The 72,089-nt window shown below is 41.7% G+C and overlaps 2 protein-coding genes across 4 annotated transcripts; both read right to left on the bottom strand.

Moving 5' to 3' along the window:
• Positions 1-14,128: 14,128 nt before the first annotated feature.
• On the bottom strand, positions 14,129-15,892 carry atp5mj (ATP synthase membrane subunit j). The gene is made up of 4 exons (XM_014144682.2): positions 15,751-15,892; positions 15,009-15,132; positions 14,610-14,630; positions 14,129-14,291 (listed from the first exon to the last, which is right to left on the bottom strand). The coding sequence occupies exons 1-4, from the start codon at positions 15,877-15,879 to the stop codon at positions 14,278-14,280; spliced, it is 288 nt and encodes a 95-aa protein (XP_014000157.1). The 5' UTR covers positions 15,880-15,892; the 3' UTR covers positions 14,129-14,277.
• Positions 15,141-70,768, bottom strand: sgpp1a (sphingosine-1-phosphate phosphatase 1a). Of its 3 annotated transcripts, XR_006759188.1 has the most exons (5): positions 69,657-70,762; positions 57,223-57,312; positions 36,358-37,798; positions 27,025-27,028; positions 15,143-15,566 (listed from the first exon to the last, which is right to left on the bottom strand). XR_006759188.1 is itself a non-coding variant. In XM_014144680.2 (3 exons), the coding sequence occupies exons 1-3, from the start codon at positions 70,467-70,469 to the stop codon at positions 37,247-37,249; spliced, it is 1,455 nt and encodes a 484-aa protein (XP_014000155.1). In that variant the 5' UTR covers positions 70,470-70,762; the 3' UTR covers positions 34,897-37,246. The 3 variants fall into 3 exon arrangements, 1 of the variants encoding a protein (XP_014000155.1); XR_006759189.1 differs by lacking the exon at positions 57,223-57,312 and having other exon boundaries at positions 15,141-15,566; positions 69,657-70,768; XM_014144680.2 differs by lacking the exons at positions 15,143-15,566; positions 27,025-27,028 and having other exon boundaries at positions 34,897-37,798.
• Between the last annotated feature and the right edge of the window lie 1,321 nt (positions 70,769-72,089).

The following is a 72,089-nucleotide window of genomic DNA, read 5'->3' as shown; positions in this document are numbered from 1 at the left end:
GCAGTGCAAGCAGAGTTAAGAAAATATTTAACAAATAAACTAAAATAACCATAACGAGGCTATATACATGAAGGTAGGGGTAAAGTGTGTGCATCGATAATAAACAGCTAGTAGCAGCAGTGTAAAAACAAAATTGGGGGGGTGTCCAGGTGGCCATTTGATTCATTGTTCAGCAGTCTTATGGCTTGGGGCTAGAAGCTGTTAATGAGCCTTTTGGTCCTAGACTTGGCGCTCTGGTACCGCTTGCCGTGCGCTAGCAGAGAAAACAGTCTATGACTTGGGTGACTGGAGTCTTTGAGAATTCTTTGGGTTTACCTGGATGGCAGGAAGCTTGGCCGTACTGGGCCATACGCACTACCTTCTGTAGCATCTTACGGTCAGATGCTGAGCAGTTGCCATACCAGGCGGTGATGCAACCGGTCAGGATGCTCTCGATGGTACAGCTGTAGAACTTTGAGGATCTGGGGACCCATACCAAATCTTTTCAGTCTCCTGAGGGGGAAAAGGTTTTGTTGTGCCCTCTTCACGACTGTCTTGCTGTGTTTGGACCATGATAGTTCGTTGGTGATGTGGACACCAAGGAACTTGAAACTCTCAACCAGCTCCACTACAGCCCCGTCGATGCCTGTTCGGTCCACCTTTTCCTGTAGTCCACAATCAGCTCATTTGTCTTGCTCACATTGAGGGAGAGGTTGTTGTCCTGGCACCACACTGCCAGGTCTCTGACCTCCTCCCTATAGGCTGTCTCATCGTTGTCGGTGATCAGGCCTACCGTTGTTGTGTTGTCAGCAACATAATGATGGTGTTGGAGTCGTGTTTGGCCATGCAGTCGTGGGTGAACAGGGAATACAGGAGGGGACTAAGTACACACCCCTGAGGGGCCCCAGTGTTAAGGATCAGTGTGGCAGACGTGTTGTTGCCTACTTTTGCTACCTGGGGGCGGCCCGTCAGGAAGTCCAGGATCCAGTTGCAGAAGGAGGTATTTAGTCTCAGAGTCCTTAGCTTAGTGATGAGCTTCATGGGCACTATGGTGTTGAACGCTGAGCTGTAGTCAATGAACAGCATTCTCACATAGGTGTCCCTTTTTGTCCAGGTGAGAAAGGGCAGTGTGGAGTGCGATTGAGATTGCGTCATCTGTGGATCTGTTGGGGTGGTATGCGAATTGGAGTGGGTCTAGGGTGTCTGGGAGGATGCTGTTGATGTGAGCCATGACCAGCCTTTCAAAGCACTTCATGGCTACTGACGTGAGTGCCACGGGGCGGTAATCAATTTGGCAGGTTACCTTCGCTTCCTTGGGCACAGGGACTATGGTGGTCTGCTTGAAACATGTAGGTATTACAGATTCAGTCAGGGAGAGGTTGAAAATGTCAGTGAAGACACTTGCCAGTTGGTCCACGCATGCTTTGAGTACACGTCCTGGTAATCCATCTGGCCCAGCGGCTTTGTGAATGTTGGCCTGTTTAAAGGTTTTGTTCACATCGGCTACCAAGAGAGTTATCGCACAGTCATGCAGAAGCAAGAGAGTATCACTTACTTAGCGAGAAAATGCAGCTAGCTAATTTAGCCTACTCAAAAACACTGCTCAAACAGAGGGCTGCTATGTTAGCTAGCTGGCGATGACTATCCAACACAACACTGGAACTCTTCCAAGTCAAGGTAAGCTTTTGGTTTTACTAATTTATTGCCACCAGGGCCCACCGATGTAAGTGCTAAACTGCTTACTGATTGTACACTAACTTTACTGCATGATTGTGGCGGGTTAACTAACGTGTTAGGTTTAGTATTAGCTATGTTGACTGACGTAACTTTAGTCAATATGGTGACAACGATGTAGGCTGTGTGCAGTGGTATTGATATGGTTTGGCTTGGAAAGGTTTTTTCGCCTGGTCACATACAGCTGACGTGTTGTGCACTGAAGTCCACAGGTGAAGGGAAAGGTGAGAGGACGGGAGCGCATAGATCAGAGAAGGAATACAACGTGGCTGCTATGAAAGTGAACCATGTTTACGCATGATCAGAGGTATATTCATTCCACCTATTCTGTGGAAAACCATTTCTTATACGGAAGCAAACATATCTTCATTTATCAAATTGAAACTCTTGTTATCAACTGTTGACCTAATGATTACACCCTAGATTTTTGATTTTTTTTAACTAGGCAAGTCAGTTAAGAACAAATTCTTATTTACAATGATGGCCTACCGGGGAACAGTGGCTTAACTGCCTTGTTCAGGGGCACAAGGACAGATTTCTACCTTGTCAGCTCGGGGTTTCGATCCAGCAACCTTTCGGTTACTGGCTCTAACCACTAGGCTACCTCCCTAACCCATCTAGATGCAGGTAAGAGTGTGCAAGTCGGTATTGAATATGTCACTGTCTGTCCATTTGTCACTGTCACATCCATTTTTTTTCTCGACCTGTGTGCACCTACGTTGTAAACTTTCATTCATAGGCTAGGTTGTAGCAACCTCATGATGGGTATAGGGAAAATCTGAGAATTTATAGCCCAAACCTATCGCTGTTACATTGAACTGGGTGAATGGAATATGAATGACAGTCACCCAATATGATGTAATAGAAATAAGCTATGCTCACGAAAAGTGAAAATCGTTCTCCCTCATCTTAAACGGCAATGACCACAACTGGCTACACTGCATGTTTTATAAAATTCACAGCCAAAACCATAGGGGCCTGCAGTCTTTCCAGGTGGGAAAGCTTTTATTGACGCCATCATCAAGTTTTGGCAGGCTGATGGAGTCAAAGAAGGCTGACACATCAGAACTAGAAAACATCGGATCTGGAAGAATATATCTCCGAGTTTAGGATCTGTCAGCAAGGTGTCTGCCTCAGACCGGATTTATGGATTGCTCTTTTTAGCCTGTGCTCTCTTTAGTTGTCTAGCCAGCAACCTTTCCGGTTTGTCCCCTAGTTCCAATAGTTTTTGTCTCAGCTTTAATAGGAGGTTACTGACCTGGGAACCAAGATGATCATATATTTTAATTTCAAAATATTGTTGTCGTCAACCTGAGAGAGTGAAGTTCTGTATGTCCCCTTCAAAGCGTGGAGTTTTTTTTTCCCCCCCCCGTCTTATACAGTATCATGCGATTCCCTTTTTTTTTTTTAAATGGCAGACTCATATGACCTTTCATAACCACTTTAAAAGTTTCCCATAGTGTAGCATCAGCTACCACTCCTGTGTCATTAGTCTTGAGGAACTCATTCAACTTGGCTGTCATGCAGTCAAGTGCTTGGTCTGTGAGCAAATAGGGATTAAAACGCCGACTAATTCTGTTTAGGTAAAGAGAGATTGAGGGACAGCATAATTGGACTGTGATCACTTATGAAGATGCTAAGGTATTTAGAATTGAGCACATTGAGTATCAATTTGGAATCTATTAGGAAGTAGTCGATTCTAGAATAAGACTTGTGAACATGAGTAGAATGATTAGTTCTTGTCTGTGGGATGTTGGTCTCCAGATGTCTACTACATCTCCTGGATTTAATTATTTAGTGTCACAAACCTCGTCAGAAGCTGTTGAAATCGCTGTCGGACAAAGTGGACCAATACGCAGCGGATTGCGTGCTCATATATATTTTAAATGTGAACACGCGGAAAAAAACAATAAACAAAACTCACGACAGGAACAGTATAGCAGGCTAAACAAAAGCAGTGCTAACATACAACTACCCACAAGTGACAAACAAAACACACACCTACTTATAGGACTCCCAATCAGAGGCAACTAGAAACACCTGCCTCCAATTGAGAGTCCAGCAACCAAACCTGCACATAGAAAACTTAATCTAGAATCTACTCATACAAACATACACCACAAAACCCCGGAACACATAAATAACACATCCCTCTAAGCTATACACACACAAAAAAAAAAACACCATACAAAAACATACCTCTGCCACGCCCTGACCAAATAATACAAATAATCCTCTATACTGGTCAGGACATGACAGTAGTACCCCCCCCCCCCCCCCAAAGGTGCAGACCCCGGATGCACCAAACCTGCAAAACCCAGTAAATACCCCAAAACAAACAGAAAAATCCCCCTAAACTAAAGGGAGGGAAGGGAGGGTGGCTGCCGTCAACGATAGCACCTGTGCTACACCCCCCCTCCCCAACCCACCTAAACTGTAGGTGGCGCCGGCTCAGGCCTACTGCCCTCCAGACTGTAGACAGACTTGCTCCGTTCCGGATCGTAGGCAGACCTCTTCCGTTCCACACTGTAGGCAGACTCATTCGACACAGTTAATCCTTTTTATTTTCGGATCGTAGGTAGACTCACCCGGTTCTGGGTCACAGGCAGATTCCCTCAGTCCCGGGTCGCAGGCCGACCCCCTCGGTTCCGGGTCGCAGGCCGACCCCCTCGGTTCCGGGTCGCAGGCCGACCCCCTCGGTTCCGGGTCGCAGGCAGACTCCCTCGGTTCCGGGTCGCAGGCAGACTCCCTCGGTTCCGGACTAGACACTGTTGCCGGATACTCCGGACTGCACGCTGGTGCCGGGCTCTTGAGGCTGGGCTGACGCACTGGAAGCCTGATGCGTGGTGCTGGAAGTATCAGCCTGGGAACACGCACCATAGGGCTAGTGCGGGGAGCGGGAACAGGCCGAGTTGGACTGGGTTGACGCACTGGAAGCCTGATGCATGGTGCTGGTACTGGATGTGCCAGTCTGGGGACACGCACCTCAGGGCTAGTGCGAGGAGCGGGAACAGGCCGAATAGGACTAGGCTGTCTCATGGGAAGCTTGGTCCGGGTTGCTGGTACTGGTCGTGCCGGACTGGAGGTACCCACTTCCGGGTTAGCACGAGAGGCGGGAACCGGAAAGACTGGGCCATGGAGGCGCACAGGTGGCCTTGACCGCACCGCCTGCACAACCCGTCCTGGATGGAACTAGCAGCCCTGCACGAGCGGGGTGCTGGTACAGGGCGAACTGGGCTGTGCAGGGGCCTGATGGTTGCCGTACGTAGAGCGGGCGTAGGGTAGCCTGGTCCTAGGAGGCGTACCGGCGACCAGACGCGCTGCGCAGGCATCCTCCTACCAGGCTGGATGCCCACTCTAGCACAGCGTCTACGAGGGGCTGGAATGGCACGCACCAGACTGTGCATGCGTATGGGCGAGATAGTGCGCACCTCAGCGAAACACGGCGCTCTCCACCTCATACGCTCCTCCATACTCTCACGGGTAGCTGGCTTATGGCTCTTCCTAGGCCTAGCCAAACTACCCGTGTGCCCCCCTCCAAAAATGTATTGGGGGTGCCTCTCCGGCTTCCTTGCCAGACGTGTCCCCTGGTAGCGTTCCTGGTCCACCCCGGCCTTCTTCCACAGGCCCTCTCCGGCCAGAATCTGTTCCCAAGTCCATCTCTCAGTATAGTCCATATATTCCTCGTGCCGCTCCTTTCTCCGCTGCTTGGTCCTGTTGTGGTGGGTAGTTCTGTCACAAACCTCTTCGTCAGAAGATATGTTGAAATCGCTGTTGGATAAAGTGGACCAATATGCAGCGGATTGCGTGCTCATCATCATTTATTTTAAATGTGAACACGAGGAAAAAACAATAACCAAAACTCACGACAGGACCAGTGTAGCAGGCTAAACAAAAGCAGTGCTAACATACAACTCCCCACAAGTGACAAACAAAACACACACCTACTTATAGGACTCCCAATCAGAGGCAACTAGAAACACCTGCCTCCAATTGAGAGTCCAGCAACCAAATCTGCACATAGAAAACTTAACCTAGAACCTACTCATACTAAAACATACACCACAAAACCCCGGAACACATAAATAACCTATACACAAAAAAAACACCATACAAAACAAACATACCTCTGCCACGCCCTGACCAAATAATACAAATAATCCTCTATACTGGTCAGGACGTGACAATTTAGAACCTGTACGTGTAGTTAGTCTGTCAAGATACGGGTCAAAGTAACAATTAAAATCACCTTCGAGTATTAGATTACTGGTACTAAGATCTGGGAGTAAATCAAAAACATTCAGAAATAAATGTGGGTCAACACTGTTTGGGCGTTCAATAGGGTGACAGGGAAAAAGTGAATGTTACCTGATACTATGATGTACCTACCGTGTGGGTCTGTAGACAATGGATGATAGTTGAAAAGGGATGTTTTTACGAAAGAGAATAGCAACACCTCTAGCCTTGGAAGAGAAGGATGATTAATAAACTTCAGAAATCCAGTTGGATCTCAGATGATGCTGTTCGGTAGCTTTTATGTTGGTTTTTGAAGGAAAATTATGTCAGCACCAAGTGATTTCAAGTGCTTAAAACCCTTTTGCTCGCGTGCCTGAGACCGTGCACATTCCACAAGACTAATGTGACAGCTTTAACATCTGACTGATTCCCATGATAGTTTCCTGGCATTTATATCCAAAGGCATTTCAAATAAAACATCTTGAACATGTACTAATTCAAATAAAACTTGTCTGGCAGCAGAAAACAGAAACAAAACAATGTCACAGACCCCAGAGAAACCCACCCTCCTCACTGCTTCCCCAAATGAAGCACTGTTCTCCCCATCTCACATAAATGAGGCCCTTTTCGTGGTTGTTGGAAAACAAATGGATACCTTACGATTTCTGAATAAACAAAGACATTTGTAGCGAGTGATTTCACCCTTTCAGGGGGTTTGCTGTAATTTTGATATGTAGCTTGCAGCTTCTTTGGGCTTGGTGAAGATTCTTGTCATGCTGTTGTGATGGACATGTAGCTTGGATGGAAAATGCAGGCTGTATTTCACCTCCGCCTATCTCATGGTCTGCATCACTTCTCGGAATGTGCACCATTGCTCCATCACCTCCTTGGTGTAGTCGGGGAAGATGAGAACCTTTTGGACTTTGTATCCCATAGCTCATCCAAGTCATAGAATGAGCTCCTTTTTCTGAAAGTGATGCACCCTTGCGATTATGGCTTGGCATCTGGTGAGGGCTTCGCCTGTAGAGTGGTGTGCATGGTCAATGATGAGGGGCTTTGGGAAGTTGTCCTCGCCCAGCAGCTTGGGAAAGAGCTTGGACACGAACTCTGTGGGTTTCGTTGATCTTTCTTCTTTTTTTTTACAGCCTCTTTCATTTGTTGACACATGGCCGTGGCAGAATCCTGTTGCTGGATATCTGGAGTTGTCATCATCAGTACTCAAAATGGCCATATTTCACTTTTTCGCTGCTAGTTTGTGCCTGGGGAATATACTAAACAACGTGTGTGTATATATATAGCTTCAGTGATTTTTCCATTCGTTCCAGTCATTGGCAGCAGAGAACTGGAAAGAAAGGCGGCCAAAGGAGGTGTTGGCTTTGGGGATGACCAGTGAAATATACCTGCTGGAGAGCGTGCTACAAGTGGGTGTTGCTATGGTGACCAGTGAGCTGAGATAAGGCGGGGCTTTAACTAGCAAAGACTTATAGATGACCTGGAGCCAGTGGGTTTGGCGACAAATACGTAGCGAGGGCCAGCCAACGAGAGCATAGAGGTCGCAGTGGTGGGTAGTATATGGGGCTTTGGTGACAAAACGGATGGCACTGTGATAGCCTACATCCAATTTGCTGAGTAGACTGTTGGAGGCTATTTTGTAAATTACATCGCCGAAGTCAAGGATCGGTAGGATAGTCAGTTTTACAAGGGTATGTTTGGCAGAATGAGTGAAGGAGGCTTTATTGCAAAATAGGAAGCCAATTCTAGATTTAATGTTGGATTGGAAAAGCTTAATGTGAGTCTGGAAGGAGAGTTTACAGTCTAACCAGACACCTAGGTATTTGTAGTTGTTCACAAATTCTAAGTAAGAACCGTAGCGATGCTAGTCGGGCGGGCGGGTGCGGGCAGCAATCGGTTGAAGAGCATGCATTTAGTTTTACTAGCATTTAAAAGCAGTTGAGGCAACGGAAGGAGTGACGTATGGCATTGAAGCTCATTTGGAGATTTGTTAACACAGTGTCCAAAGAAGGGCCAGATGTATACAGAATGGTGTCGTCTGCGTAGAGGTGGATCAGAGAATCACCAGCAGCAAGAGCGGCATCATTGATGTATACAGAGAAAAGAGTCGGCCCGAGAATTGAACCCTGTGGCACCCCCATAGAGACTGCCAGACGTCCGGAGAACAGGCCCTCCGATTTTACACACTGAACTCTATCTGAGAAGTAGTTGGTGAACCAGGCGAGGCAGTCATTTGAGAAACCAAGGCTATTGAGTCTGCCGATAAGAATGCGATGATTGACAGAGTCAAAAGCCTTGGCCAGGTCGATGAAGATGGCTGCACAGTACTATCTTTTATCGATGGCGGTTATGATACCGTTTAGGCCCTTGAGCGTGGCTGAGGTGCACCCATGACCAGCTCGGAAACCAGATTGCATAGTGGAGAAGGTACGGTAGGATTCGAAATGGTCTGTTACCTGTTTGTTAGCTTGGCTTTCGAAGATTTCAGAAAGGCAGGGCAGGATGGATATAGGTCTATAACAGTTTGGGTCTAGAGTGTCTCCCCCTTTGAATAGGGGGATGACCACGGCAGCTTTCCAATCTTTGGGGATCTCAGATGATACGAAAGAGAGGTTGAACAGGCTAGTAATAGGGGTTGCAACAATTTTGGCTGATAATTTTAGAAAGAGAGGGTCCAGATTGTCTAGCCCAGCTGATTTGTTGGGATCCATATTTTGCAGCTCTTTCAGAACATCGGCTATCTGGATTTGGATGAAGGAGAAGCGGGGGGGGGCAAGTTTGCGGGGGGTGCAGAGCTGTTGGCCGGGGTACGGGTAGCCAGGTGGAAAGCATGGCCAGTCGTAGAAAAATGCTTTTTGAAATGATTGATTATCGTAGATTTATCGGTGGTGACAGTGTTTCCTAGACTCAGTGCAGTGGGCAGCTGGGAGGAGGTGCTATTGTTCTCCATGGACTTTACAGTGTCCCAAAACTTTTTGGAATTAGTGCTACAGGATGCAAATTTCTGTTTGAAAAAGCTAGTCTTAGCTTTCCTAACTGACTGTGTATATTGGTTCCTGACTTCCCTGAAAAGTTGCATATCGCGATCCACCGCTATTCGATGCTAATGCAGTACGCCACAGGATGTTTTTGTGCTGGTCAAGGGCAGTCAAGTCTGATGTGAACCAAGGGCTATATCTGTTCTTAGTTCTACATTTTTTGAATGGGGCATGCTTATTTAAGATGGTGAGGAAAGCACTTTTAAAGAGCAACCAGTCATCCTCTACTGACGGGATGAGGTCAATATCCTTCCAGGATACCCGGTCCAGGTTGATTAAAAAGGCCTGCTCCCTGAAGTGTTTAAAGGAGCGTTTGACAGTGATGAGGGGTGGTCATTTGACCGCGGACACATTACGGATGCAGGCAATGAGCCAGTGATCGCTGAGATCCTGGTTGAAGACAGTCGAGGTGTATTTAGAGGGCAAGTTGGTCAGGATGATATCTATGAGGGTACCTATGGTTACGGATTTAGGGTTGTACCTGGTAGGTTACTTGATAATTGTTAAGCACATCCCAGTTTAGGTCACCTAACAGTACAAACTCTGAAGATGTATGGGGGGCAATCAATTCACATATGGTGTCCAGGGCACAGCTGATGGCTGAGGGGGGTCTATAACAAGCGGCAACGGTGAGAGACATTTCTGGAAAGGTGGATTTTTAAAAGTAGAAGCTCGAATTGTTTGGGCACAGACCTGGATAGTATGACAGAACTCTGCAGGCTATTTCTGCAATAGATTGCAACTCTGCCCCCTTTGGCAGTTCTATCTTGTCGGAAAATGTTGCAGTTGGGGATGGAAATTTCTGAATTTTTGGTGGCCTTCCTAAGCCAGGATTCAGAGACGGCTAGGACATCAGGGTTGGCGGAGTGTGCCGAAGCAGTGAATAAAACAAACTTAGGGAGGAGGCTTCTGATGTAACATGCATGAAACCAGGGCTTTTACGGTTACAGAAGTAAACAAATGAGAGCGCCTGGGGAATAGGTGTGGTGCTGGGGGCTACAGGGCCTGGGTTAACCTCTACATCACCAGAGGAACAGGGGAGGAGTAGGATAAGGGTATGGCTAAAGGCATGGCTAAAGGCTATAAGAACTGGTCATCTAGTGCGTTGGGAACAGAGAATAAAAGGAGCAGATTTATGGGCGTGGTAGAATAGATTCAGGGCATAATGTACAGACAAGGGTATGGTAGGATGTGAGTACAGTGGAGGTAAACCTTGGCATTGAGTGATGATGAGAGCGGTTGCGTCTCTGGATGCACCAGTTAAGCCAGGTGAGGTCTCCGCATGTGTGGAGGGTGGGACAAAAGAGCCATCTAAGGCATTTAGGGCAGGGCTGGGGGCTCTACAGTGAAATAAAACAATAACTAACCTAAACAGTAGTAGACAAGGCATATTGACATTAGGGAGAGGAATGTGTAGCCGAGCGATCATAGGGTCCGATGAGCATCAATAGGTAAGTCAGGGAGCCGTTCGGTAGTCGCTACTATGCTAGGCGAGCTGGAGACACGGCGATTCAGAAAGCAAGCGGGATGGGGCCAGCAGATGGGTCTTCGACGACGTCGCAACGGAAAAGCCTGTTGAAACCACCTCGTACGATTACGTCGGCAGACCAGTCGTGATGGATCGGCGGGGCTCCGTGTCGACAATAAAGGGTCCAGGCCAATTGGCAAAAGAGGTACCTAGCTCGAGGCTAGCTCAAGGCTAACTGGTGCTTGCTTCGGGACAGAGGCATTAGCCAGGAGTAGCCACTCAGTTTGCAGCTAGCTAGCTGCGATGATCAGGTGTAATGGTCCAGAGCCTGCAGCTTGAAGACCGCTAGCAGTGGCTAACTGACTACTAGCTAGTAGCTAGTTAGCTGGCTAGCTTCTGATGGGGGTTCCGGTTCTTGAGTATAAAAATAGCAGATCCGTATCACATTGGGTGAGGCGGGTTGCAGGAGAGTATACACAGTCCGTAGATGGAAAGTGAGATTAAAATATATACCAAAAAAATGAGGAAAACGATTATTTACACGGGACAAGACAAACACACGTCTGACTGCTACGCCATCATCAATAAGGGAGAGCAGCCTTTACTGCCAAATGGTAGTCTAGCTAGCCTATTCTACTTCTTGCAAAGTAGTGTACCAGGATTGCCTTCTTTAGGTAGCATGTCCTCATTTAAGCATCATTTTTAGGTTGCTGCGACTTGCTGATGGGCGGACTGCTATCAATTTAGTTAATATGTTAAAATATATCAAATACAAAGTTATATATAAAAAAATTTAAAGTACCTCTAGAATGTAATGGATACAGCTGGTGTCCAACTCGTAGAATATACTCAAGATATTCTTGATTGGAAAAACTAGCTTGGCAATGTCAGTGATATATTCTTCTAGACAATGTATAAATTCAAGTCTCCACAGATAGACACTCAAACCACATGTCTCCCTACACTTTATGCACTTCAGCCATACCCTAACTGTACCCCCTCTAAATCTACATAATTCATTGTCATAACTATAAATAAGTCATTAATGCAATTGAACCAGTAACCATCAATTCACTTTCAATTCAAGATAAATGTGATTTCATTTCATATATTTAAAAACATTTTTGTAATATAAGTAACACTTTATTTTAAGGTAGGCCTAGTTTATATGTACAGTACCAGTCAAAGGTTTGGACAACTACTCATTCCAGGGTTTTTCTTTATTTTTACTATTTTCTATATTGTAGTATAATACTGAAGACATCAAAACTATGAAATGACAGATGGAATCACATAATAACCAAAAAAGTGTTAAACAAATCAAAATATATTTTATATTTGATTTTCTTCAAAGTAGCCACCCGTTGCCTTGATGACAGCTTTGCACACTCTTGGCATTCTCTCAACCAGCTTCATGAGTTAGTCACCTCATGAACAAATTCTTATTTACAATGACGGCCTGCCCTGGCCAAACCCTAACGACGCTGTGCCAATTGTGTGCCGTCCTCCGGCCGTGATTAGGAGTCCCATAGGGCGGCACACAACTGGCCCAGCGTCGTTCAGGTTAGGCCGGAGTAGGCCATCATCGTAAATAAGAATTTGTTCTTAACTGACTTGCCTAGTTAAATAAAAAAAAATTTGTAAGATCTTTCATTGTCTGCTTATATGCCCACTTTATTTATCCTACAGTTCTGACTTGGTGTGCCAGCTGAATACTGTAAGAACAGCCCATGTTCTTAATTCTGTTGCTGTACATTTAAAAAGTGCTGAACAAATAGTTATATTGACTACGTTCGTCCTAGCTCGCTCATTAATGTCTTAATCGTAATTACGGATTGCCTCATCGCTCGACGTTCCCGTATGCCATAGTTTGTACATCTCAATTATCAGTAGAAACCACATTTGTTTAAGTGTAACCGATGTGAAATGGCTAGTTAGTTAGCGGTGGTGCGCGCTAATAGCGTTTCAATTGGGTGACGTCACTCGCTCTTGAGACCTGAAGTAGTTGTTCCCCTTGCTCTGGGGTGTCAGTTGTTGATGTGTGCAGAGGGTCCATGGTTCAAGCCCAGGTTGGGGCGCAAGCTATATATGTTACATAAGCAAGTCAGCCATATCAGCTATGTTTTTAAAAAGGCAATAAATGCGGCTGAATGAACTGTTCCGCTGCCAGACAAGGCTCCGCTGATAGCCATGTGTAGCGGTGGTAAGGATTCACTTCATGGTGCTGAAAAGTAAGCGCTGCTGTTGGAACAGCTTTAAAGGGAAAGGGGATACCTAGTCAGTTGTACAACAATGCATTCAACTGAAACGTGTCTTCCGCATTTAACCTCTGAATCAGAGGTGCGGGGGGGCTGCCATAATCGACATCCACGTATTTTATGTAGGCCCTAACTGTTTGTCACCTTTATAGTGCAATTAATGTATTGTTTAGTGGCATGCATCAACAACAAAAGTGTTTACCCCACCAAGTTTTACATGCTAAAATCGCCACAGCACGACAGGCCCCATGGAAACATCAAATGTGTCACTAAACTTTACAGATGTCCACAAGTTAAAATACACTAGACAAGGTGGGATATTTATCTCAGTAAAATAATTATGCGAGAAATAGTGGAAACCACCAAAACGAAGTAAACATTGTGTTTAATAGGCTACAGATAAATTATGAAATTCATAGGGTGGTGTAAGTGCACGGTTATGAGGTTGATGCTCCTTTCCAATAGAGGTTCTTATTCTGGTGACATGTTCAGCTGCCATTTGTCAAATAATCTCACTTTTATTCATAATAATCTAATTGTGAAGGTTACCAACCCGCATTGTATCTGCTTGTTTAGTCCCGCAGCGAAGCATTTAAAAAAAAAAAATTAAGACATGACTTTGAAGATGCCAGCAAATCAGCTCATGTTCTGGCCCCTGACCATCCGCTCCCAAAAAAAAAAAAGCATAAATCTGCCCTTGGCTGAACCTAGTTGATGATCCCTGGTTAGACAGATGGCATGTTGCAGAAACTTCCTTGATCAACCAAATCTATAGCATTCGATACGTTGGGTTGAACGTGTCCTTCGCTAACAAATAAGTGTTTAAAATGTATTTTTATCCAGGGTCTCCCATTTTCCACCAGTAGAAGTGTGTGATTAAGAGGTAGTCGCAAGTGACTGTGGTCTAGAATCAACTACAATGTCAGCCACAGTTGGAAAATAGGTCTGCCCCATGTTTCTCCAAGTAAAAATATGGCCACATGTCAGAATAGGGAAGAGTTACTATGACCACATTGAGACCGCATACACAGAATGAGTTTCCATTAATTGGTCCTTTGACCAATCAGAGCAGATGTGAAAACCAATTAGTAAGAAAAAAGTATATTTGTCTGTTTAAACACAGCATAAGAGTCTGTTTAACTTGCTCTTTAAACTATAAATATGCCTTCATTATAGCTAATAAAGAGGGTATTAAGGATTGGCCAGAACTACATTACTTATGTTTGCATAACAAATCACTTAAATCCTAATAAACCTAAGGCCTTACATAACTAATAATGCTGCTAATATGTGTACCTTAAAATAAAGTCAATGGTTTAATAGAAATGTGTTGACAAACATATACCAGTATTTTGAACCAGTTGATGAGATTACCATTATCACTGAATACAATGGCAAAAATGTATCATCCTTCTAGTGATCTCAGTAGACCATTTTATTGTTCCATAGAAACAGACAATATGGACAGACATTATGGTGTAAATTGAGCTGCTTCACATGGGGTGCTATTTCACATGGGGAAAGGGGGTGACCGCTCAGCATCGTGATGAAATCAATGTGCAGGCTCTGAAATAAACACAAAAATGTGTCAATACAACCATAAAACAGACTAATGCAAAATACTTAAATGTATGATGTTGTTCAAGTTTGTTTATTGATGTCACGTGTTACACTACCTACTGCAACAACATTGGCAGTAACATCTGCAATGTCATCTCTTATGAAATGTTGTTTAATACATCATAAAGTATAAACGTTTTGTTTTTATTGATTCCATGAATGTGAAAATGCTCATGTATTGCTGTTTTAACATGCAAATCTGCCATGTAAGTATCCCAATAAACTTGAACATGAAATGCCAAATAGAAAACATGTTGAACTTACTTCCTTTAACCGCTTTCTTTCCTAAGGTTAGAAAAGGGAGAAGGAAACAAAAGTTAAGAAGCAAAAGCATACATTATCCAAATGCAGGTGTACTAGCCCTGTACAAAGTTAATATGCTCAACTAAAAAGCCCATTCTGAAATTGTGGTAGTGTTCTGCTGCTGCATGATACAGTTTCTCCAATCAGTGATGTAGAGATCTTGTTCAGTTGCTAAAGATACTCCTCTTCAAGTCTGTGGCATGCCTTACCAACAATGAAAGATAATGCTTCACACATTATTGCCCACAGCCACCAACTATTCAAAAGAATGAAGTGTAGTACAGTACAACAGAACACTGTACTACGATTTCAGAGGTTTTGGTGTCAAACTTTTATTCAATTTAGCAGTAGACAACTCACCCCCATAAGAGACTTTGTAGTACAGGTATGTCATGACACCCAGGCCGACCCACATCTCCTGGTACGCCCCAGTGTAGTAAGGGCTCATCTTGGCCCACCAGCTTGTAAATACACGCCCTGCCATCTGTGTGAAAAACCACAAAATTCTGTCAAATACATTTATTTTCCAGGCAAAAAACAGGGGGTGTCCAACAATGGAAGGAAATTACCTTAGAACAAGTGTACCATAGCAGTACCACTACAGCTGGCAAGCTTGTAGTACGTGGGAGGTGAGAGACGCCTAGGTGAAAGATAAGTTATACAGCTAACGCTAGTTAGCTAACAAGCGACATGGTATATGCCCACGGAACAGAACCACCGTTGAAGCACAGAGGACGTCGCATGACTTTCAACCACATCTACCTTGTTAGTTAACGTTACCCAGTTGTCCTGATACATGGCTGTAAGAGTCAACTTAACGTTATCAATGCACACTAGCTAGTATGTATGTCTGTCAAAAGTAACAGCAAAAACTAGCTATCAACAATCACGCAAGGTTAGCTTGCTAAAATCCTGCAACTAACTGCTAGCCAGTTTGCTCGCTAACGTTAGGCCTCATGCAGAGGTTGTCGTCTTGGCTGGTACACGTAGGTAAACCTGATATATATATAAAAAAAAAACAAGGTAATCTGACATATTTAAATAATATTTTTGCACTATGTATTGGTTTGTAGGCATACTAGAAAATCCTTGTAGGCCTTACCTTCAGTATGTGATTCGCGGTGCGAAGAAGGTCACTGTCCAACGCAAACAACAGCCAACAGTGTGTCGCAGAGCGTAGTGGGATATCAGTTATCTTCTTTTGCCGCACGCAGAGTAGTAGAATGCACATACAGATTTAGCCACATCGCCACCCCGTGGTAGCCGCGATTTATCATCCAGCAAAAGCACTAGACCCACCGATAAAACAGTGAAACGTTGCTGTTCCATTACTTTGTCCAGTGATTTTTTTTGTCGACATTTAGAAAGTTTGCATAGGAAATAGACGTAACAGTTGTCTTTCCATTTAACTATATTGTCTCGATTAAGACAGCTAGAGGTAATTGTTTCGCAACACCAAAAAATAAATGATTGACTTGTGAAAACCTACAGTGTCGAATAAAAATTAGGTGGTTTAAGTGTTTCCATTATCCATAGAGGCTAATTGCACATTAATAAATTGACGACAGCCTGTATGCCTTCAGGATGGTTATAATGCAATATTAACTGGAGGAATATTTGCCATTTTCTAATAACGTATTACCACAGTCCGTGCCATGGTGAAATTTGCACCATGTTTTTGTTGTTGTTGTGACATTGCTTTTGTCAAATAAACTTTGGTAAATGGAAACCTGTCTCCTGTTACTGAGTGGACTAAATGCTTTATTCCCGAGAGGAAGAGGCGAAGCGCGAGGGATAACTAAGCCCAAAATCTGTCTTCTCTAGCAGGTGGCGTTATTTGAGTTTTTTTTTTTTGCTCACCAAGCTTGGAGGTTTTGAATGAAGGTCAATGTGTCGAGTTTGGTTAACCATTTTTTTATGGATTATTTGCTACGTGTGGTTTATTTGATCGAAAATCTTTCGTAATAATTAGGTTGTTACGAGTGTACTGATATAAGTAGGACACGTGACATCCCGGCAATTTAGAGAAAAAACACTTTATATTGTAGTTGTGCCTGATAATCACTAGTAGTTACCTGGTCGTCATAAACCCCGCCTATGTCTACAAATTATCTTCTTAAAATGTGATTTTAAACCTAACCTAACCACACTGCTAACCAAGTCAAAAAGCCCCTAATAATGCATCTCCAGGAGACCTGTGGATAATGCAGCTGGCTACCAATTAATTTTCTTTCAGTCATGGCTGGTTTAGGAATGTATTTGAATCACCAATACTAATGGTTTGAAAGAAATTGAATATATTTTGGATGGTCACCACCCGGCTGGCATGGGAATGTAAATTTAGCAAAAAAAGAAACGTCCTCTCACTGTCAACTGCGTTTATTTTCAGCAAACTTAACATGTGTAAATATTTGTCTGAACATAACAAGATTCAACAACTGAGACATAAACTGAACAAGTTCCACAGACATGTGACTAACAGAAATTGAATAATGTGTCTCTGAAATGGGGGGGGTCAAAACCAAAAGTAACAGTCACCAGCTGCATTAAGTCCTGCAGTGCATCTCCTCCTCATGGACTGCACCAGATTTGCCAGTTCTTGCTGTGAGATGTTACTCCACTCTTCCACCAAGGCACCTGCAAGTTCCCGGACATTTCTGGGGGGAATGGCCCTAGCCCTCACCCTCCGATCCAACAGGTCCCAGACTTGGTCAATGGGATTGAGATCCGGGCTCTTCGCTGGCCATGGCAGAACACTGACATTCCTGTCTTGCAGGAAATCACGCACAGAACGAGCAGTATGGCTGGTGGCATTGTTATGCTGGAGGGTCATGTCAGGATGAGCCTGCAGGAAGGGTACCACATGAGGGAGGAGGATGTCTTCCCTGTAACGCACAGGGTTGAGATTGCCTGCAATGACAACAAGCTCAGTCTGATGATGCTGTGACACACCACCCCAGACCATGATGGACCCTCCCCCTCCAAATCGATCCCGCTCCAGAGTACAGGCCTCGGTGTCACGCTTATTCCTTCGATGATAAACGCAAATCCGACCATCACCCCTGGTGAGACAAAACCGCGACTCGTCAGTGAAGAGCACTTTTTGCCAGTCCTGTCTGGTCCAGCGACGGTGGGTTTGTGCCCATAGGTGATGTTGTTGCCGGTGATGTCTGGTGAGGACCTGCCTTACAACAGGCCTACAAGCCCTCAGTCCAGCCTCTCTCAGCCTATTGCGGACAGTCTGAGCACTGATGGAGGGATTGTGCATTCCTGGTGTAACTCGGGCAGTTGTTGTTGCCATCCTGTACCTGTCCTGCAGCTGTGATGTTCAGATGTACCGATCCTGTGCAGGTGTTGTTACACATGGTCTGCCACTGCGAGGATGATCTGCTGTCCTTCCTGTCTCCCTGAAGCGATGTCCTAGGCGTCTCACAGTACGGACATTGCAATTTATTGCCCTGGCCACATCTGCAGTCCTCATGCCTCCTTGCAGCATGCCTAAGGCACGTTCACTCAGATGAGCAGGGACCCTGGGCATCTTTCTTTTGGTGTCAGTAGAAAGGCCTCTTTAGTGTCATAAGTTTTCATAACTGTGACCTTAATTATTTGCCTACCGTCTGTAAGCTGTTAGTGTCTTAACGACTGTTCCACAGGTGCATGTTCATTAATTGTTTATGGTTCATTGAACAAGCATGGGAAACAATGTATAAACCCTTTACAATGAAGATCTGTGAAGTTATTTGGATTTTTACGAATTATCTTTGAAAGAAAGTGTCCTGAAAAAGGGACGTTTCTTTTTTTGCTGAGTTTATTTCAGCAATAAGAGGGTGTGTCTGAAAATACCTGGTAGCCTATGCCAACGCACTTTTTTTGCCACTATTCCTAAGGGAAGGTTGCTGGCTTCCTGACCAAATGGCAACCCAGTGGGCATGTGGCATGATAAAGATGTCTTATAACCAGATCACAACCATATTAAGATGTGAAAAATAAGTAATGTAAAATACGTCTCATTTTGGTTGATATCTGGTTTATGGTTGAAATTTGATTGAACTACTGACCACTTACCTACTCAATTAATAGACACGAATCTATATAAACATGTGCATAGTGTTTGTGGGCCATGCACCCATTAGATATAAGACACTAAAACCGTAACAATTATTAAAATTGGAGTAATGTTCTTTTTCATCAGGGTTTGCATGATTCAGCTTAGCACAGTTGGCAAACAACAGCTGGCAGCGCGGACCAAAACGGATTAGGGTTTCATGGCATACTGTACCCAGTCATCACTCTTGGCCTATTCCGGTTGAGACTCAGGGGGCTTCATGCAGGCCGAGCTCTTCCCGAGTCTGGCAGAATCATATTACTTTGGGCTCCGGCTAATGATACTCAGGCCAAGTCCACTTCAGTTTATCCAGCCCAAATAACTTTTTCAGGAGTAGGGCCATTTGAAATGTTTATTTGGCAGGTGATGAAATACCAATTAAAAAAGCAAAGAAATGTGCTATATTTCACCTCCAAGTCATCGAATTTGCTAGATACAATGTGTCTCTGCGGTACTATAACTATCAGAGATGGTCCCTAATTTAGAGAATCTTCATGCCTATTGCTTTTACTAGCTAAGGCAGTGTTTTTCGTAGTTTGCAATTGAAAGGTGCACATTCATTTCCATAACATTTGTTCCAGGCTACCAGCATGTAAGATAAACATGCACAATAATACAGGATACAATTTGTGTCTCTGTGGTCCTATAGCTATCAGAGATAGCTATGTAGAAATAGCTCCACCAATTCCTGGTTGCTAAAATTCTAATAGTTTGGCTAAATGCAGTTTATGTGACAAAACAAGCAAGTATAATGTTGAGAATCCGTGTACCATCTAAACCGATGTGAAGTATCTTTTCCATAACCAAAAATATAGTATTTTCAGCTGTTGGAAGCTGGTGTACAAAACCGAAAGTAAAAGAAGCAAAATATAAACTTAAGAATTGGAAGCATAGAAATTGCACACACAGGACAGATCTACCACTTCTTAGACTTGCTTTCAATAAGAATGACAGATCTATAACTAATTTCTATGTGAATTTGGTCAGGTCGCCCAAAAAGGTACATACAGTGCCTTCGGAAATTATTCAGACCTGTTGACTTTTTCCACATTTTGTTACGTTACAGCCTTATTCTAAAATGAATTAAACGAGAAAAAAAATCCTCAGCAATCTACACACAATACCCCATAATGACAAAGCGAAAACAAGTTTAGAAATGTTAGCAAATGTATATATTTAAAAAAAAACAGAAATACCATTTTTACATAAGTATTCAGAGATATGAGACATAAGTATTCAGAAATTGAGCACAGGTGCATCCTGTTTCCATTGATCATTCTTGAGATGTTTCAACAACTTGATTGGAGTCCACGTGTGGTAAATTCAATTGATTGGACATGATTTGGAAAGGCACATACCTGTCTATATAAGGTCCCACAATCGGCAGTGCATGTCAGAGCAAAAACCAAGCCATGAGGTCAAAGGAATTGTCCGTAGAGCTCCGAGACAGGATTGCGTCGAGGCACAGATCTGGGGAAGGGTACCAAACATTTCTGCAGCATGGATGGTCCCCAAGAACACAGTGGCCTCCATCATTCTTAAATCGAAGAAGTTTGGAACCTTTGGAAGTTTGGAACTGAGCAATTGGAGGAGAAGGGCCTTGGTCAGGGAGTTGACCAAGAACCCGATGGTCACTCTGACAGAGCTCCAGAATTCCTCTGTGGAGATGGGAGAACCTTCCAGAAGGACAACCATCTCTGCAGCACTCCACCAATCAGGCCTTTATGGTAGAGTGGCCAGACAGAAGCCACTCCTCAGTAAAAGGCACATGACAGCCTGCTGTGATTTTGCCAAAAGGCACCTTAAGGACTCATACCATGAGAAACAAGATTGTCTGGTCTGATGAAACCAATATTGAACTATTTGGCCTGAATGCCAAATGTCACATCTGGAGGAAACCTGGCACCATCCCTACGGTGAAGCATGATGGTGGCAGAATCATGTTGTCGGGATGTTTTTCAGCGGCAGGGACTGGGAGACTACTCAGGATCGAGGCAAAGGTGAACAGAGCAAAGTACAGAGAGATCATTGATGAAAACATGCTCCAGGGCTCTCAGGAACTCAGACTGGGGCTAAGGTTCACCTTCCAACAGGACAATGACACTAAGCACACAGCCAAGACAACGCAGGAGTGGTTTCGGGACAAGTCTCTGAATGTCCTTGAGTGGCCCAGTCAGAGCCCGGACTTAAACCTTATCGAACATCTCTGGAGAGACCTGAAAATAGCTGCAGAGCAACACTTCCACAGCAACACACTTTACGACCCTGCCTCACACAGGAAGCGGCGCAGGTCCTAATCCAGGCACTTGTCATCTCCCGTCTGGATTACTGCAACTCGCTGTTGGCAGGGCTCCCTGCCTCTGCCATTAAACCCCTACAACTCATCCAGAACGCTGCAGCCCGTCTGGTGTTCAACCTTCCCAAGTTCTCTCACGTCACCCCGCTCCTCCGCACACTCCACTAGCTTCCAGTTGAAGCTCGCATCTGCTACAAGACCATGGTGCTTGCCTACGAAGCTGTGAGGGGAACGGCACCTCCGTACCTTCAGGCTCTGATCAGTCCCTACACCCAAAGAAGGGCACTGCGTTCATCCATCTCTGGCCTGCTCACCTCCCTACCTCTGCGGAAGCACAGTTCCCGCTCAGCCCAGTCAAAACTGTTCGCTGCTCTGGCACCCCAATGGTGGAACAAGCTCCCTCACGGCGCCAGGACAGCGGAGTCAATCACCACCTTCCGGAGACACCTGAAACCCCACCTCTTTAAGGAATACCTGTGATAGGATTAAGTAATCCTTCTAACCCTCCCCCCCCTACTATTGTAAAGTGGTTGTTCCACTAGATATCATATGGTGAATGCGCCAATTTGTAAGTCGCTCTGGATAAGAGCGTCTGCTAAATGACATAAATGTAAATGTAAATATGTTGTTGTTGTCTGGCAGAGGGGTTGGGGGGTTGGTGGCATTGGCCCGTTCAGCATAGAAAAGGGGCAGTTTCGGTAGTAGTGCCCCTGCCTCCAGTACACGTTGCAGGGTCGTGTTGATTTGCATTCTGATGTGGGGAGGTCGCCTTTGCTGATTTTACAGGTTATGGCTGTACAGGCTGTGGCCAGATGGCTCAGTTGGCCAGAGTTCCTGCACAGCTTGGGAATGCCGTAAAAGTGGACAGAGCCCCTGTTGTTCCCCAGGGTGATGGTGTAGGGTATGTGTTATCTGTAATACCAACATGTTTCAAGCAGACCACCATAGTCCCTGTGCCCAAGAACACAAAGGCAACCTGCCTAAATGACTACAGACCCGTAGCACTCATGTCCGTAGCCATGAAGTGCTTTGAAAGGTTGGTAATGGCTCACATAAACACCATTATCCCAGAAACCCTAGACCCACTCCAATTTGCATACCGCCCAAACAGATCCAAAGATGATGCAATCTCTATTGCACTCCACACTGCCCTTTCCCACCTGGACAAAAGGAACACTTGTGTGAGAATGCTATTCATTGACTAGAGCTCAGCGTTCAACACCATAGTACCCTCAAAGCTCATCACTAAGCTAAGGATCCTGGGACTAAACACCTCCCCCTGCAACTGGATCCTGGACTTCCTGATGGGCCACCCCCAGGTGGTGAGGGTAGGTAGTATCACATCTGCCATGCTGATCCTCAACAGTGGAGCTCCCCAGGGGTGCGTGCTCAGTCCCCTCCTGTACTCCCTGTTCACCCACGACTGCATGGCCAGGCACGACTCCAACACCATTATTAAGTTTGCAGACGACACAACAGTGGTAGGCCTGATCACCGACAACAACGAGACAGCCTATAGGGGGGTGACAGAATAACAACCCATCCCTCAACGTAACCAAGACTAAGGAGATGATTGTGGACTACAGGAAAAGGAGGACCGAGCACGCCCCCATTCTCATCGACTGTGCTGTAGTGGAGCAGGTTGAGAGCTTCAAGTTCCTTGGTGTCCACATCAACAACAAAATAGAATGGTCCAAACACACCAATACAGTCGTGAAGAGGGCACGGCAAAGCCTATTCCCCCTCAGGAAACTAAAAAGATTTGGCATGGGTCCTGAGATCCTCAAAAGGTTCTACAGCTGCAACATCGAGAGCATCCTGACTGGTTGCATCACTGCCTGGTACGGCAATTGCTCGGCCTCTGACCGCAAGGCACTACAGAGGGTAGTGTGTACGGCCCAGTACGCACTACCCTATGAATGGAAACAGCCGAACCGATGTTAGCAAAGCTGCACTGAAAGGCAAAATTTCCTCAAAAACACTTCCTCACAGCCTAAAAATCCCCACAATTCAATGGTGTGAGGATTTTTACACTATGGTTTTAAAAATCATCACAGCATGAGAGTTCTCACAGTTCAATTCAGGGTTAACTCTGGGGTGTGAAGACATGCGTTCCAAAATCAAGAAAATGTAGAATTTTTTTCTTTCACTTTGTTGATCAAGTTGTGTAGATCAATAGGATAACAATTCAATTGAATACATTATTAGATTTCATTTTAAGTCATCATTATGTAAACTTTGCAAGGGGTGTGTAAACTTTCACTAGGCACTCTATGTGCCCTGACCAAATTCATGTAGAATTTTGAGTTATAGATCTGTCATCCTCAGTGAAAGAAAGTCTGACAAATGGTAGATCCATGCTTTGTGTGCTATTTCTAGGGCTGTGAAAATTCCAGTATCGCAATATATTTTCCAAACTTGGTCCTTTAAAAACCTTTAAAAACCTGCTGTATGTAAAATATTGCATGCTATAGCTTGCCAAATAAATGTGACTGGATGACAACATGATGTTTGTTCCCAACATTAGGGGTGTTTTCCTAAAGAAGTTAAATCTGCTTTGTGTTTTGTTTCCTTGCCACGATAGTAACGAGTATTGCAATACTGGTATCGTCTCGCCCATAGCTATTTCTATGCTTCCCATCCTTAAGTTTAGCTTTTGTGTCTTTTTACTTTCGGTTTTGTACTCTAGCTTCAAACAGCTGAAAATAAAAAGATTGGTTATTGAAAATATATTTCAAAATGGTTTAGATTGTACAATGATTAGCTACACCAGGGAGTTTCAAACCTCTCCTCTGGGGTCCCCAGCTGTTCCATGTATTTTGACTATTCCACAGCAAGCATACCTGATTCATCTTGTCAACTAATCATCAAGCCCTTGAATAGGTGAATCTGGTGAGCTAATTCAGGTCTACAACAAAATTGTGAAACATCTGGGGGTTAGAAAACCACTGCTCTACACAACATTGCTCGTTTTGATACAAACTGAAATTAGGCAAACACAGCAGAGTGATTTCTACACATGGAGCCTCTAACATGGCCTCTAAAATGAAGGAAGCTTTGAGGGGATTGTTTAACTCTCTCTGACTGATGGTATAGTATTTTATTAGGATCCCCATTAGCCGTTGCTGAAGCAGCAGCTACTCTTCCTGTGGTCCACACAAAACATGACATAATACAGAACATCAATAGACAGGAACAGCTCAAGGACTGAACTACACACATTTAAAATAAGAACAATTGAACCAAAAAAAAGGTCCCACTGACAGCTACACACATTGCTGACTTACCCACACATCAGCACACATACAGTATATACAATGCCTTCAGAAGGTATTCATACCCCTTGAGTTATTCCACATTTTGTTACAGCCTGAATTCAAATTAAATTGCTTTCTCTCACCCATATACACACAATAGCCCATAATGACAAAGTGAAAACATGTTTTTAGACATTTTTGCAATTGTATTGAAAATGAAATACAGAAATATCTAATTTATATAAGTACTTACACCCCTGAGTCAATACATGTTAGAATCACCTTGGGCAGCGATTAGAACTACTGTAAGTCTTTCTGGATTGTATATATTTATTCTTAAAAAAAATTATTCAAGCTCTGTCAAGTTGGTTGTTGATCATTGCTATACAGCCATTTACAAGTCTTGCCATAGATTTTCAACCCAATTTAAGTCAAAACTGTAACCAGGCCACTCAGGAATATTCAATGTAATCTTGGTGAGCAACAAAAACATTAGGAACACCTGCTCTTTCCATGACATACACTGGTGAAAGCTATGATCCCTTAATGATGTAACCTGTTAAATCCACTTCAATCAGTGTAGATGAAGGTTCGTAGACGGGTTAAAGAAAGATTTTTAAGCCTTGAGACAATTGAGACACGGATTGTGTATGTTTGCCATTCAGATGATGAATTTGCAAAACAAAATATTTAAGTGCCTTTGAACGGGGTAGGTGACAGGCACTCCGGTTTGAGTGTGTCAAGAACTGCAACGCTGCTGGGTTTTTCCACGCTCAACAGTTTCCCGTATGTACCAAGAATGGTCTACCACCCAAAGGACATCCAGCCAACCTGACACAACTGAGGGAAGCATTGGAGTCAATATGGACCAGCATCCCTGTGGAATGCTTGACACCTTGTAGAGTCCATGCCTGACTAATTGAGGCTGTTCTGAGGGCAAAATGGGGTGCAACTCAATTAGGAAGGTGTTCCTAATTTTTTTTAAACTCAGTGTATATTTGGCCATGTGTTTTCGGTTATAGTCCTGCTGAAAGGTGAATTGGTCTCCCAATGTCTATTGGAAAGTAGACTGAACCAGATTTTCCTCTAGGATTTTGTTTTTGCTAGCTCTATTCCCTTTCTTTTTATCATAAAAACTGCCTAGTCCTTGCTGATGACAAGCATACCCAGAAAATGATGCACCACTATGCTTGAAAATATGAAGAGCGTTACTAAGTGATGTGGTGCTTGCCCCAAACATAATGCTTTGTATTCAGGACATGAAGTTCATTTCTTTGCCAAATGTTTTGCAGTTTTACTTTAGTGGCTTATTGCAAATAGGATGCAGGTTTTGGAATATTTTTTATTCTGTACAGGCTTCCTTCTTTTCACTCTGTCATTTAGGTTAGAATTGTAGAGTAACTACAATGTTGTTGATCCATCCTCAGTTTTCTCCTATCACAGCCATTCAACTCTGTAACTGTTTTAAAGTCACCATTGGCCTTATGGTGAAATCCCTCCGGCAACTGAGTTAGGAAGGATGCCTGTATCTTTGTAGTGACTGGGTGTATTGATACACCATCCAAAGTGTAATTAATAACTTTACCATATTTTTTTTACCCATCTATAAATAGGTGCCCTTCTTTGCGAGGCATTGGAAAACCTCCTGGTCTTAGTAGTTGAATCTGTGTTTGAAATTCACTGCTCGACTAAGGGACCTAACAGATAATTGTGTGTGTGGGGATGAGGTAGTCATTCAAATATCATGTTAAACACTATTATTGCACACAGTGAGTCCATGCAACTTATTGTGACTTGTTAAGCACATTTTTACTCCTGAACTTATTTAGGGGTTGAATACTTGACTCAAGACATTTCAGCTTGACATTTTTTATTAATTTGTAAACATTTCTAAAAACATAATTCCACTTTGACATTATGGGGTATAGTGTGTAGACCAGTGACACAAAATCGCAATTTAATACATTTTAAATGCACGCTGTAACACAACAAAATGTGGGAAAAGTCAAGGGGTGTGAATACTTTCTGAAGGCACTGTATGCCCAAGAGCTATCCAGGTCAGAGAGGCGCTGTACTGTGAGGTGTTTTAAAGCAAATTTTGCTGTTTGCTTGAGTAATTTGAGATAGAACGCTATATGCTGTGCGTTGCCTTGAATTCGTTATGGATTTGGGGACTGTGAAGTGACCCCTGGTGGCTTATGTCTGTCAGAGTGATATGTATGTTGATTATACAGCCAATTTGGAATATTCAACAACATTTCTCACAAAAACAAGAATTGATGCAGTCAATTTCTCCTCTACATTGAGCCAAGAGAGACAGACATGCACACTGTTGACATCAGCCCTCTGGGTACATTGAAGGGCAAGACATGCTGCTCTAGATCCTTCTTTGCGGCACTTTACCAGTATAACCGATACTTGTTTGGTCGACTGTGGTTTAAAAAATGCTGAGCATCTCTTTATCACAGACAAACCTCTCCCCATCTTTACAACAATTTAATCAACATGCCTTGACCATGACAATTTAGTTTAAGGTGACACCAAGAAGTTTAGTCTCAATTTACTCAACAATCTCATCATTCATTACCAGATTCAGCAGAGGTCTAAAACATAGGAAATGATTTATACCAAATACAATGCTTTTAATTTTAGATATGTATAGAACATAGGCATGTTTACCTAGCTAACCCAATTCCAATAATTTGGCATAACCGATACAGACCTGATCCTTTTCCCAAAATGTCAGCAGCAGAAGACCACGTGGAATTGGGGCCTCGTTAATAAAAATAAAAAAATGCTTCAATTTCATACTAAATATGTGCATAAGATCAGTTCTCAAAATGTGAGTATGCATGATTTATAAAATGTTTGTACGAATGTATAGTGTCGTAAATCAACCATAATCTTTCATTTATAAATCAGACATTTTTGTAAAATTGAGTGCACATGCATGAGCATTGCAGCTCCGCTTGGTAAACACCCTTCACTCACCATATATAGTAACAAGTTACACATTTATTTGCTATATAAGGCTATGGATTAGGACAAAAATTGACAAAACAAGGTCATTTTTCAAGATTTTCTCCACGCCACCTTCATCCAGTAGCATCATTTGAAAGATGGATTTCTCAAAAAAGATTTTATACTATTAAATACAGTTGAAATTATATTAAATGTTTCACAATGATCATAAATATTCAAATTGACGGCCATCATGTATTAAATGTAAGATGGATTCATGGCATGGTGATTTCCGTTTTGTTACATAAACACTGTGGAGGCAACTGCAACCAACAGGCAGAACATAATGCATGTTAGTGCAGGGGTGTATTCATTACAACAATTCCGGAGCAAAACATTTTACAATAGAAACCGTTTACTCCAAACAGAAACCATTTTGCAATGAAAACGAGTTACTATTGGACAAATTCAGTTCGGTGCCACCCCGTTTCTTTCCGTTTGCTTCTTAAACATTAAATGGTGTGTGTTGCAAGACGCAATGAATAAACCTCTGGATTTCTTAAAACGCTACTAACGGGAGATGACAAAGTTTGAGAACACCTGCTCATTCAAGGGTTATTCTTGATTTTACTATTTTTTACATTGTAGAATAATAGTGAAGACATCAAAACTATGAAAAAACACATATGGAGTCATGTAGTAACAAAAAAGTGTTATATTTGAGATTCTTCAAGTAACCACCCTTTGCCTTGATGACAGCTTTGCACACTCTTGGCAATCTCTCAACCAGCTTCACCTGGAATGCTTTTCCAACAGTCTTCCCACATATGCTGAGCACTTGTTGGCTGCTTTTCCTTCACTCTGCGATCCAACTCATCCCAAACCATCTCAATTTGGTTGAGGTCGGGGGATTGTGGAGGCCAGGTCATCAGCCTGGACGTGTGTTGGGTCATTGTCCTGTAGAAAAACGAATGATCGTCCCACTATGCCCAAACCAGATGGGATGGCGATTCACTGCAGAATGCTGTGATAGTCATGCTGGTTAAGTGTGCCTTGAATTCTAAATCAATCACAGTGTCACCAGCAAAGCACCCACACACCACCTCCTTCTCCGTGCTTTATGGTGGGAAAGATCATCCGTTCACCCACACCGCATCCCACAAAGACATGGCGGTTGCAACCAAAAATCTCCAATTTAGACTAAAGACCAAATTTCCACCGGTCTAATGTCCATTGCTCGTGTTTCTTGGGTCAAGCAAGTCTCTTCTTCTTATTGGTGTCCTTTAGTAGTGGTTTCTTTGCAGCAATTCGACCATGAAGGCCGTCTCCTCTGAACAGTTGCTGTTGAGATGTGTCTGTTACTTGAACTCTGTGAAGCATTTATTTGGGCTGCAATTTCTGAGGCTGGTAACTCTAATGAACTTATCTAAAAGTGGTAACTCTGGGTCTTCCATTCCTGTGGCGGTCCTCATGAGAGCCAGTTTCATCATAGCGCTTGATGGGTTTTACAACTGCACTTGAAGAAATGCCCAAAGTTCTTGAAATGTTCCGTATTGACTGACCTTCATGTCTTAAAGTAATGATGGACTGTCATTTCTCTTTGCTTATTTTAGCTGTTCTTGCCATAATATGGACTTGGTCTTTTACCAAATAGGGATAACTTCTGTATACTCCCCCTACCTTGTCAAAACACAACTGATTGGCTCAAACGCATTAAGGAAAGAAATTCCACAAATTTACTTTTAAGAAGGCACACCTGTTAATTGAAATGCATTCCAGGTGACTACCTCATGACGCTGGTTGAGAGAATGCCAAGAGTGTGCAAAGCTGTCATCAAGGCAAAGGGTGGCTACTTTGAAGAATCTCAAATATAACACTTTTTTAGTTACTACATGATTCCATGTGTTATTTCATTGTTTTTATGTCTTCACGATTATTCTACAATGTAGAAAATAGTAAAAAAATAAAGAAAAACCCTTGAATGAGTAAGTGTTCTAAAACTTTTGACCAGTAGAGTATGTATTATAATAACCTTGATTGCAAACAAAAAGCCCACAAGAAAAAACATGCAGGGCCCGGTTCCCAAAAGCATTTTAAGGCTAAGATGAGTCATTAGAACCTTCAGAGGAGCATTGTTAAATCTCCAAAATCATTGTTACTAAAGTTAAACTTGAGAATGATCGTTATTTTCCGACTGCTTTGTTGTTAGATGTTTCTTTTTTGTTTTTCCGCGTCACTTTATACACAGAAGATCAGTGCTAAACAGAATCAAGATGTTTATCTGTCTTTGAGACCGCCGATAATTTCAGAACAAAGTTGACTACAAAGTTGCCAATGTATTTGTTACAAACAAGCAAATTATAAAAATATGCTTAAAATGAAACAGATGGCTGCATTAAAATATAAATACTGTTAAAACGGCCAGCTTCAGTCAGTTGATTCTAGCCATCCTTTATGGTTAGTTTAAAGTCGGGCGCTTAGTCTCCCATTCAGAGGACCCCCACTTTTGTTAGTGTCCTATTGGTTAAGGTCACGCCAAATAATAATCACCACATCTCCTTCAGCCTATCAGTGGCCTTGATTCCCGGGACTTCAGTTTCAGTTAGTCTATGACCCCAGCACGCTGTGTGGTCAGAAAACATGTTTTCCCCATCCTGATGAGCCCTACACAGTTCACCCTCCTGATGAACTTTCCCTCCTGTGGACTGAATCCCTGTATGTCTGCTGTTTAATTGTGCATCTAAAACAACCATATAGACAATGTCAGTTCTCTCTGGACATGATTCTCAGTTATCTGAACCATGAGTGGTCAGATGTGTGTGTGATGTGGACATCTTCTTCCATTAAACTCCCCTTAACCTGGACATCCACCTCATCTTTGTTCTGACCGGACATTCTGTCGTGGTTGCTACCGACCTTAAGCCAGCACCCAAGGTTTCGTATTACATTCACGATCCTTCGATTCTCTACAACCCTACCCCAATTCTTTTCAAATACAGTATAGGCTATATGCAAAAATATTGGCTACGGACAGCAGCCTACAATTAGAAAAATGTAACTCAATTGATTGAACATGGAATTGATTTCATTATGATCTAAATATTACAGGTTTATTAACGTTCTGAGAATGGAAGTGAACATTTTTCATGTGCGGAGAAGGTACATTTTTCGGTTGCAGGGAGGTTCTGAGAACATTTTACTGTGGTTCCCTGAAAGTTTTCCTGGGAGGTTTTATTAACATTCTGAGAACAGAAATGATAGGTTATTTGAAGGTAATTAAATAATGTTCTGAAAACATGTTTCAATAAGAATTTTAAAAACACTGCCACACACACACAGTGCTTTCGAAAAGTATTCAGACCCCTTGACTTTTCCACATTTTGTTGCCATATTCTAAAATTTGTTTTCCCCCCCAATCAATCTACACACAATACCCCATAATGACAAAGCAAAAACAGGTTTTTGAAACATTTGCACATTTATTAAAAATCTAAGACTGAAATATCACATTTACATATAAGTATTCAGACCCTTTAATCAGTACTTTGTTGAAGCACCTTCGGCAGCGATTCCAGGCTTGAGTCTTCTTGGGTATGACGCTACAAGCTTGGCACACCGTTATTTGGAGAGTTTCTCCCATTCCTCTCTGCAGAGCCTCTCACGCTCTGTCAGGTGGGTTGGAGAGCGTCGCTGCACAGCTATTTTCAGGTCTCTCCAGAGATGTTTGATCGGGTTCAAGTCCGGGTTCTGGCTGGGCCACTCAAGGACATTGAGTCTTGTCCCGAAGCCACTTCTGCATTTTCTTGCCTGTCTGCTTAGGGTCGTTGTCCTGTTGGAAGGTGAACCTTTGACACAGTCTGAGATCCTGAGTGCTCTGGAGCAGGTTTTCATCAAGGATCTCTCTGTACTTTTCTCTGTTCATCTTTCCTTCTATCCTGACTAGTCTCCCAGTCCCTGCCGCTGAAAAACATCCACACAGCATGCTGCTGCCACCACCATACTTCATTGTGGTGCCAGGTTTCCTCCAGACATGACACTTGGCATTCAGGCCAAAGACTTCAATGTTGCTTTCATCAGACCAGAGAGTCCTTTAGGTGCATTTTGGCAAACTCCAAGTAGGCTGTCATGTGTCTTTTACTGTGGCTTCCGTCTGGCCACTCTACTATAAAAGGCCTGATTGGTGGAGTGCTGCAGAGATGGTTGTCCTCCTGGAAAGTTTTCCCATCTCCACAGAAGAACTCTGGAGCTCTGTCAGAGTGACCATCGGGTTCTTGGTCACCTCCCAGACAAAGGCCCTTCTCCCCCGATTGCTCAGTTTGGCTGGGCAGCCAGCTCTAAGAAGAGTCTTGGTGGTTCCAAATGTTTTCCATTTAAGAACGATGGAGACTACTGTGTTCTTGGGGACCTTCAATTCTGCAGAAATGTTTTGGTACCCTTTCCCAGATCTGTGCCTCGACACAATCCTGTCTCGGAGCTCTACGGACAATTCCTTCGACCTCATGGCTTTAACAATTTCACACAATTAATCTTCTCCTTTCCCCCTTCTGATAACCAGGCGGCGAATCGCATCTCTGCATGTCTGTCAGACATATCAGTGTGGATGACGGATCACCACCTCAAGCTGAACCTCGGCAAGACGGAGCTGCTCTTCCTCCCGGGGAAGGACTGCCCGTTCCATGATCTCGCCATCACGGTTGACAACTCCCTTGTGTCCTCCTCCCAGAGTGCTAAGAACCTTGGCGTGATCCTGGACAACACCCTGTCGTTCTCCACTAACATCAAGGCGGTGAACCGATCCTGTAGGTTCATGCTCTACAACATTCGGAGAGTACGACCCTGCCTCACACAGGAAGCGGCGCAGGTCCTAATCCAGGCACTTGTCATCTCCCGTCTGGATTACTGCAACTCGCTGTTGGCTGGGCTCCCTGCCTGTGCCATTAACTCATCCAGAACGCCGCAGCCCGTCTGGTGTTCAACCTTCCCAAGTTCTCTCACGTCACCCCGCTCCTCCGCTCTCTCCACTGGCTTCCAGTTGAAGCTCGCATCCGCTACAAGACCATGGTGATTGCCTACGGAGCTGTGAAGGGAACGGCACCTCCGTACCTTCAGGCTCTGATCAGGCCCTACACCCAAACAAGGGCACTGCGTTCATCCACCTCTGGCCTGCTGGCCCCCCTACCTCTGAGGAAGCACAGTTCCCGCTCAGCCCAGTCAAAACTGTTCGCTGCTCTGGCACCCCAATGGTGGAACAAGCTCCCTCACGACGCCAGGACAGCGGAGTCAATCACCACCTTCCGGAGACACCTGAAACCCCACCTCTTTAAGGAATACCTAGGATAGGATAAAGTAATCCTTCTAACCCCCCCCCTTTAAAAGATTTAGATGCACTATTGTAAAGTGGTTGTTCCACTGGATATCATAAGGTGAATGCACCAATTTGTAAGTCGCTCTGGATAAGAGCGTCTGCTAAATGACTTAAATGTAAATGTAATGTAAATGTTTTTGCTCTGACATGCACTGTCAACTGTGGGACCTTATATAGACAGGTGTGTGCCTTTCCAAATCATGTCCAATCAATTGAATTTACCACAGGTGGACTACAATCAACTTGTAGAAACATCAAGGATGAGCAATGAAAGCAGGATGCACCTGAGTATCATAGCTAAGGGTCTGAATACTTATCTAAGGTATATGTTAATTTTTTTGATAAATTTGTAAAAATGTCTAAAAACCTGTTTTCACTTAGTCATTATGGGTTATTGTGTGTAGATTGATCATGAAAAAAACTAATTTAATCAATTTTAGAATAAGGCAATAACACAAAATGTGGAAAAAGGGGTCTGAATACTTTCCAAATGCACTGTGTGTGTATACACATTTTTACACACACATACATACATATACAGACATACATACATTCAATCGAAGTCGGAAGTTTACATAAACTGAGTTTAAATGTATTTGGCTAAGGTGTTTCACAATTCCTGACATTTAATCCTAGTAAAAATTCCCCGTCTTAGGATCACCACTTTATTTTAAGAATGTGAAATGTCAGAATAATAGTAGAGAGAATTATTTATTTCAGCTTTTATTTCTTTCATCACATTCCCAGTAGGTCAGAAGTTTACATACACTCAATAAGTATTTGGTAGCATTGCCTTTAAATTGTTTAACTTGGGTCAAACGTTTCAGGTAGCCTTCCACAAGCTTCCCACAATAAGTAGGGTGAATTTTGGCCCATTCCTCCTGATAGAGCTGGTGTAACTGAGTCAGGTTTGTAGGCCTCCTTGCTCGCACACGCTTTTCAGTTCTTCCCACAAATTTTCCATAGGATTGAGGTCAGGGCTTTGTGATGGCCACTCCAATACCTTGACTTTGTTGTCCTTTAGCCATTTTGCCACAACTTTGGAAGTATGCTTGGGGTCATTGTCCATTTGGAAGACCCATTTGCGACCAAGCTTTAACTTCCTGACTGATGTCTTGAGATGTTGCTTCAATATATCCACATCATTTTCCCTCCTCATGACGTCATTTATTTTGTGAAGTGCACTAGTCCTTCGTGCAGCAAAGCACCCCCACAACATGATGCTGCCACCCCCGTGCTTCACGGTTGGGATGGTGTTCTTCGGCTTGCAAGCATCCTTTTTCCTCCAAACATAATGATGGTCATTATGGCCAACAGTTCTATTTTTGTTTCATCAGACCAGAGGACATTTCTCCAAAAAGTACAATCTTTGTCCCCATGTGCAGTTGCAAACCGTGGTCTGGCTTTTTTTAATGGCGGTTTTGGAGCAGTGGCTTCTTCCTTGCTGAGCACCCTTTCAGGTTATGTCGATATAGGACTCGTTTTACTGTGGATATACATACTTTTGTACCCGTTTCCTCCAGCACCTTCACAAGGTCCTTTGCTGTTGTTCTGGGATTGATTTGCACTTTCTGCACCAAAGTACGTTAATCTCTAGGAGACGGAACACGTCTCCTTCCTGAGGGGTATGACAGCTGCGTCGTACTATTGTTTGTACAGATGAACGTGGTACCTTCAGGCGTTTGGAAATTGTTCCCAAGGATGAACCGGACTTGTGGAGGTCTACAATTGTTTTTCTGAGGTCTTGGCTGATTTCTTTTGATTTTCCCATGATGTCAAGCAAAGAGGCACTGAGTTTGAAGGTACGCCTTGAAATACTTCCACAGGTACACCTCCAATTGACTCAAATTATGTCAATTAGCCCATCAGAAGCTTCTAAAGGCATGAAAATATTTTCTGGAAATTTCTAAGCCGTTTAAAAGGCACAGTCAACTTAGTGTGTCTAAACTTCTGACCCACTGGAATTATGATAGTGAATTATAAGTGAAATAAACACTAAACAATTGTTGGAAAAAACGAGTTGTGTCATGCACGAAGTAGATGTCCTAACAGACTTGCCAAAACTATAATATGTTAACAAGAAATTTGTGGAGTGGTTGAAAAATTTGTTTTAATGACACCAACCTAAGTGTATGTAAACTTCCGACTTCAACTGTGTATTAGTTGACCTCCCGTTGTTATCGTGTCAAGTCAGTTTGATACAAGACAGTGTTGTCAAGGTTCTCTACTCCCAACCCCAATGAAATATTGACCCATTAGGAACATTGAAAATTGCAAAGCTGGTAATTCATTGTAAGAATATTTCATTTAAACATTTCACCTTAAATGTCAACATAATTAGAATTTAATAAGTCATTTGACAACCTCATTTGACAACAATTTAATTAAAACAGATTATATTAACTCAATTGTGATTGTCTTGATTTAATTACACATTTTAGAGGTGGACAGTTCTGGGATATTTTAATTGATCCTGTTGATAAGAAATGCCCATACGGTATTAAGACAAGTTGTTAATGGATTACATGAATTGGAAATGGGAAAGTACGTACACATGAGTTTTCCATTCATAAAATGTTTAGGTTAAATTGCCACACACATTTTGCATGGAAAACGAGGAAATCGTTTATATTAGTTGTACGGAATGATTGTCAAATAGGTAAATCTGCGCTTGGTCTGCTCAATGACCAGGTGTATACCACAAATACCCTGTCGAGAAAAAAACTCAACCATTTTGGGCAAAAGCAGACTAAGATCACACCGACCTAGCGTGTAGCTCAACTTTAAGGGAGCAGGGAATGTTGAAACAATTGAGATCCCTGTGTGGGTGATCTTAGTGTGAATTGATGGTTTAACGAGAGATCACCTTGTGGTAATATGGTGGCCAATATTGGTTGCATTTGACCCTACAGATTTAAGCTTGTCACGTAAGAACAGACGAGAATTATCCTGCAATACTATTACGATAAACATTTTAAAAAATAACATTTTCCCATACTGTGCTTTCACCAACTCACCAAATTGTTTCATGAAGTGGACAACAATTTATTTCATTTTCCTGTTTGTCTTCTTAATATAAGCATAATAATAATATTTATTCGTAGACCACAATTCCTTAGATCAATGTCCTTACAGTTAATGGATTATGAATGAAATGTATTGGATCATGTGTGTTGACATAACCTATGGCATGCACCTCCATTTGTCCAAAGGAGAAAAATTATGTCTTACAATACAGTTGTAAGCATGGTCTGTTGCTTACTTAGAGGTATGCACATTTCAAGGTTTTTAAATAATAATCCGTTGTGGATTTCATTGTAAGCTAAATGTACAATCAAATGTGCATAAGAATGTTTTATAAACGAGGCACCTGATCTTTTGTGTTCCAATTCAGTACCACATTTGTATGTGGTACTAAAATCCTATACATTTCCAATGCTCTGCAGTGGTACTAAAATCCTATACATTTCCAATGCTCTGCATGTGACTTGAGTCTGGACGCTCAGATTATTTTGCTCTCAACTGATTTTTTTGTGTCATTCTCAGTGTCACAAGGTAGGAACAAACACTGATCTTGGTTGCAAGCATGTCAGCCTGTCAGAGATATCACAAAACTGTTACAGTAGTCTACATTATAAATAAGACCAAAGAGCTTTAGCTAAAGACCTAACATAGAAAAAAAAATCACCAAAAGATAGAAAGGAACAGTGAAAGTAAATAATCACATTTATTTTTTGTGACATGGCGTCAATGAGATTCAAACCTATGATCTTCTGTTTTCTATCCATGGAATTAGTCCACTGCGCCACCAGGATGGAGCTTTTTTGTTGTTGACTCATACAACGCTGTTCATTCTAGTCTATTCAAACAGACCCCATTTCAAAAGAAACAAGCACTCATTAAGATCAGGTGTGGCCAATTAGAGGGCGCGGCCAACACACCTGAACACACTTAACAAAGATGCTGTTGACGCTGAGAACAGAATGTATTTTTTAAATAACATTCTAGAACAGTTTGAGAACATTGCTTTAAATAGAACCATGAGGAAACATAATGCTGAAGTACTGAAATTCATACAGAAGAGCGTTCTTAACGTTCTCTGAACTATTTGAGAACATACCCAATGTCAAACCAGTTGGAGAATGTTCCTAAAACTTTACTGAAATTAAAATGTAACCATGTTTGAACTTTTGGGAAACTTTGTTATAGTAATGAAATATCTCAGTACATCAGGTTCCTTAAATGTGCTGAGAATGTTTCAAAGCAAAGCAACTATCATGCGCCATTCCCAGAAACTTATGGGAAGGTTGTATGCAAAATAACCATGAGACAACCACACTCTCACCAAGCTCTAAGAAACATATGGTTCTCAGAACATTATGTGCTAGCTGGGCTTACTTTTAACGGCACAGACGGACAACATGACAACTGGTGACAGAGATGAAAAAGACAACCCCTCCCAAAAAAGTTGGTGGACATGTTTAGAGTTCACATTTGTTTTTTAGTCTCCCGGTCTTCTTATCACCATAATAGGCATGTGGCCATGTCTCTACTGTACATATGTACTGTTTAAGCACAAGGGGAGGAGGCTGATTAGCAGATTATCGAGTGTGTTCAGGAGAGGTTCAGGTAGCTGAAGAGGAGGGGAACCAGACAGACGCAGCTGAAGCTCACAGTGCCATAGACAATGTAGCGGTAAGATAGCTCAACTTCCATGTGCTGCCGTGCCTGCCGTACATCGCCAGCAGGCAGCCCAAACACCCGGCAGGCCAGCGGAATGGTGGCTGCTTTCATTGCAGCCCGGGTGGCAAGCAGGACGACCACCCCAAGCAGTAGGCGGAGCAGGGAGCGTGCCAATAGGGCGGCACTCAGGGGGGGCAGTGCCAGGGGCAGGGAAGAAAGTGGTGGGTCGGCCAGCAGGCCCAGCTGGTGGTTGAGGTGGGAGGCCAGGGCAGCCCCGGCCCCAGTGCCCAGAGCCTGCGCTGTGTCACCCCGTGAGGTGCTCCATGAGTCCAGGGTGAAGGCCAGGAGGCCTAAGCCTACGTGCAGGATGACAATGACTAGTGGTGCATGGTGGCTCGTCAGGTAGAAACTGTCAATCTGGTCCAACGTTGACTGGAAGACGGCCAGGATCAGCAGGCTGTATAGAAAGCCAGTGATGACCTCCTGTAAAACAGAGATTGCAAAGGATATTAGGGCGCTTTGAAACCAAAATACATTAAACACATGTCAACGCAGCAGTGTGGTGGGGAGAAACTATTTGGAAAAACACCACTACAGCTTCAATTGGTTGATGGATAACTTGTTTAAAAAAAGAAGGGAAGTGCTACTAGAGTACACAGTAGGTCTATGTAATCAGAAGGTGCTCTTTGGTAAAAGGGGTAAATTGGTAATTAAAAAAACAAAACAAGGAGGACCATGGTTGATGGATAGACGGATAGAAACCCAACAACCTTGGAAGCACCCTTATACTCTTTTAGTTTTAACACACACAGGATCTATAATCATTTCTCAACTACTACTATTAATCTGTGATTTAAAAAAAATCCATGTTCAAATGACATAACAAAATAGTTCAAACACCATTTTACTCTACTTTCTATTTGGTGGGAGATTACAAGACATCAAAAGACAGAGGCAATATATTTAAATAACTTCATTGGCCATTCACTTGTCCCTTATCTTTCCCTCAATAAAGACATTAAGTCATCTGAAATACAATGAAGGGATTTTAACCAGAAAATCAAGTTTGCAAACTTGCATTGATCCCAAAACCTGAACTCAGCTCTCCTAAGTAATCCACATCCTCCTCTTCAGTCAACTTTGGACTGATTGATTGACACACACGCTGAAAAATGGGCCCCAGGACGCTAGAGGGCCCCAGCGGACCATTGACAGATTGTTTTTTCTCGCCGTTAAGCAAACCTTTTGGCTCAAGGGCCACGCTGGGATTTTGAAATTCAGAGGGATGTACAGATTTTTTTTAATCAATTTGTTTGTCAAAATCAATTTGCAGGCCAGAAAAAAAAGGCAGATTGTGGAAAATATATAAATCCATTATATTTCTACCAGAGAGAAAGAGGCAAAGCGAGAGGTTTCACTCAGCCCAAAATCTGTTCACGAAAAATAACCCATGAAGTGAGGAATTTTTGTATGGAGGTCAATGAGTGTCGAATTTGGAGAAAAAAATAAAAATTGCTAATGAGGCTTATTTGATCTAATAGAAGTTTCGTAATGGTTAGGTTGATACAAATGCACTGATATACACTGAGTGTACAAAATATGCTCTTTCCATGACCTAGATTGACCAAGTGAATCCAGGTGAAAGCTATGAACCCTTATTGATGTCACTTGTTAAATACAAAGAAGGATTTATAAGGCTTGAGACATGGATTGTGTGTGCCATTCAGAGGGTGAATGGGCAACAACAACAAAAAAATATTCAAGTGCCTTTGAACGGGGTATGGTAGTAGGTGCCAGGAACTGCAACGCTGCTGGGTTTTTCATGCTCAACAGTTTCCTGTGTGTATCAAGAATGGTCCAGACATCCGGGGTGGGGGCACATGGCATTTCGGCAACTTACCCCAAAATAACTTTATATCGGAGATAAATAGAGGACTTAACATGGATATAACCCGTTTTAGCATGGACACTGCCATTGAGGGTGCCACCATTTGAAAGTAGTCAACTGGGTGGGGATTTTGAGTGGGGCGCAATCAGCCAACGAAGAAGAAAATTGACTACTTGAAAATGGAGATGGGCTCAATGGCGCTTCCCATGCTGTCACAGATGCTATAATGGTACAGGTACAAAGAGGAGTCCTCCATCTCTATGGCCTATTGGGCACACGTGTATCTGCAGTCTCATTGGTTAGAATGGTCTCACCTGATCTCACCTCCTCCCGCCTGCCTTCCACCTTTTGATGCATTTCCATTGTTAGAGCGGCCACTTGAATATTTTGTCAATATAATATAATCTCCCTGGCCAATACAGAATATCAGTGATGACCAGCGCTGTGATATAGTGAGGAGAGGGCCCGTTCAGATATCATATCAACTTCCCACAGAACAACGATCATCCCCCTCGCTGTTTTACGAAAGAGTTATTGGGTGAAAATGAAGAAAAGATTAGGTGGTCATGGCTGGTGTTCTCCCATTCCTCAGATTCAGTGTTACGTGGACATAATGGCGTGACATAATGGCAATAAAGCCAAATTTAAAGGTTATCAAATAATTTCTATGCATTTGTTTTTCATACCCCCAGGCAGAGGTGGTACCAAGTCACTGTAATTTGAGTCAGAAGCAAGTCTCAAATCATAAGGCCCGAGTCTCAAGTCGAGTCCTAGGTAGAACGGGTCGAGACTCGAGTCAAGTCCATGTCTTGCTTTTTAAGATGGAGTCATGAGTTTTTCAAATTAAGCAAAAAACAAACTACATTCGATGTTGAAGTAGCCTACAAATCTTTGTCTGTTTATTGTGGCTAGCATACAGCCCTTTTCATTATTTTGTCTACAACATATTTGAATTATGTAACAATTAACCCTTTATATGGGAATTGGCCTATAGGGCAAAATTGAAATGTTTCTTACAGTAGAAATATGAAAAGCATACGCATAATTGACACCACAGTCCATCTGACAAGACTGAATCCAAACATTACACTTGACTTTCTGTGCATTCTACATTGAAATTTTTCCCAAAATTTGTTGATAACGAAATCTGAAAACACTCTTGATACATTCTGTAACATAATAACAATACCTTAAATTCAATTAAACGCTGAGTCTCAAATAGCCACCTGTCCTTTTTAATAGCTGGGCAACGGCACACATTTCAGCAAATAAACGCTTGTTTCAAATAAACGCTGGGTCAAAATGAATTGTTTACAATATTACCATGACTTACCATGAATTGTTTATGAGGTTAATGTTTGATTTGTTACATTCAATAATTCAGTAGTGACTTAAACATTATGGCATTCATCCATTTTTAAATCACCAGTAAGAAACTTCTAGGCATTGGCTGCTAACAGCTGAGAACTGCTAGCTAACTGGCAAGTACAAAAAACAGTCAACAACTTTGGGAGTTCAGACCACCAGAAAAGTAAGTAAATGCAGAAAACGCAGTCTAATGAAAATAATTATTCTGTCAAGGAAAATTTTTTTTTTTTGGCAACTCAGACAAAATAAAGAAAATGTATTAAAATACTGGAAGTGAATGCTGGAATTAAACAATTAACTATGCAAATTAGTAAAAGCTTTGTGCATTAAGGAAATAAACGCCTGCCTATAATAGTAGCCTGTCTCTAATAAGTGCCTGTTGTGTTCAATGATTTAAACAAATTAACGCCCAGGCTATAAATTGAAGTTTTACGGTATTCATGGAACATTTGGGGTAGGTGCAACGTAAGACAAAACAATGATATGGGTTTGAGTGAGAGGTCTAACTCGTGTCTCCAAGTAGCCACACACCTAAGTCATTTCAATGCACTTAAAAGCTATTACCGTAATTTCCGGACTATAAGCCGCAACTTTTTTCCCATGCTTTGAACGTCGCGGCTTAAACAATGACGGGGCTAATATATGGATTTTTCCCGCTTTCAATTTTTTTTCTCCCAAAAAACACATTTTGTGACGTGCTCAGTTTTTTGGCGGCATGAAGCTTTCATTAGACCAATGAAATTGCCGAACGGGTTAAGGTCAAACATCTTTTTTGTTTACTGTTTAGATTAAATCGAGCACTCTCAAACTTCCCATCATTCTGATTACGTTAGTCATTTTGTCACCCTGATTCCTGGGGGTACAACAAAGTATTTGCAGCCACTCGACATCAGTGTAAATCGTGCATTTAAGGTGGCGCTCCGTGTTCAGCGGGAGACTTGGATGACAAGTGGGGAGAAATCCTTCACTAAAACGGGCCGCATGCGAAGAGCAACTTATGGTCAAGTCTGCCAGTGGGTCCTGACAGCGTGGAGCATTGTCAAAAAATCCACCATCATCAACGGGTTTCGAAAGGCTGGACTGCTGCGTGTTGAAGAGGGCTCTGCGGGGGATTTGCCTCCGGATGAAAGTGACGAGAGCGACAATGAAAACGATCCAATATCGGATGAAGCAATTCTGAGGCTATTCAACTCCGACACCGAAGGAGATGGTTTCAGTGCACAGGAGGAGGAAGATGGTGACCAATGACTTTCTTGTTAGGCTACTGTTTACTGCAAAAAAAAAAAAGTTTTGTTACAAGCCGTGTTTCGTTAAAGCCTATTTATTTTTGTTACAAGCCGTGTTTTGTTAAAGCCTGTGTAAAGTTAATTTGTTTCGATGTACCGGTAGGCACCTGCGGCTTATAGACATGTGCGGCTTATTTATGTTAAAAATATATATTTTTAAATTCAGTGGGTGCGGCTTATATTCAGGTGCGCTTAATAGTCCGGAAATTACGGTAGGTCAGGGCTCCAGACTAACATTTTCCCCTGGTGGAACTGAACATGATTTTCTTATAGACACACACACACACATATATAAATAAATATCATCTTATAAATCCTTTCACAGTGCTTTATAAAAAATTATCAGAACCCTGAATGCTGATTGGCTGACTGCCGTGGTATATCAGACTGTATACCACAGGTATGACAAAACTTGTATATGTACTGCTCTAATTACATTGGTAACCAGTTTATAATAGCAATAAGGCACCTCGGGAGTTTGTGGTTGTTAGGTTCTAAATAACAGAGCAAAAACTAAACGGACAACTATGAAAAGCTCAAACCATGTTTATTCACCAAATGTGTCAGACAGCTGAACAGACAAAAACATGTTCCCAACGGCATAGTATTTATATCCCACTTTAGGTGAGGTCTCCTCCTCTTCTCTAAACATGACATCCTTATTGCTAGGCAGGAAATTAAGTGATGTGGGTAATAAACTGTTCCTTCTCCCTTAAAATGACCTGACCTCGGCCCCAATTCCTCACTAATCCACAGCTCTCCACCCTTATCAGTGACCACAACCATGTGATTGTTTTTCCCTTACTCAGTAACATTCCAAGCCCTTGTCTCATATCCAACCTTAATTGACCCCACCATATACATTAATCCTACAGATAACCATTGCCTTCTGGTGTAGAAACCAGACTGTGGGCCTTCTCCTTTCCACAGGATACCTGATGTCTAACAATAACATGTTCTGCATTCCCCTCTCTCCCTCCATACCATGAACAAATATATTTAATTTTACAAGTTTAGAAGTCAGAACCCATCATGGTATATGGCCAATATACCACGGGTAAGGGCTGTATCCAGGCACTCCGCGTTGTGTCATGCAGGAGAAAAGCCCTTAGCCATGGTATATGGCGCATATACCACACCCCCTCTGGCCTTATTGCTTAAATAGACTACTGAGACGTGATTCAAGAAATAAGTTGTTTCATCATCCTTATGTTGTGATTCACAATATTTTAATGTGCACCCTAATCCAGTGATTCTCATGCATTTTGGGTTGACAATTAGGCTATTGTTATATTTTACTGTTAAAATAGGGTTCCAGAATTTTCTGATGAGCTTGCCTGCATGTGTATGTGCACCAAATAATTTCAGGCTAATTTACTGTATTTGTGGCTAATTCACCAACAGAGTAAGTGGAAATTCAAAACACATTAGCTAGATTGCTAACTCTAAATATAATACCCACTGCTAATAGCCATGTTAATCTAACAGTACATTTTTTATGTCCCAAAAAACATTGTAGTTGTAGCCTACCGCCCAATGAGGCCTATGCAATCGCAATGGCCAAAGTGCATGTCGCATGCTCCGTATCTCAAAGCCATATCAAATATCTTGGTTTTAAGATAGTTGCTATTGAGCTCAAAATTGAGAGCTGAGAAATAGAAATTATACCTACAGAAAGCTGATAACCTTTATTCAACTATAACAACAGGATAGCTTTGTTTTCCCCACAATAGGATTTTAAAATGTTACAATCAGAACACTATTTTCCCAGAGCATTTATTTTCCCCGGGAAAGGAGAGTGGCTCAACACAGTAGCAGACCCCAGCGCAACAGGTAGCCTACAGGGGCACGCAGACACTTTCGTTAAAGGAATATGAGGATAGTGTACTTTACGGTTTGACCAAATCATGGTTTTAGCCTCCTAAAAAATAGGATGTTTTGAGGTGAGGTGACCATGTAAATTGTGCAGCTCACACTGATGGGACTAATATTTTATTTAGTCGCACAACCAAGGCAAAGGGTCGCAGTTTGAGCTCTCCTAGCTATGCCGTTGAGAAACTGAAGCAAGCACACTTCAGGGTTTCCGTTAAGGCCCGCGCAGACTGCATGATTTTAGCCACCTTAGGCAACGATTTTGTAGTTCCAGTCAAAATGTCTACATTGTTGGCAAATTCTTTGGTCGTGAATGATTGTCCGACGTCTTAAATTATTGAAATGATTCTTAGGTCATAAATGATTGTCCGACGGCCCGTTCAGTGTGACAGGGTCTAAGTCTGCCGATTCAGTACCACTACGTCTTGGCCCGTTCAGTGTGACAGGGTCTAGGTCTGCCGATTAAGTACCACTATGCGCGGTCGTAGGCTCCGACAAAGTTCTGGCAGTGTCAGAAATGTTGAGCCTTTATCGTGTAGTGTGGATGGTGTTACGAGCCGAACCCGGTGACTGACCAATAGGAACACGGCCGGCACAGAGTACGCACGAATAGTCATATTAATCTAACAGTTTAATTTAAAATGTTTACATACTATGCAAGATCGATTTCCCTAATAATCTTCTTTACATGACATCTGAAATCAGGCATCCTGATAAACCTACATATTTTGTCTAACCAATTCACCCTCTGAATGGCACACATACACAATCCATGTCTCAATTGTCTCAAGGTTTAAAAATCCTTCTTTAACCTGTCTCTACACTGATTGAAGTGTATTTAACAAGTGACATCAAAAAGGGAACAACACTTTCTGATGGATTCACCTGGTCAGTTTGTGTCATGGAAAGAGCTGGTGTTCTTATTGTTTTGTATACTCAGGATATAAAGTTTGTTTTGTGAAAAATATTTCTAAGATGCATACTTTCAGTTTTTCCGAACTCACTTGGGAGGCTTGTACTGCTGGTGCTGGCACCTGCGCAGATGAAACACACAGCTTCAGTTGACGTAGCCTAGGTCGGCTGACGTAGCCTTGCAAGCCAATCGCAGAATGTGACAACAGAACTGAAGCAAATTGTACAATCTGGCCAGTTTGAGATAAAGATTTAAATTTGGTAACAACGCAAAGTGTGACATGTAATAATTGTAAAAGACTGAATCCGACGTACAGTGTGGGAAGGCCGGACAACGCGACAGGGAATATTTGAATTTACCGGTCATTTCAGAAATGTACCGGACCCATATTGGGTATTGTAATCCATTAGGGTGTCCACCCACGGTGCTCAGAATGACAAGAAATCACATTTAAAATATGGTAATTCATCTTAACAGAAAATGCAGCTCCTGTAATGAAGCAGCAAATAAAATGTAATTTTTGAACATTTTCCAAAATGCAATTACCAGGAAAAACCCATTAGAAACAGCGCACCTGATGCGAGTGGTTCCATACAGTGACTTCAGAAAGTATTCAGGCCTAGGGTTGCAAGAAAAGGGTCGGAAACTTTCTGGTAAATTTCCGGAATTTTTCCATGGGAAGTTAAGCCCTGGACTTGTGAGAAGCCAAGACAATTTAGAAGTAGCTTCGAGAGAAGACTCTGAATGTCCTTGAGTGGCCCAGCCAGAGCCCGGACCTGAACCCGATCGAACATCTCTGGAGAGACCTGAAAATAGCTGTACAGCGACGCTCCCCATCCAACCTGACAAAGCTTGAGAGGATCTGCAGAGAAGAATGGGAGAAACTCCCCAAATACAGGTGTGCGAAGTTTGTAGCGTCATACCCAAGACTCATGACTGTAATCGCTGCCAAAGGTGAATCAATAAAGTACTGAGTAAAGGGTCTGAATACTTACGTGAATGTAATATCAGTTGTTTTTCTTCCAAAAAACATTTGCTTTGTCATCATGGGTTATTGTGTGTAGATAGATTTTTTTTATTTTATCCATTTTAGAATAAGACTAACAAAATGAGGAAAAAGTGAGGGGTCTGAATACTTTCCAAATGCACTAGCTGTATTCCATTTATTTTTATCCTAAAAAAGTCCCTTGGTGATGACATACTGTTAACATTATGCAGCCACCACCATGCTTGAAAATATGGAGTGGTACTCTTATGTATTGTGTTGGCCCCAAATGCTTTGCATTCAGGAGAAAAAGTACATTTCTTTACCACATAATTTGCATTATGACAGAAGTGCCTTGTTGCAAACAGGATGCATGTTTTGAATATGTTTTATTCTGTACAGGTTTCCTGTGTGTATAGATTAGAGGTAGACCGATTAATCGGAATGGCCGATTAATTAGGGTCGATGTCGAATTTTCATAACAAATCGGTATTTTTGGCCACCGATTTGCCGATGTTTATTTTTTACACCTTTATTTAACTAGGCAAGTCAGATTAGGCCACATTTGGCCATGATTACAGACACCTGTGTGTCTTCTGACACTATATAAACGAGTCAGTCATCTCACAGTGTTTGTGATGACACCCTGATGAAGACAGCTTGGCTGTCGAAACGTTGGATATTACATTTTTGCATCTGAGCTCCTAGAGTGTGCGGCTCTCCCTTACTTTCAAGTCAGATTAAGAACACATTCTTATTTTCAATGACGGCCTAGGAACGGGGGGTTAACTGCCTTGTTCAGGGGGAGTCGGGGATTCGTTTTTGCAACCTTCCGGTTACTAGTCCAACGCTCTAACCACCTGCCTTACATTGCACTCCACGAGGAGCCTGCATGGCAGGCTGACTACCTGTTACGCGAGGGCAGCAAGAAGCCAAGGTAAGTTGCTAGCTAGCATTAAACTTATCTTATAAAAAACTATCAATCTTAACATAATCACTAGTTAACTACACATGGTTGATGATATTACTAGTTTATCTAACGTGTCCTGCGTTGCATATAATCGATGCGGTGCCTGTTAACCTCTTGACAGTCGTCCCCCTCGAATCTTATTGGAGCTCTGGTTGAAGAAGGCCCTAAAGATTTATGTTATACAACGTTTGACATGTTTGAACAAACCTAAATAAGACAAAAATGCATTTTGTTGAAAGAGTAGCCCCGCGCACGTCGGAACTTTTGGTGCAGCCTTCAGAACGCGCTAACAACAACAAGCTAATGGAACATAAAGGATGAACTTTTTCGAACGAAAATACATTTGTTGTGGACCTGGGATTCCTGGAAGTGCCTAAGGATGAAGATAATCAAAGGTAAGGGATTATTGACAATAGTATACAAGAGTAGATTTGATATGCGATTGTTCCAAGATGGCGCTGACCTGTAACGGTAGCCTATTGTTCTGAGTATCGCATCCCCTTTTATCGCAAAGTGTGATTACCCAGTAAAGTTATTTTTAAATCTGGCATTACAGGTGCTTTCAAGAGATATTCATCTATAAATCTTAGAATGACAATATTACATTTTAAAAATGTTTTCGAATAGTAATTTAGTCAATTGTAGCGCTGTTTCATCGGATGCATTTGAGGGAAAATAGTTAGTCAACGTTACGCACCGATGTAAAATGCTGTTTTTATATATAAATATGAACTTTATCGAACAAAAGAATGCATGTATTGTGTAACATGATGTCCTAGGAGTGTCATCTGATGAAGATTGTCAAAGGATAGTGCTGCATTTAGCTGTTTTTTGGTTATTTGTGACGCATGTGGTTGGTCGGAAAATGGCTATGTGGCTACTTTGACGATACACTCCTCTAACATAATCTAATGTTTTGCTTTTGCTGTAAAGCCTTTTTGAAATCGGACAACGTGGTTCGATTCAGGAGAGGTGTATCTATAAAACGATATAATTTGAAAAAAATGAATTTTTTTTAAATTAAATTTTGTTATGCTAATGGCGATAGGATTTTGCGCCATTAGGGGTTAATTTCTCATTGAATCACAACCTACTTCGACAAACAGGTATTGATATTGATGATGCGCATTTGCGAAAAAAGCACTGTCGTTGCACCAATGTACCTAACCATAAACATCAATGCTTTTCTTTAACCTGTTAGGGCTAGGGGGCAGTATTGACACGGCTGGATAAAAAATCATACCCGATTTAATCTGGTTACCACTCCTACCCAGTAACTAGAATATGCATATACTTATTACATATGGATAGAAAACACCCTACATTTTCTAAAACTGTTTGAATGGTGTCTGTGAGTATAACAGAACTCATTTGGCAGGCAAAACCCTGAGACATTTTCTGACAGGAAGTGGATACCTGATGTGTTGTATTACCTTTAAACCTATCCCATTGAAAAACACAGGGGCTGAGGAATATTTTGGCACTTCCTATTGCTTCCACTAGATGTCACCAGCCTTTACAAAGTGTTTTGAGTCTTCTGGAGGGAGATCTGACCGAACAAGAGCCATGGAACGATGATGGCCCATTAGACACCTGGCGCGCGAGTTCATGTTGGGTACCCTCGTTCCAATACGTTATAAAAGAGTATGCATTCGTCCACCTTGAATATTATTCATGTTCTGGTTAAAAAAGGCCCTAATGATTTATGCTATACAACGTTTGACATGTTTGAACGAACGTAAATATATTTTTTCCCCTCGTTCATGACGAGAAGTCCGGCTGGCTTAGATCATGTGCTAACAAGACGGAGATTTTTGGACATAAATGATGAGCTTTTTTGAACAAAACTACATTCGTTATGGACCTGTGATACCTGGAAGTGACATCTGATGAAGAGAATCAAAGGTAATGGATTATTTACATAGTATTTTCGATTTTAGATCTCCCCAACATGACGTCTAGTCTGTATCGCAACGCGTATTTTTCTGGGCGCAGTGCTCAGATTATTGCAAAGTGTGATTTCCCAGTAAGGTTATTTTTAAATCTGGCAAGTTGATTGCGTTCAAGAGATGTAAATCTATAATTCTTTAAATGACAATATAATATTTTACCAATGTTTTCTAATTTTAATTATTTAATTAGTGGTGCTGACTTGACTGCCGGTTATTGGAGGGAAACGATTTCCTCAACATCAATGCCATAGTAAAACGCTGTTTTTGGATATAAATATGAACTTGATAGAACTAAAAATGCATGCATTGTCTAACATAATGTCCTAGGAGTGTCATCTGATGGAGATTGTAAAAAGGTTAGTGCATCATTTTAGCTGGTTTTATGGTTTTGGTGACCCTGTCTTTGAATTGACAAAACATTACACACAACTCTTGTAAATGTACTGTCCTAACATACTCTAAATTTATGCTTTCGCCGTAAAACCTTTTTGAAATCGTAAAACGTGGTTAGATTAAGGAGATGTTTATCTTTCAAAGGGTGTAAAATAGTTGTATGTTTGAAAAATTTGAATTTTGACATTTATTTGGATTCAAATTTGCCGCTCTTGAAATGCACCTGCTGTTGATGGAGTGCACCACGGGTGGCACGCTAGCGTCCCACCTAGCCCATAGAGGTTAAAACCAATACACATGTATATATTTTTAAACCTGCATATTTAGCTAATATTGCTTGCTAACATGAAATTGTGTCACTTATCTTGCGTTCATTGCACGCAGTCAGGGTATATGCAAGTTTGGGCCGCCTGGCTCGTTGTGAACTAATTTGCCAGAATTTTACGTAATCATCATATAACATTGAAGGTTGTGCAATGTAAAAGGAATATTTAGACTTAGGGATGCCACCCATTAGATAAAACACGGAACGGTTCCGTAGTTCACTGAAAGAAAAAACATTTTGTTTTCGAGATGATAGTTTCAGGATTCAACCATATTAATGAGCTAAGGCTCGTATTTCTGTGTGTTATTATGTTATAATTAAATCTATGATTTGATATTTGATAGAGCAGTCTGACAGAGCGGTGGTAGGCAGCAGCAGGCTCGTAAGCATTCATTCAAACAGCACTTTCGTGCGTTTTGCCAGCAGCGCTTCGCTGTGCTTCAAGCTGTTTATGACTTCAAGCCGGGTGGATATTACATTTACGTCATTTAGCAGACGCTCTTATCCAGAGCGACTTACAAACTGGGTATAATTTGTGGAACGTTCCAACAGGAATCTATTCCAAAAACTTCGTAAATAAGAAGATTGCCAAAAAACAACGCATACAAAGTTGTATAGCGGCAGAATAAGATACCGGGTAGGGAGTGGTCGATTTCATTGCGTTTTTCACTCATCACGTTTATTCCGAAAAATGTCTGTCCTCACTCTAGTTACCTATGGACAAACATTAAGAACACGCTACGTGGTGAGTTGATGCCTATTCGGCAGCTAGCTAAGCTAGGTTTGTATGCGTTGCTACTTTGTATGCGTTGTTGGTTGGCAACCTTTTACTTTACGTTTTTTTGGAACAGATTCCTGTTGGAACGTTCCACAAATTATACCCACCCCTTCAAGCCTGTCAACTCCCAAGATTAGGCTGGTGTAACCGATGTGAAATGGCTAGCTAGTTAGCCGGGTGCGCCCGCTAATAGCGTTTCAAACGTCACTCGCTCTGAGACTTGGAGTAGTTTTTCCCCTTGCTCTACATGGGTAACGCTGCTTCGAGGGTGGCTGTTGTCGATGTGTTCCTGTTTCGAGCCCAGGTAGGAGCGAGGACAGGGACAGAAGCTATACTGTTACACTGGCAATACTAAAGTGCCTATGAGAACATCCAATAGTCAAAGGTACAGTGGGGGGAAAAAAGTATTTGATCCCTTGCTGATTTTGTACATTTGCCCACTTACAAAGAAAGGATCAGTCTATAATTTTAATGGTAGGTTTATTTGAACAGTGGGAGACAGAATAACAACAAAAAAATCCAGAAAAATGCATGTCAGAAATGTTATAAATTGATTTGCATTTTAATGAGGGAAATAAGTATTTGACCCCCTCTCAATCAGAAAGATCTGGCTCCCAGGTGTCTTTTATACAGGTAACGAGCTGAGATTAGGAGCACACTTAAAGGGAGTGCTCCTAATCTCAGCTTGTTACCTGTATAAAAGAGACCTGTCCACAGAAGCAATCAATCAATCAGATTCCAAACTCTCCACCATGGCCAAGACCAAAGAGCTCTCCAAGGATGTCAGGGACAAGATTGTAGACCTACACAAGGCTGGAATGGGCTACAAGTCCATCGCCAAGCAGCTTGGTGAGAAGGTGACAACATTTGGTGCAATTATTCGCAAATGGAAGAAACACAAAAGAACTGTCAATATCCCTCGGCCTGGGGCTCCATGCAAGATCTCACCTCGTGCAGTTGCAATGAGTGAGGAATCAGCCCAGAACTACACGGGAGGATCTTGTCAATGATCTCAAGGCAGCTGGGACCATAGTCACCAAGAAAACAATTGGTAACACACTACGCCGGGAAGGACTGAAATCCTGCAGCGCCGGCAAGGTCCCCCTGCTCAAGAATACATATACATTCCCATCTGAAGTTTGCCAATGAACATCTGAATGATTCAGAGGACAACTGGTAAAAGTGTTGGTCAGATGAGACCAAAATGGAGCTCTTTGGCATCAACTCAACTCGCCGTGTTTGGAGGAGGTGGAATGCTGCCTATGACCCCAAGAACACCATCTCCACCGTCAAACATGGAGGTGGAAACATTATGCTTTGGGGGTGTTTTTCTGCTAAGGGGACAGGACAACTTCACCGCATCAAAGGGACGATGGACGGGGCCATGTACCGTCAAATATTGGGTGAGAACCTCCTTCCCTCAGCCAAGGCATTGAAAATGGGTCGTGGATGGGTATTCCAGCATGACAATGACCCAAAACACACAGCCAAGGCAACAAAGGAGTGGCTCAAGAAGAATCACATTAAGGTCCTGGAGTGGCCTAGCCAGTCTCCAGACCTTAATCCCATAGAAAATCTGTGGAGGGAGCTGAAGGTTCGAGTTGCCAAACGTCAGCCTTGAAACCTTAATAACTTGGAGAAGATCTGCAAAGAGGAGTGGGACAAAATCCCTCCTGAGATTTACATTTACATTTTAGTCATTTTAGCAGACACTCTTATCCAGAGCGACTTACAGTGGTGAATGCATACATTTCATTTCATGCATTTAAATGTAAAAAAAAATTGTACTGGCCCCCCGTGGGAATCGAACCCACAACCCTGGCGTTGCACACACACCATGCTGGCGTTGCAAACACCATGCTCTACCAACTAAGCCACAGGGAAGAGATGTGTGCAAACCTGGTGGCCAACTACAAGAAACGTCTGACCTCTGTGATTGCCAACAAGGGTTTTGCCACCAAGTACTAAGTCATGTTTTGTAGAGGGGTCAAATACTTATTTCACTCATTAAAATGCAAATCATTTTATAACATTTTTGACATGCGGTTTTCTGAATTTTGTTGTTATTCTGTCTCTCATTGTTCAAATAAACCTACTATTAAAATTATAGACTGATCATTTCTTTCTAAGTGGGCAAACGTACAAAATCAGCAGGGGATCAAATACTCCCCCCCCCCCACTGTATATGAAATACAAATCGTATAGAGAGAAAGTCCTATAATTCCTATAATAACTACAACCTAAAACTTCTTACCCGGGAATATTGAAGACTCATGTTAAAAGGAACCATCAGCTTTCATATGTTCTCATGTTCTGAGCAAGGCACTTAAACGTTAGCTTTTTTTACATGGCACATATTGCACTTTTACTTTCTTCTCCAACACTTTGTTTTGCATTATTTAAACCTCCAATAAATCGGTATCGGCGTTGAAAAATCATAATCGGTCGACCTCTAGTATAGATACACCATCCAAAGTGTAATTAATAACTTCACCATGCTCAAGAGATTTTTAGCTTTTTATTTTTTTGCAGATCTATCAATCGGTGCCCTTCTTTGCGAGGCATTGAAAAACGTCCCTGGTCTTTGTGGTTGAATCTGTGCTTGAAATTCACTACTTGACTGAGGGACCTTACAGATAATTGTATGTGTGGGATACAGAGATGGGGTAGTCATTCAAAAATAATCTTAATCACTATTATTGAACACGGAATGAGTCCATGAAACTTATGTGATTTGTTAAGCACATTTTACTCCTGAATTTATTTAGGCTTGTCATAAGGGGTTGAATACTTATTGACTCAAGACAATTTAGCGTTGTAATTTATTTTATTTTTTTATACACATTTTTTTTAACAAAATTGCACTGACATTTGAGTATTGTGTTTGTAGATCAGTGATACAAAATCTACATTTAATAAATGTTTTATTCAGGCTGTAACAACAAAATGTGAAACAAGTAAAGGGTTGTGAATATTTTGAAGGCACTGTATTCAAAGACCTGTCAATAGAAAAACTAAATGCAGCTAGTTCGGCATCTTCCCAGCTTCAGTCTGGAGTGATTGTGTTAGCTGTGTAGTTGGCTAGCTGGGGGCTCTATAGCAACCATTTTTGTTTGCCATAGCAACCTGCCAAATCGAACTAACACCAGCGAACCTTGGCTGGAAACAATACAATGGAATGAACGACCAGATGGCTTGGGTAGCAACCTCGGGACTATATCCTCATGGAAGGATGAAATATTGATTCATTTATTCATTCTAACATTTAATGAAAATATGTCAATCATTATTTCAATAGGTTGGTAACCCGGTGTATAATTAAGTGATAATGCCAGAGTAGCCGTGATTTGGAGGATATATTGGCACGGTTTGCCAGCCCAAGACGAACAACACCCGTGCCAATATATCCTCCAAATCACGGCTTCTCTGGCATTATCACTTAATTATACACATTATTAGCTTGTTGGAAAATGTCGTCAACCGATTGACCATATAACCAGTTGGCAGCACCAATCTAAATGATCGTAGCAGAATGAGAAATGTTCATGCAATGAAGAAAGAGTTAACGGAGATGCAGTTGCGCTCTATCCAATTGTAGCAGTAGGATCAACCTACAGCCCACCCATTTCTTTATAGACAGCAAAACTAGCCAATTGAGCCTTTAGAGCACGCAGCACCTCAGACTTGTTTGATGACAAGAGAAAGATGTGTGCTGGCAGCTGAAAATTTATTTTATTCGATCATGAATAATAATACAAATACACATGTATTATAATTGTATCCGGAAAATTCTCCATATCCATTATAATACTTGTTTTTTTCCGAGTACTCGGCCCAACCATAATCACTTTACAATAATGAACTTTATGATCAGACAATAATGAACTTCATGCTACAAAATAATTGGTGCATTTCCATTATACAAAATATTTTTCAGTGAGAAACTAAATGTTGGTGCAAAGGCTTGTGAAATAGAGGCACTACTACATGATTTAGGTTAGGCCTAGCCTCAGTCATTCAACTTGAACTTTTTATTGAGCATCTTATCAAGCTATAGAGATGTTCAGGAAAAGTTCAAGGTTCTTTACAGATAAGAGTAATCATTGTGCAAGAGCCATGTCATGATGTGGAATATGAAACAAAGTGTCAGGGTGGTAAAAAGGAAAAGAAAAATGGCCCAGATAAGACATCCAATATGGTGAGGTTGGCCCTTAACTGAACTTTGCCCTTATTACCTTTGGAAAGACATGTGCACACACACACAAACACTTCAATGGGTTAAGCATGAACTCCACTGAACAATTTCAGTGATAGGTGTGCACAAGGACCTTCATTTTTACCTCAGAAGTCAAAATGTCTCTAGATGGGCTGATTTGGAAAAATCGGAAATACTACTGACAAAGAGCTGAATGATCCACCTCACTGAAAAGACTCAAAATGCCCCTCACTTATTTTAACCTTGGGTGCTAGGACCCCTAATGATGAAAAACGAAAGTGTTATAACATGTTTTAAAATGGTCGTAGTCAATAACCTAGGCCTACTTAAAATCATCTCTCTGCACCTTTATAGACCACGACAAGCTGCAGGAGCAGAAGAGGTATGTGTGCGAGTTCTCAAAACTTGCAGCAGGCATGTGAGTTTGCTGTCAACTCGGTCAGAAATCGGCATCGACGTTTTATCCTGTTTTCCTACCCTCATGCCGCTTGTTAGATATTATACACATTATTAGCTGGTTAATCATATAACCAGTTGGCAGCACCGATCTAAATGATTGGAGAACTGACTGGAACTTGTCATGCAATGAATAGCGAGTGAACTGAGATGAAGCTGCGCTCTGTCCAATCCAATAATTAGGATCAACCGACAGCCCGCCCATTTCTTTACAGACAGCCGAACTAGCCAATTGAATCGTTTAGAGCATGAAGCACCAGACTTGTTTTAATGACATGAGAAAGAATGCAACAATTAGGTTAGGCCTAGCATTTCCATTATACAACATTTGTTTTAGTAAGAAACTAAATGTTGGGGAAAGGGCTGGTGAAACAGAGGCCAAGATGAATCTTCATGATTTAGGACAAGCCTAGGAAATTCAACTTAAACTTTTTATTGAGCATATTATCAAGCAGGGATAGGCAAACTAGATCCAGCCATGGGCAGATTTTTGTCAGACCGGATGGTTGGGAGGCCGGAACATAATTATAATAATTTGTACTCTGCAAAATGACCACAACTAAGAGATTGAAAATAACAAACACAATCATTTCATACCTTGATTACATTGGGACATGATCACATCTCTTATTTGTGGGAATATTTGAACAGATTTCCTAAATCAAAGTAATTTATAGCTGAATTCCTGGTGATTTTTGGACCAAAAACTAAAATCCTATAATGTTGTTATTTAAAACAAAATAAATGTAAAAAAAACAACCGGCAGACAATGTCAGACTCCACTCTGAGGCACATCAATCTGCAGGTTGAACATTGTGAGATTGTAGATGCGTAAGTTGATAGCTGTAAAAATCACCTTAAACTGTTACTCCACATGCTGATATTGACTTTAGTATTAGTGTGTGTAGTTTCAGTTACCCCATAGAGAGCATTGCATTGTGGGTTTTGTAGTCGACTTGAGTTGCAAAAGATTTCCACATGTTGCTACCAACCTTATTATAATGACAAAATGAAACATTTGTTCACAAAAAATATTGTTCTGACAGTGTTATTTAACACCGTAAATTATAGTAATGAGTGGTTTTGGGTGGATTCTTCCTTTAAGTGTTAAACTAATAATGGTTGAAAAATCCATGCTTTCTGGGAATGCTTTAAGGTCTGGAAGTTGACAGGGCTGGAAAGTTCGTTGTCAGAAGTATTACAATGTAAAGTTACTTTTAATCTTTGTCTGCCTATTCCAAGACATGGCATATGGGGGTGTAGTGAGAAACCCGATGGGTTGGACGATTCTCTACATCACTCATCTTGAAAAAACAGATACTAAAAACTTGGAAAATCAATCAAATCGGCTATCATTAACAATGGAAAAATCGAATGATTTATTATTTAAAATATTGAAAATGCGTGGGCTATGGAGAGAAACAAAATGGTGCCGTTTCAGGACATGTGGCAGAAAGTGATGCGGGTTCTGGAGATGGGGGTGTGTGCTAGTGGATCTGGGCAGGTGTGATGTAGTTGATGTTTGTATGATGTTGTTTGTTTGTGTATGTTTTGTATTGTTTATAAAAGACAAAATAAAATCGTACAACAAAATTATGCGACTCTGTAGAAGGACTTGCTTTTAGTTTTTCCCCGTCTCAATTCCACACGCTGCGCTGTTCATCAGTCACAATTTGACAATATTGTCAACCATCAGACTGTTAATTTAATCTGGTTTTAAGGCTACATCTATTATTAGATGTGTGAAATTCACTTCGATATAGTTTAGTTGTAGTTTTGATGGGCCATTATCAGCTGGGCAGGCAACTGTTGGGTGAAGGAGGGGCGGGGGATGACATCTAACACCACTTATAACACAAATGATGTTAGTGATAGACATTCTAACAACATCAGTGTGTTAAATAGAGTTATTTAGGAAAAGTCAAAGGGGTCACAGATTTAAAAAGGCAGAGCTATAAAAAAAAATTATAATAACCACATGACATTCAAAAGACGATGTTAACTCCTGTAAACGTCCTACCATTGGAAAAGCGAGTCAGGTACAGGGCTTTTTTCCCCCCAGTGTATATTTTGAGCCTGGCTTGAATATGCACTGAAGCAAATGGACAGAGGATAGTCTACATTTCTGTCTGATTCTGTGTGGTGGTTATAATAATACATAGTTATTTTATTAAAGTGCTTTCATGCACCCAAAGCACTACAACACAGTATGAAAAACATCACACAATGTTCAATCAGAACATCTGTACTGAACAAGCAGGGGTGAAAGTAGATTGATCTCTACGTTAAAATCCTATTTTAGAATAAGGTGTTTCAATGAAGGCATGGCAAGACGGAAACCACGACGCGAAACTATCGTGAAACGGAGCATGGCTTCGGTTTGGATTGCAGGTTAAACCTTGAATGTCTTCAACAACAAATGTATAAACATTTCTTAGAACGCATGTTTTACGCCCTCATATTTCAAGAAGGGTTCTTGTTTGGTCTAAAGTACTATTGACTTACCAAGACAGAGTGCATGCCCATGTAGACTCTGCTTACACAGACGAGGAAACTCCAGCAGATGGCCAGACTCAAGCCAAACAGGAAAGGGTACTGTGAGCAAGAGCAACAAAGGGGGGGGGAAGGGGAGGGGGTTACTACTGTTCACATTAATGATTTAAAAAGTTCAGCATATACATATCATTAGCTGTGCTTAACAAGCTGAATACCAATCAGTCACATTTACAGTGTGTTCTATCTCAAGTGTGTAAAAAGCTATTCAATTACAGTCCTGGAGGGCCACAGCAATAGGCCTATTGGTTGTTCATTAGGCTAGGCTATTCATTAATCAGAGACTGATTCAGACCTGCAACCTGTCGTCACACGTGCTGACATAGACCAATCACGGGCTGGCAAGCTACGAGGAGGCTTTCAGGTAGGATGAAAATGACTATAATCGACCATGATCCTTTAATAGTTACGTCCATTTTCACCATGATCCCTAGTGATTTTTTGGTGCCATTCAGCAATATGGCGCGCTTCAAATTCAAATAATTCCCGGCTTCATGCGCAATCGGGAGTTTTACATAGTCATAGGAATACGTGGATGACGTCAGCGCTATCTACTGGTTTTAATGTCTATGGTGAAACCAGGTGGGAGAACTATCAGGCCAATCAAGGAAAGTAGTTTATTAACCTATTAGACTAACCACAAGGAAGAAAAGAAAACAAGTTGTACAATGCCTTCGAGGGTCAGGATTGAATAGCCCCGTTGTCAAAAATGTACAGTAATGAGACTCTTTTCAAGTATCAGAATAGGCCTACCAAAATAAATATTATTCTTAAATTGATTAAATCTATTTTTATTTATTTTTTAAGTATTCAGACCCTTTTATTTTTACTCCGTACTTTACTGCCTCAATTCTTCTCGGGTACGACGCTACAAGCTTGGCACACCTGTATTTGGGTAGTTTCTCCCATTCTTCTCTGCAGATCCTCTCAAGCTCTGTCAGGTTGGATGGGGAGCGTCGCTGCACAGCTATTTTCAGGTCTCTCCAGAGATGTTCGATCAGGTTCAAGTCCGGGCTCTGGCTGGGCCACTCAGACTTGTCCCGAAGCTACTCCTACGTTGTCTTGGCTGTGTGCTTAGGGTCGTTGTCCTGTCGGAAGGTGAACCTTTGCCCCAGTCTGAGGTCCTGAGCGCTCTGAAGTAGATTTTCATCAAAGATATCACTGTACTTCGCTCCGTTCATCTTTCCCTTGATCCTGACTGGTCTTCCAGTCCCTGCTACTGGAAAACATCCCCACAGCATGATGCTACCACCACCATAGGTATGGTGCCAGGTTTCCTCCACACGTGACACTTGGCATTCAGGCCAAAGAGTTCAATCTTGGTTTCATCAGACCAGAGAATCTTGTTTCTCATGGTCAGAGCCTTTTAGCAAACTCCAAGCGGGCTGTAATATGCTTTTTACTGAGGAGTGGCTTCCGTCTAGCCACTCCACCATAAAGGCCTGATTGGTGGAGTGCTGCAGAGATGGGTGTCCTTTCTGGAAGGTTCTCCCGTCTCCACAGAGGAACTCTGTCAGAGTAACAATAAGGTTTCTAAGAACCTGTTTTTGCTTTGTCATTATGGGGAAGTGTGTAGATTGAGGAATTTTTTCAACTGAATTCATTTTAGAATAAGGCTGTAACGTAACAAAATGTAGAAAAGGGGCAGTACTTTCTGAATGCACTATGTAGGTATATTAAAATATCAATATCATACAGTGAACACCTAAGCCTATAGGCCTTTGCATGCAATGCCATGATACATTTAGTGTCCAAATCTCTGACAGCTGAACAATCATTGTTTTAGGAAAGTAGCCTAAACCCCCCCCTCTCCTTTTTTTATTGGCTATAAAGTTTTACATGTCCTACACATTGAAATACAAGGAATAATGTTTTTGTAAATTGTTATTGGCTGTTTGAGGACAGGTAAATGTGGCTAAATTGGCCAAAATCCCTCGTTTATTGATGGCGCTGACTGGGCTGGTTGGATCTGAATGCATATGGATGTCCATTCAATTTCTCAAATGTCCGGTAAATAACATTTTCTGAAGGAAACTCAAATGGCATACTTGTTATGAAGATTTTAGACAATTCACATTCAAATCTGTCGCCCAGCTCGACACCATAAAGACGGGAAGTGTCCAGTGTCACTGATTATACCTGCACATCATTGTTCACCAGCAGCCCCAAACATCTAAAGAATAAGCTACAAACCAACCAAATAAACTTGTAAGAATTGTATTTAAACTCCCCCATACTCATCTGGAGGTTGAGCATTTTTTCATCTCTATATCTATGTAATTATATACGTACAGTCGTATGAAAAAGTTTGGGCACCCCTCTGAGGCTGCATAATAATTTACTCTGTCGTCACAGAAAATGATCACAGTGGCATGACATTCATTTTCTAATAAAAGCTGAGTACTGGGGTATTGTCCAGACAAAGATTTTTAGTGTAGCAATATTAAGTTGTATGAAATTAAATCAGATGTGAAAAATAGGCTATGCAAAAATTTGGGCACCCTTGTCATTCTGTTGATTTGAATACCTGTAACTACTTAGCACTGATTAATTGGAACACACAATTGGTTTGGTGAGCTCATTAAGCCTTGAACTTCATAGACAAGTGCATCCAATCATGAGAAAAGGTATTTAAGATGGCCAATTGCAAGTTGTTGTTCTCTTTGACTCTCCTCTGAAGAGTGGCAACATGGGGGCCTCAAAACAACTCTCAAATGACCTGAACACAAAGATTGTTCAACATTATGGTTTAGGGCTGGGCGATATGGACCAAAAGTCATATTCCGATATATTTAGGCTGAATATCGATATAAGATATATATCCCAATATTTTTTCCGCAAAGTGAGAGCAAATGTTCAGTCAAAGTCAAAGCCAGATATGACATGTCTCAAGTAGTTTTATTGAAACCGGCTATTTCAGTTAACAGTTGAAAAATCAAATGAATAAATAATAAACAGGGCTCTTCACCTGGTTCAGATTAAATGCTCAGCTGTTCAAATAACAATAACATGTAAACATAAACACTGTATAACAGGATTACCTTTTTTGAAATCAAAGCTCCATAAGGTGCATTTAAATAAATAAAAATATCTTAAACAAAAATAGCCTATAAAATAGGCCTCTTTCTGAAATATATATGAGAAAAGTCAACTTTAAATGGCTTATTAAAATCAAATTACAGATTTCTTCTCCTTTCTAACAAATCCAGATGCAAATAACCAACATTACAAAATAATAAAATATGACAAACCCTAGTAAGGGCAGCAAGTATATATAAATAAAGAGCTCAGTTTGAGAAAATGTTTTTTAAACATCAGCCTGTGATTACCATTTGCTTTTTGTTAACTCAATTTCTTATCTGAACAGCCTCAACCAGTTGCATAAGAAACAGACTATCAACTCAAACATTTTCACCCTCTTTTTTTACTTTGATAAACAGTAATGCTGTCTTGAGGTAGACATTAGGCACACTGCGGGAAAATGAAGTTTGCAGTGAGCTTTGTTTCGGGGCTGGAGCTTTTTCGGGTTGTCGACGGCTTGCGGCTGGGGCTTCTGCAGCAGTTTGTGCCACTGTTTTAGGTGGTGAAAAAGATTTGTAGTGCTTCCACCCCTGGCTGTAACTTTTTTATGGCACTGCCTACATATAACGTGATTTTGTTGCTCATCTGATACTTTGAATCCGAACCATCTCCAAATTACTGAGCCAATGCTTTTTCTTTTACTAACCAATTCCTCCTCAAAACGCTCAGCAGACGCTGTTGCTTCCTCCATGTTTGTTGAAGTGTCTGTTCCTGCCCCTCCCCCCTCTGTGCATGAAAGAGGGGCGGGGCGCGGGGAGCAGCGCAGAGAGCTCCGGGTCTGCAGCTTGCTTGGAGCAAGGATCAAAGCGCAAATTTGAACTATAGCGATATATGCGAAATGGTCTAATTTCATATCACATTTAAAATATATCGATATATTTTTTATATCGATATATCGCCCAGCCCTATTATGGTTTAGAGGAAGGCTACAAAAAGCTATCGCAGAGATTTAAGCTGTCAGTGTCCACTGTGAGGAACATAGTGAGGAAATGGAAGACCACAGGCACAGTTCTTGTTAAGGCCAGAAGTGGCAGGCCAAGTAAAATATCGGAGAGGCGAAAGATGGTGAGAACGGTCAAAAACAGCCCACAGACCACCTCCAAAGACCTACAACATCATCTTTCTGCAGATGGTGTCACTGTGCATCGTTCAACAATTCAGCGCACTTTGCACAAGGAGAAGCTGTATGGGAGAGTGATGCGGAAGAAGCCTTTTCTGCACACATGCCACAAACACGCACATTTGGACAAGCCAGCTTCATTTTGGAATAAGGTGCTGTGGACTGATGAAACAAAGATTGAGTTATTTGGTCATAACAAGGGACGTTATATGCATGGTGGCAAAAGAACACAGCATTCCAAGAAAAACACTTGCTACCCACAGTAAAATTTGGCGGGGGTTCCATCATGCTGTGGGGCTGTGTGGCCAGTGCCGGTACTGGGAATCTTGTTAAAGTTGAGGGTCACATGGATTCCACTCAATATCAGCAGATTCTTGGGAATAATGTTGAAGAATCAGTCACAAAAGACAACGACCCAAAACACTGCTCGGCATTTATGCAGAGGAACAAGTACAATGTTCTGGAATGGCCATCCCAGTCCCCAGACCTGAATATCATTGAGAATCTGTGGGATGATTTGAAGCGGGCTGTCCATGCTCGGTCACCATCAAACCTAACTGAACTGGAGATGTTTTGTAAGGAGGAATGGTCCAAAATACCTTCATCCAGACACTCATTAGAGGCTATAAGAAGCGTCTAGAGGCTGTTATTTTAGCAAAAGGAGGCTCTACTAAATATTGATGTGATTTTTCTATTGGGGTGCCAAATTTATGCACCCTTTATTTTTTTTTAATGCATATTGCACATTTTCTGTTAATCCAATAAACCTCATTTCACTACTGAAATATTACTGTGTCCATCAGTTATTTGATAGGTCAAAATGAAATTGCTGATCCAAACACCCAATTATTTATAAATCGAAATCATGGAAATTGTCAGGGGTGCCCAAACTTATTCATACGACTGTATTTATGGAAATAAGTCCAACTTTATTGTGCAATCTCAGTCACTTAAAATCTGTGTGTATATGTTTTTTTTTTTCACTGACAAAAATCGTATCAATCATAACTGTGCAGCAACAATTTGATGAATGGAAAGAGACATTGTTACAAAATACCAAAAAGTTGAATGACATTCAGAGATTGTCAAGACATGGCTTCGGTACAAGGTAGGGAGGAATGTATTTTCTGTTTAGTCTATTGTGGTGCTGAAAATGTGCCCAAAGTCAGTATGCTTTGTTTATTGGTTGTGTGGTACATTGGCACAGAAACATATCGGTGAAAAATGTGTTGCATATAATTTATATAATTATGGCATCAAAATGTAAAAAAATCTGATTTCCCCCTAGCTGGTCATCGTCTGCAGCTGGCTCTAATCGTAGTATAATGAAACAGGCAGGGAGAGTGCGCTCATCTGTGGTGGGCAGTGAACCCCCAACCTTCTGTTCCTGCGTGGCATCGACTGTGCCACAAAAGCATGCTGAAGTGGCAGTCGTTCTTGTCATTTGTGGTAGTAAACATTATTTTGAGTTAATTCTATGGTCTGTCCCTTAGAGGTATGGTTTTACTGCAGGGGCAGCAGTGGTCAATAATATGGTCAGGGGTCATGTAGGCTAAGATCAAGGAAGGGCAACTCCAGTTCTAGGGGGCCAGAGTGGTGTCACACCTTATATCACTGGTGTCACACAGTGACAGTGATATAAGTGGTGTCACACTTATATCACTGTACAGACTTACCTATGGATTGTGGATGATGACACAGGGGTATCAGTCTACTCAATGACACCCAAAGATGATTAGCATCGTAGCACTTATCGCGGGAATCTAAAACTACTGAATTGAGCCACATTTATTGTACCAGTCAACCTAATATATGTAATGAACACTTTCCCAGAGGAAAAAACAATACAGCATGGATGTCTTGGAGTCCGATAACTGAGGACGTTGTGGGGGAAAAAAAGCACTTGGGTATTGAGTAGACTGATACCCCTGTTTCATTTATCCCCAATCCTTAGGTAAGGCTGTACAGAGAAATATGATTGTCAGTACGCACAATAGGCTGACTGGGCAGGTGATTTCCCTCAGTCAAAGTCCCTGATAAGAGCTACAACGCTAATATTTGCGTAAACTCTTCAAAGTTGTGTTCTGTGGGTGTCACCGAGTAGACTGATACCCCATTTCATTACAACACTCCAACCTCGTTTAACATTATCTAGTCTAAATATGGCATAATTCCACCAATTGGAATGGTCTGCGTCACTTTCAAATATGTACTTTTATTTTGAAGGTCAACTGCAAGATTCCACTAATCCTGCTGCCCAAAGATAGATAGTTATTTTCATGAACAGAAGTTCAACAACAAGTGGCTACCTAGCTAATACTTACTCAAATGGATTCCTAAAATCAATCATTGCTAAGAATATTAAAAATTACTGCACTTTCTACTGGTCATTGTTTTCAGGCTGGTTACATTGGTGCTAGCTAGGTACCAAGTTAAAGCTAGCTACCGCAGAAGGCGGTAGCTAAAAATATCTGTACATCAAAGTAATTTGCAAACGGCTACGGACGTGAGTGCTACAGGTCGGTAGTCATTTAGGCAGGTTACCTTAGTGTTCTTGGGCACAAGGACTATGGTGGTCTGCTTGAAACATGTTGGTATTACAGACTCAGACAGGAAGAGGTTAAAAATGTCAGTGAAGACATGTGTCAGTTGGTCAGCGCACGCTCAGAGTACACATCCTGGTAATCCGTCTGGCCTTGTGAATGTTGACCCGTTTAAAGGTCTTATTCACATCAGCTGCGGAGAGCGTGATCACATAGTCGTCCAGAACAGTTGATGCTCTCATGCATGTTTCAGTGTTACTTGCCTCGAAGTGAGCATTAGTTATTTAGCTTGTCTGGTAGGCTTGTGTCACTGGGCAGCTCTCAGCTGTGCTTCCCTTTGCAGTCTGTAATAGTTTGTAAGCCCTGCCACATCCGACGAGTGTCAGAGCCGGTGTAGTACGATTCGATCTTAGTCCTGTATTGACTCTTTGCCTGTTTGATGGTTAGTCAGAGGGCATAGCGGGATTTCTTATAAGCGTCCAGGTTAGAGTCCCGCTCCTTGAAAGCAGCAGCTCTACGCGAATGTTGCCTGTAATCCACGACTTCTGGTTTGGGTAAGTAAGTACAGTCACTGTGGGGACGACGTTGTCGAAGCACTTATTGATGAAGCCAGTGACTGATGTGGTGTACTCCTCAATGCCATCAGAAGAATCCCCAAACATATTCCAGTTTGTGCTAGCAAAACAGTCCTCTAGTTTAGCATCTGCTTCATCTGACCACTTTTTTACAGGCCGAGTCACTTGTGGTTCCTGCTTTAACTTTTGCTTGGCGGAATACAGCTCAGTGAGTGCGGTCTTCGTGCCAGCATTAGCCTGTGGTGGTACGTAGAAAGCAACGAAAAATAGATGAAAACTATCTAGGTAGCTAGAAGAGGTCGACCGATTAGTCGGAATGGCCGATTAACTAGGGCCGATTTCAAGTTTTCATAATCGGAAATCGGTATTTTTGGCCACAGATTTATTTTAAAACTAGGCAAGTCAGTTAAGAACACACATTCTTATTTTCAATGACGGCCTAGGAACAGTGGGTTAACTGCCTTGTTCAGGGGCAGAATGACAGATTTTTACCTTGTCAGCTCGGGGATTTAATCTTGCAACCTTACGGTTAACTAGTCCAACGCTCTAACCACCTGCCTTACATTGCGCTCCACGAGGAGCCTGCCTGTTACGCGAATGCAGTAAGAACCCAAGGTAAGTTGCTAGCTAGCATTAAACTTATCTTATAAAAAACAATCATAATCACTAGTTAATTACACATGGTTGATGATATTACTAGTTTATCTAGCCTGTCCTGCGTTGCATATAATCGCTTAGGTAAACGTTGCTCCAACGTGTACCTAACCATAAACATCAATGCCTTTGTTAAAATCAATACACAGAAGTATATATTTTTAAACCTGCATATTTCGCTAAAAGAAATCCAGGTTAGCAGACAATATTAACCAGGTGAAATTGTCACTTCTCTTGAGTTCATTGCACACAGAGTCAGGGTATATGCAACAGTTTGGCCCGCCTGGCTCGTTGCGAACTAATTTGCCAGAATCTTACGTAATTATGACATACCATTGCACAACCTTCAATGTAACAGGAATATTTAGACTTCGGGATGCCACCCGTTAGATAAATACGGAACGGTTCCGTATTTCACTGAAAGGAAAAACGTTTTTTTGGGGGGTCCTCCAATAACCGGTATCGGTGTTGAAAAATCATAATCGGTCGACCTCTAGTAGATAGAGTATCTCATGATAAACTGTAGCCCAAACCATTTCAGGCGAGCAAAACCCTGAGACTTCCGTAAATATTGTGCACCAGCTATTGTTTACAAATATGCATAGGCCCCCACCCTGTGTCTTACCAGATGCTGCTGTTCTATCCTGCCGATAGTGTATAACCCGCCAGCCGTATGTTACCAATGTTGTTGTTCAGCCACGACTCAGTGAAACACAAGATATTACAGTTTTTAAATGTCTCGGTAGGATATACGTGCTTTCAGTTCATCCCATTTATTTTCCATTTATCTGACAGTACGGATGGCAACGGCAGATTAGCCACTCGTCGCCTGATCCTCACTGGGCACTCCGATCTCTTTCCGAAAAATCTCAGTTTCTTTCTCCTGCAAATGACGGGGATGAGGGCCTGTTCGGGTGTTTGGAGTATATCCTTCCCATCCGACTCATTAAAGAAAAATTATTTGTCCAACTCAGTGAGTAAATCACTGTTCTGATGTCCAGAAGCTCTTTTCGGTCATAAGAGATGTTAGCAGCAACATGTACAGTATAAGATTTTTACATTTTTAACAGACTTTTTGACAGTGCTACTTATGGTAGTGGTGGAGCTAGGCTTGCACGTGCAAATTTAGCACACACAACATTCTAAAAAAGAAGTGTTATTTGACGTGTATCGTTTTTGACACGCAAAAACCAAAACGAAATTGCATAAATGTTGTAGGCTACACCAGCGAACTATGGAACGCTGTTTGGGTCTTTGCGTGTCAAAAAAGATACGACAAATAATTTAAAGCGTTCATAAATTTGTTGCAGTTATTTCACATTGATTACACCATCACTCGTATTTCATATGTCACAACGACACTTCGATACGTATGCTATGACGCTGGTAAAGTTGTCTCGCGCACCTACAGTGCTGGTCATAAAAAAGAGCTAGCTAGCTCATGGAAGCAAACAATGTTCTTCCCCAAAAACATAGCAAAACTACTTAATCTGTTTTAGTTGCTATAGTTAACTTTTTTAGGATAGGGGGCAGCATTTGGAATTCTGGATGAAAAGCGTGCCCAAAGTAAACTGCCTGCTTCTCAGGCCCAGGCGCTAGGATATGCATATAATTGGTAGATTTGGATAGAAAACACGAAAGTTTCTAAAACTGTTAAAATAATGTCTGAGTATAACAGACATTATTTGGCAGGCAAAACCCCGAGGACAAACCATCCATGATTTTGTTTTTGGAGGTGACAGTGTTTTCAGTGGGTTTTCTATGTGGATCTAGATTTCTAAGGCACTTGCTTGCAGTTCCCATCACTTCCACTGGATGTCAACAGTCTTAGAAATTGTTTGATGTTATTCTTTTGAGTAATGAAGAAGTATGGCTGTTCAGAACGAGGGTCAAGTCTAGTGTACGGTTGTGGTTGGGGCACGCGGCCTGAAAGCTCGCTCCACTTTGTTTTCGTCCGGTATTAAACACAGTTTATCCCGTCTTAAATTTGATCGATTATTTACGTTAAAAAAATACCTAAAGTTGTTTGACATGTTTGGATCAAGATTACAGGTAACTTATTAGATATTTTGTAGTCATGTTGCGCGAGTTGGAACTGGTGTTTTTCTGAATCAAACGTGCCAAATAAATTGACATTTTGGAGATATAACGACGGAATTTATCGAACAAAAGGACCATTTATGATGTTCTGGGACATATTGGCGTGCCAACAGAAGATCTTCAATAGGTAAGGCATGAATATATCGTTATTTCTGAGTTTTGTGTCGCGCCTGGCAGATTGAATTATGATTGACATGTGTTTGTTTGATGAGGTGCTGTCCTCATAATAGCATGGTTTGCTTTCGCCGTAAAGCCTTTTTGAAATCTGACAGTGGCTAGATTAACAAGAAGTTAAGCTTTAATTTGGTGTATTGCACTTGTGAATGTATGAAAGTTAAATATTTCTAATAAAAAAAGAAATTTTACACTCTGCCATTTCACCGGATGTTGTCGAAACGTTCCGCTAGCGGAACCCCTAGCCGGAACAGGTTAACTAGCTAACTATATAGCTAGTTGTCCTCTAAAATAACCCTCATTTATAAGACAGTTCTTATTTGATTAATGGTGGTCAGACACATCTATGTGAAGCTAGCCCCAATAAGGATTAGCCACAATAGTGGACTTTGCGGTTAGCCTTCAAAATAAAAGTATGTTATTGACAGTGATACAAATGAATACAAATAGTAGAATTATTCCATAACTGAATAAATCATGCTAAACGAGGTTGGAATGTTATAGAAAAATCAACAAAAGACAATTTGTTAATTTGACAAATCTGTTGAAATCACACTGGATGTATTATACTTTAGAATTGCATTGGGGGCATACTTATTTCATTGTCCAGCCTTACCTATGGATTGTGGATCAATGACATGGGGGATCAGTCTACTCAGCAACACCCAAAGAACATTAGCGTCGTAGCTCTTATTGCGGGACTCTGAAACAACTGAATTGAGCCACAGTTCTTGTCAACCTATGTGTATTGAACACTATTCCAGAGGAAAAACAATACTGTGTGGATGTTTGAGTCTGATAACCGAGGACATAGGGGAACAAATATCTTAGCTATTGAGTAGACTGACACCCCATTTCATTGATCTCCAATCCTTAGGTAAAGCTGTACAGTGCCATATGAATGTCAAGACACACAATAGGTTGACTTGGGAAGGTGATTTCACATGAGGGCTACAACGCTGATTTTTGCGGAAACTTTTCACAGTTGTGTTCTGTTGGCTGTCACAGAGTAGACTGATACCCCATTTCGTTGCTTCACATTCCAACCTTGTTTAACATTATCTAGTCTATATATGGCACGATTCCACCAATTGTAATTTTCTGCGTCACCTTCAACTTTGTACTATTTTGAAGACAAACCGCAAATTCCACTATTGTGCCTATTTTCACAACAGATAACCCGGTCCGGTCGAGCCTCACTAGCCAGATGATGCTAGCTGGCTGCTTATAACGTTCGTTTTGGGAAACAGGCTTAAGTAGCTGGCTAGGTATTTATTTTCATGAACTGAAGTGCAATTTAAATAGGAGAACAACAATACTTACAAGGATTCCGGCTAAATCATTGCTAAGAATAATGAAAATGACTGCAGTTTCTACTGGTCATTGTTTTCAAGCTGGTTTATTGGTGCTAGCTTGCTACCCCAGAAGTTGCGGTCGAACAAATGCTTTATTACCAACGCGGTACAGGAAACATCGTTTGTGGCCGGTGTTTGCGGACATTTTTGTAAAGTTTTGACAGTGCTACTGATAGTAGTGGTGGCGCTTGGATTGCACGTTCTAATTCATTACACACAACATTCTATAACAGAACTGTTTTATTTGAGTGTATCTTTTTGTTGACACCAAAAGACCCAAACGGCGTTCCATAGCGACCAGACAAAGGCGATGAAGGAGGGGGGCGTCGCCGCCGAGCACTCGGTAAAAAAAAAAAAAGTTTTAAATCATGCACATGCGCAGAAATATCCGTATTTTTAGCCTGGGCAAATTGGGACACAAACGCCGTATCCCATTGCCACGCCATTACAAAAACTCTCCATGTAATGCTAAAGCCCCCATGCAGTCTTTATTTTTTATCATCACTTTATATAATAAATCACTGTGTTATATATATATATATATATATATCTCTCTCTCTCAAATATATTTGGTCATTTCCCTGAGCCACTTAAATGCTCTGTCCGAATGTGTGGGCGTGGGGATACACATTTTAATATATTTAGAGTGCCTTTAGAATGAGGTGGATAAATGTTTCATGAGTTTAGTTAATTTCAATACAGAATCCCAAAATACAAAAAATTGTTTATAAACAAATATTATAGTTTCAAAATTGATCATAGGCTAGGTTTGATGATAGCCTACCTGCCAGCGTCCATATGTGAGTAGGAAGAGAGAGAAAGGGATGGCAGTCCCGGACATGGCATGCGTTGATGGCATACTGTACTCGGAGTTGTAAAACACCTCCACTTTAACCACAGGCGGAGATGCTGGTCGCGTCCAGCGGACAATGTCTTTGGTAGATTGGCCGAGGAAAAGATTCCAAATCCAGACCACAAGGATTCGCCGGCTGACAAAAGCATCTACATTCCAAATTAGGAAGGGGAAGAAAACAATGAAGAACATCTCGTTACCAAGCTCGGACCCGAATGTGAAAAGGTAGAATAGGAACTTATTCTGAATAATAAACTCCTGGCCTACATCCCCAGTCAGTGAGTTCCTGCGAAGAGGTTTGACCCTTTCACTAGAGTCCCCATTCTCGCGGTCACTCTCAACCGCTTTGGACGGCTTCCCAGTCAATCTACAGCCGCTACTTTGTCTGTTTCCCTCAAGGGAGACCGTCTCTTGTTCGGTTGTCTCCCCTATCCCAGACAACAGAGCTGTTTCATGTTGCAGCTTGTTTGAACAGTCGTTATGTTGTTCTCCGGCAGTTACGTTTCTTTGCAGAGGACCTTCGATTTGCTGTCTGCCAACATGTCCCTCGCCGTTTCCACTTTGGTCCTGGTGGCGTTTCACGCAGGCACCGTTAACAAAAAAATCATTTTCCCATTCTTTCCTGCTCAGTTTGACTGGGAATGAGCCTTGGACACCACAGAGCTTTTGAAATGATGCTACATGGTGCGGATCTTGCAAATACCCACAACACCGTATGAACATCGTTTTTAGATCTTTCGCCATAGTACGTCTGACACAAACTAGTTCAGCTAGCTAGCCGCCCTCCAAATCACATGCAAGATGGAGTCTCGTCCGCTACTGTAGGTAGTTTTCCCAGACAAAATAGAGGAAATACGATGACCTCCAGTTTAGGCGAAAAGTCGTTGGAATACAAAATTTCCGTAAACTAGCTAGATATGGGGAGGTCCGATGGTGTCTAGCTACTAGTCACAAAAATAATCCGTACCAGTTATGCCTGTGTCAGGCGCGTTCGATGATTTATGAGAAACTAACCACCATAACGATTAGCAACATTAGTAGAATTTGCGGGTTGACTTCAAAATAAAAGTCCCTAATTGAAAGTGACGCAAACAAAGTGGAATTATGGACGACTCGACAATGCTAAACAAGGTTGGAATGTTGTTACATAATTAAAATACATTCAGTTCACCAAATCCACCTTCTGCACCTCGAATAAAATAACGAATTACTACCACGCAGGTCGGCTGATCCAGCAGCAGTACAGTATCCCGAAAGATCATTGATTAACTGTTTACTTATGTACTTCCAAAAAAAGGTCTAAGGGCAGTAATGACGATAGATGCTCTACAAAACTCCATATTTTGGTGAGTACGGAACGTATTGACATTAACGTTTGGAGAGCTGGGTCTAGAGATTCAAAACACTTACTCAAAATTAAGAAAATAAAGAAGTTCATAAGATGTTGAGGAATTGCACTTGATGAATAGCACCTTTGCTTAACTATTTAACCATATGAGAAGTTTGTGAGGAATTTCACAAACTAAGATTATGATTCTTACAAACGGCTTCTTAAAATGAGTCGCTATGCAACTGATTTAGTTAGCAATAGCGAACATGTTTGTATTGAAATTAGTTCTAAAACATGTTGAGTTTCAAATAGTAAACACTGAAACTTTCAGATTTAGTTTGTCAGCGAGTTAAACATTTAATTGCTTTCATTAGCTTATAAAACAAGGGTTTAGTTATCTTGGAATTATGAATAAAGTTAAGCAAAGTTACTATTTCTCAAGTTCATTAGCGACGTGCTTGAAACCAATAAATATGCCTATGTGATAGGGATGATAGGATCAGTGTTGCCAACTCAGCAAGGAAAGTAGCTATTGGCTGTCCTAAAAGTCGCTAAATGACATCACCTCATTTTCATAATTGGCCATGTGCATGTAATTGTGATGGAGGCTGTAGGAGAGAGGAATGACATCATGGGAGAGACAAAGTGAGTAAACTCCCTAAATATGTTTAGAACTACAAATGAGCAAGCTGCAGTGGCACACAGTGAATAGAACCAGATATGGAGGCCATTCCTTGAGCACTTTATGGACCCCATTGTTAATTCCCGTCATAAGAGGCATTGTCAGTCCCTATCCCCGGGAGTTCTCTTTAAGACAACACTTCGAGCTATAGATTTGGCATCTCCTCCCTCCAACTCAACAAGCCCCAGAAATGTTGATACAATTGTCTGCTTGGTGTCAAAGTACCTTATCACAAGCCCCAGGTACTTAGAAACACTTACATCCGTGGACTCAAGGAGGAAGCTGAAACGCTGGTCACCCACATCCACGACCAACGTTTTCAGAAAGTATGGTGCTAGAACACCATTAATCA

The sequence above is a fragment of the Salmo salar genome, chromosome ssa15 (assembly GCF_905237065.1).
Source record: "Salmo salar chromosome ssa15, Ssal_v3.1, whole genome shotgun sequence".
In the NCBI taxonomy this organism is placed as follows: Eukaryota; Metazoa; Chordata; class Actinopteri; order Salmoniformes; family Salmonidae; genus Salmo; species Salmo salar.
This window is presented reverse-complemented; position numbering and strand designations above follow the sequence as displayed.

Excerpts from the sequence above, each read along its gene's own strand:
- sgpp1a (XM_014144680.2), bottom strand. The coding sequence starts at position 70,469 with ATGGCGAAAGATCTAAAAACGATGTTCATACGGTGTTGTGGGTATTTG. Across the intron at positions 57,313-69,656 it reads TCACATATGGACGCTGGCAG|TACCCTTTCCTGTTTGGCTT; the intron begins GTAGGCTATCAT and ends TCTTGCTCACAG. Across the intron at positions 37,799-57,222 it reads TGGGCATGCACTCTGTCTTG|GAGGTCATCACTGGCTTTCT; the intron begins GTAAGTCAATAG and ends TCTGTTTTACAG.
- atp5mj (XM_014144682.2), bottom strand. The coding sequence starts at position 15,879 with ATGTGCATTCTACTACTCTGCGTGCGGCAAAAGAAGATAACTGATATC. Across the intron at positions 15,133-15,750 it reads CCGCGAATCACATACTGAAG|ATGGCAGGGCGTGTATTTAC; the intron begins GTAAGGCCTACA and ends TTTTTCACACAG. Across the intron at positions 14,631-15,008 it reads CTACAAAGTCTCTTATGGGG|GAAAGAAAGCGGTTAAAGGA; the intron begins GTGAGTTGTCTA and ends TTCTAACCTTAG.